The sequence below is a fragment of the Schistocerca nitens genome, chromosome 2 (genome assembly GCF_023898315.1).
Source record: "Schistocerca nitens isolate TAMUIC-IGC-003100 chromosome 2, iqSchNite1.1, whole genome shotgun sequence".
NCBI classification, from domain to species: domain Eukaryota; kingdom Metazoa; phylum Arthropoda; class Insecta; order Orthoptera; family Acrididae; genus Schistocerca; species Schistocerca nitens.
The window spans coordinates 1102220642-1102284218 of NC_064615.1; the positions used below are offsets into that span (position 1 = coordinate 1102220642).

General features: G+C 40.3%; 1 protein-coding gene across 1 annotated transcript; it reads left to right on the forward strand.

Annotated features, from left to right (window-relative positions):
• The first annotated feature begins 5715 nt into the window (after positions 1 to 5715).
• On the forward strand, positions 5716 to 56258 carry LOC126237494 (thiamin pyrophosphokinase 1). Its single transcript, XM_049947645.1, has 4 exons — positions 5716 to 6169; positions 7260 to 7495; positions 16377 to 16644; positions 55917 to 56258. The coding sequence occupies exons 1-4, from the start codon at positions 6019 to 6021 to the stop codon at positions 56042 to 56044; spliced, it is 783 nt and encodes a 260-aa protein (XP_049803602.1). The 5' UTR covers positions 5716 to 6018; the 3' UTR covers positions 56045 to 56258.
• The last annotated feature ends 7319 nt before the right edge of the window (positions 56259 to 63577 follow it).

Here is a 63577-nt window from a genome sequence, read left to right on the forward strand (position 1 = left end):
ATATATCTAGTGTTGGCAAACCTGCCGCCGTCCTTTCCGACAATACAATATGTTACACAGGTTACAAATAGGGAGAGTTATTGAAAAATAAAGTCATCCAAATTATCCCAATCTCAAGATTTAGCCCTCAATCTAATCTATGTGAAAGGATATTCAAGGAACTAAACCGTTTTATGCGAAATTACATATTGTGGAATCATTTCAAGTGGGTGAACTATTTGTCTCTTTTTCAGGATGTTTACAATAATTTGCCACTATATAACTCCAATTATACACCTACAGCAATTATGTTAGATGTAGAGGAATCGTGGGATCCCCTTCTGTAGATTTCTGGATAACCGGAATCCTATGACAACAAGGTACGAGATGTATTAATTACCCTAGCAAATAAAGCCAGAATCAAAAAACACGAATTTGACAATACTGTAAAACGAACTCTGTAATTCACAAAAGATATGCAAGTACTTTTGCGTGTTTACCCAAAATCTTGTGCATTGAAGCGATGTAACGATAAGTGGGCATACGACCACACCGCCGCCTAAGAGATCGATCCGCCGGATGCGATTCTCTCGATAAGCGGAACAAAAGACGGCTGTGCTAGTCAAAGAGTAAACAGCCAGTAGCAGTACTTATGCTCGCCACGAGGCGCTGCTAGGCCGCTACCCTTCAATCGTTTTCGACCGCTTCTATCTCCTGATGGACCATGTTAATGAGTAATCTTACCCAGACGCATGGACAACATCACAGCCCGCATCCTGTAACGCCTGATTCAAAAACTAACATGTTTACGGAGGTGACAGTAGAACTTTTGGTTTGGTCACCACGTTGGTGTGGGCGTGGAGGGGCCCCATCCTTTGTTTGTTGTGCTGCTAGGCCACTTCATGTGTAGCAGGAGTGTAGTGCAGTTGTGCCAGTCTACAGTTCGTAGCCGCACTAAGTCGTCAGCCAGTGCCGATGTTAGTCAGTCATCGTCTGCAGCTCAGTCATTGCTGCCATAAAGTCTTTGTAACCCAGTACCAAGTTAGTCTTCAAATTCACCGGATTCGACATTCAAGATTACGAGAGATTAATTCGTCACTGCAAGATTTGTGACTTGTAAATTATGTCATTCTGCAGACTCTTAGTCTAGTCGCGTCTTCTATAATTGTCAAGTAACAGATCATGGGCTACAACAAAGTTAAGTAATAAATACTTTCTTATTTTGTATTCCTGCTAATTAATTGTGTTTTCCTGTTGTAGCTACCAAGCAGTCTTGGCATAGCAGAACCCACGTTTCCACGTCCTTGGCTACCTCACATTTTCTACATCATGTTGATGGACTCAGTTATGGTGGAAGATCGAGAGCCATCACATATATCATTGCTTCCATGCCACATACTGTGTCGTATTTGTTACAAAATCCTAGAACAAATAAAATAGTTGGATTATACCATTATAGAGATTTGTGTAAGTTTCATATAAAAGCATGAACAAAGTCATTAAGGGACAATTAGGTAAGTGAATCACAAACCATGAATGTAAAGCACAATGCTACGTCTACAGCTTACAAATATACAAAATAGTCTAAGATAATTTATTTCAGGTCAGCAGCTAGGAAGAAAGAAGAGATGGAGAGAAAGAAAACTTTATTCTGATGTCCTTAGGTTAGTTAGGTTCAAGTAGTTCTAAGTTCTAGGGGACTGATGACCTCAGAAGTTAAGTCCCATAGTTCTCAGAGCCATTTGAACCATTTTGAACAATTGAGTGTTTTTATCTTTTGTTTCAGAAATAAAAATTATCTGACATATTATCTCTTAGACCTATCATATATGCATAAATACATAAATTAATTTTTTGCTGTTACTCGGTTTATTTATTTTATACAGAATGATTCTTTTCCCTCAAAACATCTATTATACTGCCCCCTAAATATTGAGGCTGAGTATCAAACTACAGTCGAACTATTTACTTTTAAGGTTTGTTTACAATATTCTTCAAAAACATACATATACCAGTTTTCTTTTACATCTATATGAATAATCAAATTTAGGCTCTCTCGCCGCGCTTCTTGGCGCATTATTATAGTCTCAGTGCGAGTAGAATACGTCACAGCTAATGTCACGCAATGATCATATTTCAACAGTCTCTGATATGTACAGTAACCTTTCTGTATGCCAGTTTTTCCACAGTACAGTGTGAAAAGGTTTAATACATCGTCATATGTGGTCAATTATTTAGCTTGTTACATCAAGATTATCAATAGAAGAGGAAATCATACATTTAACATAGAAATAACTAGGTAATATAAAACAGATAGTATAATTGTCGTGTTTGCTAAGTGCCCAGGCAAACTTAAAATCGTTCTAAGGTTAATGTTTCTGAAGTTTGCTTATTCGACCAAATTGTTAAAAGAGTCTTTTCTGATAATCCATCTCCATTTCATGCTTTACATGTAATTTTTTTCTTTTTACAATGCTCTTGTTTTGCAGGATAACATCTGCTCTCAGCAATATCCATCTGGTGGGCTTGGTGTTGGCGATTCATTTGAGAACAAGTGCCACAACACACACGTCTGTTGCGGACCTGTGTGGCAAAGCGATAGAATTTCTGCAGAAACCACTGTTTTGGAAGCTGTACTTGCCCTGTGCGTTGTCGTCGCGTTTCTGAGAACATTTCCCCCTGCAAATTCCACCCTACTTCTCACGCCCGTAGTATTCACTTGTTTATTTTGTTTTAGCTACTTGCTGTAGCCTTACACATGTTTCACTGAACACTACGTTCAACTTCAATGTTTGAATTTACCGCAGTTTATAGTGCCTTACAGCATTCCTGTCGTCATTTATATGATTTCCTTCCTTCTTTTAAAAGTTTTCAGTTTAAGTACTTCTGTCATTCTAAACATTCTACTATACATTTCTTTATGCAGGTATTCAATGTTTCTTTTATGTCACCATAGAATTTGATGAATTACTACTGAAACCTGAAAGAAAAGATGAGGCCCAGCACAAGCTCCACAGCAACACATGAGCTCAAGGGTATATCTGTGAATCAAATACTACAATTAAAGTAAGAATTAAAATTGATCTAAATCTAGCTACAACATGTAGCACTTGATGTGTGTGGATCCTAATATGTTTTCCAATGTTGTGTAATGATATCGTTCATATACATCATTTGTCTGTTTACTTTGATATTTTCCATTATATTCTGAAAATATGTGGTTTCATTCTGTGTTTTGAAACGTAGTTCTTTTCCAGGAATGATTTCTGTTTGTGTCAGGTTCATACATGCTCAGTCTTCTGTCACTATTGTTCCATAGAAATTTCCAGAATGATTGGCATAACCTTAATTATGCAGCTTAATAAATTAAATAAATCATTTATCATATAGCAACTGTAGCTGTTGCGCGGTTCCAGACTATAGCACCTAGAACCACTCGGCCACTCCGGCCGGCCACTCTATTGTTATTCTTCTGCTCTGTCTGTTAGAGTTTTGAGAGGAACATCTTAGCATAATCTACCAGACCCTGTACAATTATTTAGTTGATAAAGTAAGTTATCAAAAATAATGGTGTTTTATTTAAAATGATGGTATATCGGACCTAACTGCTTCTGTCAAAAACAGTTTGTATTTTTGTAGTAATATTACACAGAAATCATCATGAAGATAAGTGACAAAAGATAATGGCTGCTAACTAACATTTTAATAGTGGTCTTGTATTATGTGTCCTTTCAGACCAGCAACCTGTGTCTTTTAAATATCAAAGACTGATGGTTCCTTGTCTGGCGACCACGCATTACAAAATTACGTTTTGACTATTTTAATTACGAGAGCCATTATTCCTTTGAGGCTTTACAAAAATCAGTAAAAAGAAAGTCACCATAAAAGTCAAGCAAAGTTACATTAATGTTAAAACTCAAATTCTGTTTGAGAGACTGCAGCTCAAATCTATAAAACGAATGTTTATCTCATTTCATGAATAAGCTAGCCTCTATAGTCCAGTGCAAATGTTTGTGCAAGAGTCATACCTCCCTCAATATTTTTCCCTTCAAGACTTATAGATATTCTTTACATCTTGCATTTGGCTTTTGATAGTTCATGTGTGTTATTTGTACTGGGGTTAGCTAGTGAAACCACATAAATTTTCGCCACTGATGCTTGCAAAATTGTTTCACACACAATTCAGAGAGCTACTTAATAATAAATAGGTCTACCACATATACATTTTGAAATAAACGACCCGAGCGGGATTAGGCGAGCGGTCTGAGGCGTTGCAGTCATGGACTGTGTGGCTGGTACCGGCAGAGGTTCGAGTCCTCCCTCGGGCATGGGTGTGTGTGTGTTTGTCCTTAGGATAATTTAGGTTAAGTAGTGTGTAAGCTTAGGGACTGATGACCTTAGCAGTTAAGTCCCATAAGATTTCACACACATTTTAACATTTTTTAAAAAATAAACTACTTGCACTGTCTGAAGTTTCAGTGCGTTTCTTTATCTGTTGTTGTTGTTGTGGTCTTCAGTCCAGAGGCTGGTTTGATGGACTCTCCATGGTACTCTATCCTGCGCAAGCTTCTTCATCTACCAGTACCTATTGCAACCTGTATCCCTTTGAATCTGCTTAGTGTATTCATCTCTTGGTGTCCTTATACGATTTTTACCCTCCATGCTGCCTTCCAATAAAACTGGTGATCCCTTGATGTCTTAGAACATGTCCTACCAACCGATTCCTTCTTCTAGTCAAGTTGTGCCACAAATTTCTCTTCTTCCTACTTCTATTCACTACCTCCTCATTAGTTGTGGTCTGCCCATCTAATCTTTAGCATTCTTCTGTTTCTTTATCCAACACTACAAATGTTTGACAACGTGACAAATTCCACCTACTAATCAATCTGTTTCTTTCAACAGTACTTTTTTCACGTCACGTTGCAGCAATGTTGCAATCCATTTCATTGTAAAATATTAAGTATGAAACCGTTATCTATAAAAATCCACTTTATAAATCTAGAAGAGGGCAAGTAATTCAATACACTCATGTCGTACCATTCAGACTGCTGTCTCACTGCTTCAGTTAATCCGTCGTCATGTATAACAAATTTTAACAAAATATATTACAAAACGAAACAACTGATAGCAGCTAACGAAAAACAAACAACTGATATCAAGCAGAAAAGCCACAAAGAAACGAAATACGGAGATCTGTGCATGGCCGCGTATTGGGAGGAAATGAGCTTGTGGGTCACATAATCAGCAACGGATCGACGATGTCAACCGTGAGAACTTTCCTCCAGAGAAAACCAGACGATGCCGTGACGTGACGAGACGGCCAATATGGATGCCGCCATTTGAAATGCATTGCGGAATAGTTTGACGGAACGGGACATGACGTGACGTGACGGCCAGTGTGAACTGGTTTTATCCAGATTTGATTCTCTGGTTAGGAGTTAATCCCTGTTCGTCCAATGCGTTCCCCGCGCTATTCCGAGAATAGCGCTTAAGCGGTTGCTAACCGGAGATTGTACAGTCCCGCACAGTCTAAAATTTTTGACTGTGTTAAAGTCTTCCTCAGCCTTGCTGTAGAATAGCCACCCAAATACAAATTGCAAGAGACATTATAAAAGTTCCATTTACTGGACATGCAGGGAGATGGTTACGAAGACTATTTCTGAAAGAAATTTGTATCTGCCTGGAGAGCAGTAAGGATTTTCATCGGCGCTTCATTGGCAGCCCTGCGTACACAAACCATTGATCATAAATGCGGTCTTTCAAGAGCATGGTAGCTCAATGTGACTTGCGTAGACGGCGTGTTGTTTGTAGCGTTTAGTTCTTAAAAAGTATGTTTTCCTTGTTGTCAACTTAATCTGAACCTGTGATAAGTATTCGTGTCATATGGCGCATCAGTGTTTCATGACAACAAAACGCAGCTGCTGTAAAGAAATTATTCTGAGATAGTAGATGACCCAGAAAAGCCAAGTTTTCATTTTTCTATTTGATCGTAAAATATACAATGTGTGAATCAAGTAGCAGCTCAAACAACAGTGTAACATGAATGTGACTGACTTGGAACACAGTGTGCATCGATGGGATACATTGAAAATATTGACACCAGACAGAAGTAAATTTAGCTATGTTGTTATGATTTTAAATCAGCCTATAAGACACAGTCGTGCAGCTATGCTTTCTCTGTGGCAGAACGGTAAGAAAAAATATTTTAAATGATATTTAGACAAGGCTGACATATCAGTTTAGGTCATACTATTTTATTTAAACAATTTATTACAGTAAGATATTTCAAGGCCACAAATGTGGATCACACTGGAAGTAATGTGAAGCACCATAAAATGTTACTAGTTAAGACAACATGATTTGACATCTTTGAAGGCATAGAAAAGGGAACATGTATCGTACAAAAAAGTTAGTTATGCCAGCAGGTCATACTCCTTCATTTATTGATAAGAGAACGAAGTGCTGTAATTCTGAGATAAGGTTGAAAGTGAAGCAGCAGCGTTCCAGTTTCCTCCAACTGGCCCTTCAGTGTAGCCCCTCCAGTGTTTATATAACCTTATGTAGTGTTCTTTTCACTTTTTTTCTCCCAGGAATCTGGATCCAGAAAACTTTTATGTAAACATCTTATAGCTTTCTTATACACACTGCTATTCTTAGTGACTGCACTGTTAGTTTTCTTCAAATTTCCTGATAATACTGAAAGTGATAATATTTTCTGTAAGGTTGTATTTGCTAACACACGACTTATTGCATTTACTTTTGAGAAGTGGTACATTGTACTCCCTTGCCTGCTTCTGTACACTACACTACATAGACCTCAGGCTACATGCGTATTCGAAACAACCAATATTTCAGGGCGAAGTAGGGGGAAGGGAAGGTTGTAATATCACCCCTTGGCCCTCACTTTTAATGTTTGTCTGTAATGGAAACTAATAACAATCACTAATTAGGCTACCTTAATAATTTTTAGTGCTTATGAAAAAAAAAGGACTGCAGAGATGTGCAGTACCTTAATTGTATGGTACATATCGCTTAATGCTATTTCTGTGATGAAATCGCTGTCTTTATCTCTTGTAAAACTGTAAGTTAGTAAGCATAATGTTGAAAAATAAAACATTTTTTTATTATTTTTGATTCAACAGGCTAAAAGAGTCCAATCACTCTTCTGGTAGGATATTTGTTACTACTGTAAATTTTCTCAAAACATGCTTAGTACATAAGATAAATGGATTTCTTTTCAAGATGCATGTTTCAAACTTCTGATTTTCACATTAACTCAGCATCTTTGAGGATTACGGTTGATGGAGGAACCAACCGTTGGTTTAAGTTCAGTGAAGAAGAAAGCTGTTCATTGCCTGATTTCATAACAGGAGATTTAGATTCTGTGGAGGAATGTGTTCTTGACTATTACAAGAAGAGAGGGGTTCCTGTTGTTGTCACTCCGGATCAGAATAAAACTGATTTTACAAAAGCTGCTTTGTTTGCTGTTGAGCATCTTGACAAGGTGAAAATTAAGGTAAATGTGTTATTCAGTTTTTGTTGCAACTTTTAGTCTATTGTAATTAATGAAGGCAAATAATAGGTGTGTGAAAAATTGTTTGGGATGAATCTGATTTGTTTTTTGCTTTAAAGTTTTACACTTTCACTAATTGAAACCGTCAGGCCATTGCAGGTATGATATTTTAGATATTTATTGACTACATGCTTCACTTCTTATACTAATCTATATTGACAAAATTCTCTTGTGCACTCAGCCACATCCATGAACGCCAGGAGTATATAAAATAACATTTGGATGTAGACTGTTTTATGTAGGACCAACTGTGCATAGCATTGAATGGCACTGTGTGGAACATGAGATGCTTTCACCTTCGGGACTTAGAAAACAGTGGTAGCAGAGCATACTCTAGAAAAGAGACATTATATTGCATTTGAAGAGACATCTGTTATTATATGGACTAATAGTTTTTGAGATAGAGGAACTAAAGAAGAGAGAGACAAAAATTTGTAACATCGTGCTAAATAAAGACTGTTTGCAGCTAAGTACAGCTTGGGATTCAGCCATGGGAAGGTTGAAGCTGGTGTGCAGTGAAAACATTACCTTATATGGTGGTAGAATGAGCACCAGTGATGTCAGAGAAGGCAGACAGCTCTGTAAGTGTGGTGGCAGCATCCAAAAGACAGTCACTACTTGACAATGGCTGAGGAGTGCTCAGCCGAAAGCACATGGATTTTAAACCCTTGACACAACTGGAAGCTCAAGAGAATTTTATCAGTGCATATCACTGTGAAACTGTGCATTCTTAATTTATATTAATTTAATTTCTGGCCCTTAAATGAACTGTCTTACTTATTTCTGGTAGTGTGTAGGGCACCTAGTGAATGCACAACACATATTAGGCCTAGTTGTTCTGTATTAACTCTTGGCAATGCTGTAGCAACAGGAATCCTAAGGTATGATAGATGAGCTGAATTATGGTTTGTCTGCCAAATTTAGGAAGTGAAGGAATCTTGGTTTTGTTGCTATAGCTAATAAGATTGATGTAAGTGGCCCACTTATTCATTCATTCACAAATGGTGTACCAAAAATTGCTGTAGGCATGTAGAATGTGTAGAGTTATACATCAGCAGACATGGCAGGCTACAGTACTTCAGTGTAGTATGCTAACAACAGATTGTGGCTATTTTCGAGGCAATACAAGCTGATCTCTGACAGATGCTGTTAGTTGAGCAAAACAGCTTTGTGCACCTACCGCAATCATCATGTAATGCAATTTTATAAAGGTCTCTATGGAAACATATGTACACTGTCACAGCTCTATAGACTGCTATTATTTTCACCTGCAACTGTTTCAGCTTCACAGTGAAAGCTGGCAAATGCACGGCCAGTTGTCAGGGGTCTTCTTACACTGACGAGACAGTAATGCTGATTTACTATTTTCTCAACTATGGGAATTAAATCTAGATTACTTGCTTAAATGCATCATAAATCAGATATGTATTTGAGTATATTATGCTAAAAGCTTGTGAAATCGTTTATTTGGTTGGGCAGCTAATTCTAACGGGGGAGGCCACAATGTTGGGATCACAGATTTGCTTCGAACTTTGTACACATTTAAGAGAAGGTTTACGCATCTATTAAGTAACTGGTGTGTGTGTGTGTGTGTGTGTGTGTGTGTGTGTGTGTGTGTGTGTGTGTGTGTGTGTGTGTGTGTGTGTGTGTGTGTGTGTGCTGGACATTAGCGTTTGTGGGAGTCAGATGGATAGTGTTGGAGCTTTGGAAGACAAACGTATATGAGGCAATGATTTGACTCTGACTCAAACGTAATTCTAATTTATATTTTTTCAACACTGGTCATTTTGTTGAATTTATTTTTGAAAGGTAATATAATAAAAAAACGTGTTTTTCATGAAGTTTTAGTGAATTTCATGTTATTTGACTACTTATTGTTTTAATTAAATTTAATTATTAGAACAAACATATTTATAACTATCGACAAGTAAATGAAGAAGCACAGTTTTCCTGAAAATGTATGCCTGTCATGCTTTGCAAAATCCCATACATGCAATCTGATAAGGTACCCAGAACTACTCTGCACCTCAACACTTTGAGCTGCAGACACAGAGGCAGGCCCCATTTGGCAGTTAATCTGCCTAGCAGTAACACATTGCTAATGCAAGAATGAATAGTGTAAGTGCACATTTTTTTTAATATCATAGAAGTTACACTTGTTCTACAAAAATGAATGTTTGAGTGGGAGTCAAACCATCACCTCATCTACGTTCATCTGACGAAGCTCAAATACTAAGCACTTGACCACCACAAACGCTAACATCCAGCACCTATGCACAGATAAATCAGTTACACGATAGATGCGAAAAACTACGCTTGCGATTTTCTCGGAATTGCCATATTAGTGCACCTTACTACTTGCACATTATGTTGTTTTAATGGCCTACTAAATATGTAAAAGGTTGAAGTAAATCCTAACATTGTGGCCTACCCTTTTAAGGTTGTAGAGTTGTAAAAAGTCATTTTTTTGTGTTCAGTGTGATCTGAGCAGAGCCGGAGCAAGAGCCTAACCTTTATAGAGGTTCTATCTTGTGTGTCTGTGGACATATTAATGCATGATACTATTTCAGAAAGAGGTGGAAATAATTGACAAAGATGGTTTTGGAGTCTGTATTCATATTGTACTTTGATACTGATGTTTCTCCACTTCCATCTGTCATATGTTTGTCAGGCTTCATCAACAAAAAATTTCCCACAATGGTGCAGCATTTCATAAATGCTTTATTGCCTAAGATAAGCGTTGTTCTTAATGAAAAGGGAGTGTCCACTAGTGAATGAGTGAAAAGCAAAGTATCTTCTTGTACAAACTTTGCTGATATACAGTAGATTCTAGACTATCCATCCTGATGTGGTGCTGATATACAGTAGATTCTAGACTATCCATCCTGATGTGGCAGGTCAAGCCAGATAACAAAAAAATTCAGATAGTCTCTCTTTTGACCCAAGCTGTACCATTAAAAACTACCATTCTTTTAAACAAAACCCCAATTTTATTAACATTTTTTGACTTTCCAAATAATACATGCTAGTTCAGTGTTTCTGTACATACTGTACTCTTCAAAAATTAATCTGGGAAACATAGTTCTGTCTCCATTGTAAAGTATGAATGTACAGTTACACACATTAAAAGCCAGGCCTAACACACAAGTTGAAATTTAAAGGTTTGAGGTTTTTTTTAAAAAAAAAACTTTGATAGATGACTGTTTCTGTCCTTCAAGGGGAGTTGGAATGCCCTATCCTGCCAATGTTAAATTTAGTGACTTGGCTTCCATGTATTTCAGGAAACACTGTAGCCATTGACATGGAACTTCTACAAGACATTAAACTGTATGTTCTGAGTCTACTGAAGTACAATAATTGCATTTCAGCCACTGCTTTCGGAAATAAATTTTTTTTAATTACATGGTTAAAATTTGGTGTACTTTTTGCATGTTAACGTAAATAATTGTAATTACAGATAACATTGTGTTCTTCTTTTAGTTCAGTAGACTCTGGATATCTATGTTATTACTCCCTGAAAATTTGAATACTCTACTCGAAGTGGTTTCCGAGATTTAAAGAAAAATGCAACAGAAAATGTAAATTTTCAGAAACGGCTTTGGAAGTTTCAAAAGAATGTAACTCACTTAATATGTGCTATTTTTTCTATTTTTAGTCTCTCAGAAGCACCCTGTACTATACTGTATATCATTATTTCAATTTTTTTCTAAGATTTTTCCTTCTTTCTGGACTCTTTAGTGGCCAACAGTGCTGTGCACTCTGCTTAATCAGTGTGAACCTTGTACATTTGTTCAAGTTTTCTGATGCAGTTTGCTCAAGGATTAGTTCTCATATGCAGTAGCACTTTCACCCTACCAAAGTTGCCATCATTAAAAGCAATAACAGCATCACTCACTGCCCCACCCCCCACTTTAGTGTCTTCATTCCAACAAAACATTTTTTGGTAAGCGAGTCCATATAAGATTGTGAAAGACTCATTGGGATTTTGAGTCTGACTATGCAGGCAGTTCTTAAGTAATTGGAGGATTTGCCAGGTTTCTGTAAATAGGTTTTAAGATATCTGTGACTGCTGCTGGGATGGAATGTTTATGGCTGTATGAACTATTTGAATACTGGGCATTGCAGTAATTGCACCATGAATCAGATCCAGGAGCGCAAAGGTGGTGTACTGGTATTTCATCAGTTGACAGTCTGTGAAAGAAGGTAGCCCACGCTGCCTGCTTCATTTTCAACAGATCATCAGTATTATTTATAATGACCATCACATAATATTGCTGTAGTTCATCAATCTTTTGTCTGTCAGCCTGCCTCTTATGGTTTTCAGCTAGTGTTGGTTCCTCAAGCTCACTAATGTACTGCATCATAACGTGAACCATCTTGAACCCTTCTGAGTGTGGGGTGAGATTTTTCTTATCTTTTAAGTTGGCCTCCTCCTCTTGTGTTACTTCCCCCTGCATCACCATTCCACAATATCGTTCAAAGTTCATAAACTTCATTATTTGTCATCCATTCTGTGACGTCCTCTGATTCAACACCCTCACAGCCCGATAAATTTTTGAGCAATGAAACAGTATCATTTTCATTTTTAACTTCAGTTTCACACATGGATTCAAAGTTAAAATGTCCTGCTTCTTGGTCTAAAAGAATTTTCCAACATCTTAAAAGTGTTCAGCTTCTCTTCCGTGCTTTGGACTACTATATTATAACAACTAGGAAGTCAACCATCTTCAGAATGGTTGCAATCTTATCATTAGTCACTGATATCAATGGACTCAGAAGGCAGTGATGATACTTCTTCTTCTTCTTCTTCTTCTTCTTCTTCTTTGGCATTTCAAGGATGCCCTGGTCTATCAGCTGACAAAAAGTCATCACATTACATGTTAAAAATAATGCCCTGATATCTTCAGCTGTGAGTTAATCACTGGCAGGATGTAAAGTCTCATTATTGAGAAGTGGCAGATCATTCCTCAGTAAATGGTCATCTGTCAAATATTTCTATACAGCTGGTATAAATTCATTTTGGAGCAAGGTTTTAAATATTTCTGAATTCATGGATGCTCTCTGTTGAAGAGTGTAATGTAGAGGCAGTGATCCTGATTTTGCAGGTTCTTTAAAGCGTAGGTTTCATGATTTCCCTGTTGATGTAAGCTTAAATATGTGGTTGCCAGTTTCATTACTGCAAGCCAATATTGTAACTCATTCCTCACTTTCCTTGTATCCAGGTGCTGCAACTTCCTTTCTTGAAGCAAATGTTTTCATAAGGATAATCTTGTAATTTAAACCTCCTTTGTCACAATTGTACAACTGTTCACCAGAAATTCCCTGCTTGTCAATTAACTTCAAAGTATAGTCTTTAAACAGTGACACAGCCTCTTTGTCGCCAGATAAAGCCTCTCAACTAATGGTAATCTGATGAGTACAAAATAGTTTCTTCCACCATTCAAACCATCCGTCTCTTTCAATTTCTGAATGTTTTCCCGTCTATTTGCCAGCCACTGAAATTGCAATGCTTTTTCCTGCAATATCAGTCTGGTAATGGCCAAACCATTTCCTCTTAAATGTTCATGCCACAAACATGAAGCATCTTCAGCATCTCCATGCTGACCTTTCAACATTGTCTTTCTTGGTTTTATTCCACTTCCATTAGCTTGGGAAGCGCACGACATTTTGATATCTGCTTGATTTGTCTTCCAGTCTGCAACAGTACTTTTCCTACCCCTATCTCCAAAGCTACCCTAGAATCCAGTCTCATTACAGCATATACACTCCTGGAAATTGAAATAAGAACACCGTGAATTCATTGTCCCAGGAAGGGGGAACTTTATTGACACATTCCTGGGGTCAGATACATCACATGATCACACTGACAGAACCACAGGCACATAGACACAGGCAACAGAGCATGCACAATGTCGGCACTAGTACAGTGTATATCCACCTTTCGCAGCAATGCAGGCTGCTATTCTCCCATGGGGACGATCGTAGAGATGCTGGATGTAGTCCTGTGGAACGGCTTGCCATGCCATTTCCACCTGGCGCCTCAGTTGGACCAGCGTTCGTGCTGGACGTGCAGACCGCGTGAGACGACGCTTCATCCAGTCCCAAACATGCTCAATGGGGGACAGATCCGGAGATCTTGCTGGCCAGGGTAGTTGACTTAAACCTTCTAGAGCACGTTGGGTGGCACGGGATACATGCAGACGTGCATTGTCCTGTTGGAACAGCAAGTTCCCTTGCCGGTCTAGGAATGGTAGAACGATGGGTTCGATGACGGTTTGGATGTACCGTGCACTATTCAGTGTCCCCTTGACGATCACCAGTGGTGTACGGCCAGTGTAGGAGATCGCTCCCCACACCATGATGCCGGGTGTTGGCCCTGTGTGCCTCGGTCGTATGCAGTCCTGATTGTGGCGCTCACCTGCACGGCGCCAAACACGCATACGACCATCATTGGCACCAAGGCAGAAGCGACTCTCATCGCTGAAGACGACACGTCTCCATTCGTCCCTCCATTCACGCCTGTCGCGACACCACTGGAGGCGGGCTGCACGATGTTGGGGTGTGAGCGGAAGACGGCCTAACGGTGTGCGGGACCGTAGCCCAGCTTCATGGAGACGGTTGCGAATGGTCCTCGCCGATACCCCAGGAGCAACAGTGTCCCTAATTTGCTGGGAAGTGGCGGTGCGGTCCCCTACGGCACTGCGTAGGATCCTACGGTCTTGGCGTGCATCCGTGCGTCGCTGCGGTCCGGTCCCAGGTCGACGGGCACGTGCACCTTCCGCCGACCACTGGCGACAACATCGATGTACTGTGGAGACCTCACGCCCCACGTGTTGAGCAATTCGGCGGTACGTCCACCCGGCCTCCCGCATGCCCACTATACGCCCTCGCTTAAAGTCCGTCAACTGCACATACGGTTCACGTCCACGCTGTCGCGGCATGCTACCAGTGTTAAAGACTGCGATGGAGCTCCGTATGCCACGGCAAACTGGCTGACACTGACGGCGGCGGTGCACAAATGCTGCGCAGCTAGCGCCATTCGACGGCCAACACCGTGGTTCCTGGTGTGTCCACTGTGCCGTGCGTGTGATCATTGCTTGTACAGCCCTCTCGCAGTGTCCGGAGCAAGTGTGGTGGGTCTGACACACCGGTGTCAATGTGTTCTTTTTTCCATTTCCAGGAGTGTAGTTTCTGATCATAGGCACTGCAAGTTTTATTTCATTTATCACCCATTTTGGACTCTTTAATTAAAATGTAAAGAACATACAAAACAATAATTGAGGAGCGCGCACTCTTTGAACATCTGATACACAATCAAAGAAACAAAGAACACAGGATGTCAACAGAGCAAGCATCCATTTGTTCATTGTTGTTTACGAGTGTTTGAAGGGGGGTTTCAAAGCCTCATTTGTTGAGTGATTCTGGTAATTTATTCAATATTAACAATACAATATGTAGTTTATAATTGTGACTCCGTACAATAATTTAATCATCATTTTTGTCAGAGAAATGTTATGATATTAAGTCAGCCAGGTATTCATGAGTCAGATAGTAGTCTGCTGTACACCTATCGTGTAAGACAACCAGACTTCTGATCCACTTCTTTCTTTGTGCAGATCTAAAGGCATGCCAAACCTGATGGAGGTGCCATTCTGGCAAAAAGCTGTCTTTAAAGACCCACAGGAAATTTTCCAGTTCCAAAATTACTCAAACCTTGTGTACAATTATCCTTGGTGCTCTGCTGTCATGAGATGGTCTTCCATGTACCAAATGTTCGCCTAAAGGGATCAGCAACCCCTCACACTGAAGCATCGTGGAGTTGCGTACATACGAGGCATTGCCACTCAAGACTGCGTTGATTGCAGTGACGACGCCAGATGGCGGGACAAGCACCACCAGAGGTCCTCTGTGCCAGGGACCTATTTCCTTTGCCATGTCATGGGTGTGTAAATGGGTCGGCACAAACTCCCCTGTGCCCCAGCTACATAGGGCGGTGCAAGCCAACATGTTGGCAGTTCTCTTCACCGAAGCTCTGGGCCAATCCATGTGCTGGCACTTAGTAGCCAATTAGTGAGAGGCCACTTGGAAGACACCACAGCAGAACCTATGCCTATACAGAGACATACCTGTCGGTCAACTATGCCGAACGCTCAACCTTTGTCGTTAGGGATTGTTGGTGGCATAGTCTTCATGTCTCACTGTGTGTTCCAGGCATGTGCGTGTTGGTGTCTGACAAGTTGTATTATTTCTTATTCAGAAGAGTTTTTCCTTTGTTATTAAATCTCTCTACTGGGGTTATAATAAACCTTTGTTCTTGTTTACATGTGTCTTATGAATTTCTTATCAAGCACCTGCCTGTGGGCGATATAGCGTGGTCAATGACATTTTGCTGCCCTAACACACACTTCTCTGTGCATGAGCTTCAAGGGCAAACACCACGATCCGAAGATCCATCAGTACATCCAAAAAGACTAGCCCAACATTGTAATTGGTGAAAGAGACACTAAAAGTCTGATATTCTGTATTTTGAAAGAATAGCAAATGTGGCTTATAAGTGTGGGACTTGAAGAAGAAGAAGAAGAGATTTTTTCAGACAATTACTTTCTCTATCAGAGATGTTGCTTAAAGATCTAGATTTTTCATATGAATGTATTTGCACATGCATGCGTACATTGTAGGCAAGTGCTAATGTTACTAACATTATATTTCTTGAAGCTGTACTACATATCAACATTTAACTCTTGATCTGCAATAATTAGTCTCTAAATTTAACCTCTAATTCATGACTCCTTTGTTGAGATATGTCATTCAGTTATTGTGATAGGTGGATGCCCTTGTAGCTGTGGTTCAATCTGCAGGAAGAATGGACCATATATTTGCCAACATAAATACTCTCTTCAAGATGACACATGTGGAAGGTGCTATGCCAGTCTACCTTCTGTCGTCAGACTCCCTGACATGGTTGCTGAGGCCAGGTTCGCATGAAATTTCTCTCCCACCTGATCTCGTTGCTGAAAAAGTGTGGTGTGGCATAATCCCTATTGGTGGAAAGGCCAATTCTGTCACTACTACGGGACTGAAATGGAACCTAAGTAAGTAATGCTACGTTTTTTAGGATTTAATATTTATTAACTTGTTAACTTTGAAACTAGTTTCAGAGTAGCTTTGTTTTATATTTAGATGTGTACTGTAAAGTTATATTTTTCATTGTTTAATTGTTGAATGCTTATATGTTGGTTGTACACGATATAACCTTATTCCTGCAGTTTTGGTGGATTTTTTCCCCAATGTAATGTAAAGACAAGCCTGTCACCTGGTTTTAATGAGATAACACTCAGTTTCTGATTTGTTGAGGGAAGAGCACTGAAATAAGGCTTATCAAACTTTATAGGTCAATCCTAAAATCAGGACATCTACCAAACACTTTCAAAATTACTAAACTATTGCTTTCTTGAAACTGAACAAATCTTCTGATAAAATAGAAAGTTACAATCAAATAGCACTTCTTGGGTGGTGTTAAACTTTAGGAGCTTTTCGAGAGTCTTCTGTTAAATAGGATAGATACAAGACTCCTGGAAAAAATAATCCCTGTAGAACAAGCATGTTCCAGACCAAACGGGAGCTACACAGGCTAGGTTCTAAGCCTGACTGCATACATCACAGCTGCATTTCTGGGAAAAGAAAGCCAAAGACTTCTGTAGTAATTGTCTCCTGGACGACCATTTCTGATAGTGTGGAAAGAAGGGTTCTTATGTAAGTTGACCAGAATCATGCCCTGTCAAATCACGGGACATATGAAGCCCATTTTCATCTCTGAGGACAGGTCAGTACACAGAATTGCAGAATATGGGCAAATGGTCTGGTCACACATCAGCTGGTACTGCATCATTCTTTAAAGGTAATTTGTGTGATGGGAGTTGATAGCCTCATTCAATCATTGGGCCTTTTCTTTTTTTTGTGCACAAATGTCATTCCAACTCTTCACCCCCCCAACACATTGTGTAGCCAGTAAAGCAATTGCTACAGAGACATTTTGGAGATCCTGGTTGGCAAGATCACCTGATCTTAATCTGTGAGACTTCTGATTGGGTGTTACCTGAAAGATGCTACGTTCAATGCTCTGATTACAAATATAACTGAATTGAAATTTCACATTGCACTGTGCACACTGAATGTTACCCATGAGAGACTCTGATCTGTTGTGAAACATGCGGTTTCAACTTGTGACTAAAAACAGTGAACAACATGTTGAACATATTGTGTATAAGTCTCACGACAATTAAAAGGGATTTAATTATTCCCTTTTATGCGGTTTTCTGCCTGAGGGCAAATAGAAGCAGATTTTTTCCCATCTGATGTACAACCTTGCTATGGTGCATGGGCTTACCTAACTGTGCTACAACTGTGCCAGACTTTGCATGGTCATTTACTTTGCATAGTACGGTTGATGTAATACGCAACACATATCACAGCTGTCATATTGCGATGCATTTGTCATTTGTAGCTGAACCCATTTATGTTATGATACTTCCAGACCCATCTAGTGGAACAATTTTTGTTAAACCAAGTCCTTCCCCCCTCCTCCCCCCTCCCTCTCAATAATGTTTCTCCCTTCTTTACTAATATTTCATTTAAATTTGACATTTTAACTGTCCTGTTGGTCTTCCTCCAGGCCTGCTATATTAGGTTAAAGTCTCTCCTTACTTTCCCAACAAATTTTCCATACAGCTAATCTCATTAAATAATTCCTCCAGGGATACTATGGTCACTGTTTTAAGTGAGAACACAGATTGTTAAAGGGTCACAAATTATAATTTATTCACACACTCGATAAGCAGTAACTCTTTGGATAACATTCAACATTTCAGTCTACATGACACAACTTGCTACTGGTCACTTGCACATTGAAACTTAAGCATTGACCCATTGTGGCATGGACTTGCTGTAAAAGCATTAAGACTGCTATTAAGCAGTGCTGACAAATGCACTAGCCCAGCTCGGCGCACTCCATTGTGGCTGAGAGCCCAACTGCAACTTGCGCCATGACAATAACTGGTCTCTAGCGTTTTGTCAACAAGCAAAGATTAAAACACACGCGCGCGCGCACCCACCCACACACACACACACACACACACACACACACACACACACACACACACACACCCCTCTCTCTCTCTCTCTCTCTCTCTCTCTCTCTCTCTCTCTCTCTCTGTCTCTGCCTTGTGAGGAATATCCCCAGATCTCAAAATTTAATTTCGCCTGGAATTTTAGGGCAACCTCTCGGTCACTCGGTAAGCATTAATACTTTTGATAACATTCAGCATTTCAGTCTATGTGACACAATTTGCTAATTATCGCTTCCACATTGAAATGTAAGCAACAACCAATCACACTATGAACATGCTGTAAAAGCATTAATAGGGCAACTGAGTAGTGCTGATGAGTGCCCTACCTAAGCTCGGGTCACTCAGTGTTGGCCAAGAGCTGAACTGCAACTTACTCACTCCACAACAATAACTGGTCTTCAGAGTACTGTCAACAAGCAAAAATTAGCTCGTACAGGTAGCCACAGCTACAACATGATCAATGGAGAACTTCGTTTTGATATGTGTGTATCTGGAAATAAATATAAAACACTTTATTAGTGTGCTTAGTTTAAGATTTTCAAATTTAGAATTTATTGGTTTTTAATTATTATTAAAAAGTGATTTATGTTGGAAAATTTAAATTTTATTTTTTTAAGAATATTATATTAAGTTATAGGAGCATAAGACAATAACTATTATATACACAGACTTAAATTGCATTTAGCATGTAGCAGGTAGTATGTTGACAATGTGAACAGGCAACTGTACTTTCTTTTTGTTTACCCCCTTTACTATGTAGTAGTGGTGGTTTTTTATGCGAATTTTTTTATACTGAATTTGCTGTTTTGTCTTTGTTGGTACATGAAGGTACTGATAATAAACCAGTTTTTAATATTCTGTTCATACTGAAGGTCATTGCCCTGTAACTCAACATGTCACCACCAGCTGTTAATCACAGTGCATTAAGACATTTATATACAATTGCTGTTCAAATTGCAACTTAAGACAAAGTGAAATCTAATATTTAGCAAATATTTTGTGCATTCACTGTAAAGCTGGTAGTCAGTCTTAAGGCTTCATATGTTTCATTACTGAGGAATTGCTTTTCAGACACAGATTTAATGGAGTCTTAGATATGGAAGAAATTGATTCTGTAGAGATTCCAATTTTGTGTTGTCATGTGAAAGGTACTGTACCCTGTCACCATTGTGACTGCTTGGTCCATGTCATGCGTTGCTGACATCATGAAGTGTGTACCATTTGAACACATGCTCCATGTATTTTTTGTAGATCCTGAAGAAATAAAATACAAAGCTTTCTTGTGAATGGCACCATTCCAGAATGAAATTTTCGCTCTGCAGCGGAGTGTTGCTGATTTGAAATTTCCTGGCAGATTAAATCTGTGCTGGACCAAGACTCGAACTCAGGACCTTTACCTTTTGTGGGCATGTGCTCCACTGTCTGAGCTATCTAAGCATGACTCATGACCTGTCCTCACAGCTTTAATTCTGCTAGTACCTTAATGTTACCATTGTCTTTTAGAACCATTCATGTCAAAACTACTTCTTGCAAAACTACCTGCTTAGCATGTTCAACATTTGTTTTCTCAGAGTTAGTTGGGATCACTGTGCTTCCTAGAAAAAGATGGGTTTTTATAATTCTGAAGGTTGCAGTCCATACAGACATTTTACATATATTGCAGAAATTGTTTACTAACCATCAAACACTTCTTCCGAGAAAGAGAGATCTCAAATTCTTTAAAATATGACACTTGTCTAAAGCTAGAAAGTTTTCTGGATGTGATACTTTAGAAGATAATGATTTCCTTTTGCACAACCTTATCACTGACATTTGTTTTGTGATTCTGTTACCATGTGAAGCAAAATATACCTACAGTGTTCTAGTTCATGAATCACAGACGAAGTAAGCTTGCACAGCTGTACACCAGAGAGATGCTTAGTGAAGAAGTACAGGTAAAATTGCAAACTCCGACCTGCGAAGCTGTTGCAGTATACTAGAAGTCTATAGTTCAACACCCTTCAATTAAATAATTTTCGGCTTAGTGCAACCAAGAGAATCATTTCTGGGTGCATAAAAAGTATTCCACTATACTGGCTAACACTCTGCCACTTAGCCATCCTCTTGTTAAGAAGGCAAGAAGTTATATTGAATGAACATTTCTGAAAAAATGAGGTATCTTACACTTCACATCCATGAAGGTATTCCAGGTTTGACAGCAAACAAATTTTGTTCCAGAAATCCACGTTTGCGATTACCCCCACAGGCTTCTGATAGAAACTTCAACATACAGTAAATGGTATGAAACCTGCAATATGAGTGCTCCACCTGAAGTCAATATCTTGTTGACTCTCAACAGATACCCATTGGTTTTGTACTCTCACAGCCCAAGTTGAAGAATATAAATTGCATTCGAACAGGATATGGAGTGAATGCATTCAGCTCAGATTGCGCGACATTGAACCAGACAGTTTAACAATTGTCGAAGTGTAAAGTGAGAGCCTACCTGGGTGAGACAAATGACTTTTTTGTGGCTATGCCATGAAGTCTCAATTGGATAAGAAGACAGGACATCAGCATATAACGTTCATTTTTTTTCTGTTTCGTTTTTGTATTTTTGACTTCGTTTTGCTGCCTGTTCAGTTGTCTTTCACTGGTTTCCACATCACGTGAATATCCCAGGGAACAAACTAGTAGGCTGTTTGACTAGAGGAGCACTTACTTTCTCCCCATTTGCTTTGCCGACCCCAGGTGCAGATTTGCGGGTGCATGTGAGACCTCTTCTCGCCTGGAAATGGAACAGCATCTGGTGGGCTACTGCCCCATCTAATTAAATCTGCACAATCAAGGAGGCTATTGCAGCACGGTGCTTGTAAGTTACTTCCACATTGTGGTTGTGGAGTGTTACAAACAGTAGCTCATATATTGGTGGAATGCCCCCCCCCCCTGATTTTCCTTGTGCACTAAGTGTGGACTTCAGGACTCATTGCCTGTGGGTGGTTGAACTGGTTCTTGGTTTTCTCTATGCAAGTTGTTTTTATTCTGTTACAAGGTTTTGATCTGGCTCTGGTGCTGGAGCAGAGTGGTTGCGATGGGGTGTCTCATACTGCCTTGACAAGGCTAATCTTTCATTCCTCTTTTACTCTGTTTTGTTTTTCTATTTCATTTGTCTTCTTTCTGCCACACCCAATTTTGTAATCTGTGGATGTGGCACTTTGTTGAATAGTGTGTGCTCTCGACTGTAACGTATCAGGGGTGGGACAGCTGTGGGTAAGAAGTTTCCTGTTCTGTGCAAAGCTCCGGGATGCTCACCTATTGACCTCCCTATCTCCTTCATCTTGCTTTTATTATTAACGGTACAAAATATGCCCAATATGTTTTAGCCTTTTCACGTTTACTGTTATGAATCTCCTGACTAGATCAGGAAATGTTCTTGGTGAACATCTCTACTTCCAGATACACCACTCTTGGATTGAGCAACTGACCTCGTTTGATCATTAACCCCACCCCATATCCCTGTCAGCCAGCCAACCAACTTACTTACTTTTTTTATTGTATTTCACATGCAGTTTTATACACTAAATGGATACTGTTTAGATTCAAAACTATTACTTACAATAATTGTTGCAGACAGTTCATAGTAAAATTCAGTATGGCTTAAAAAATGAACCAAAAGTGAGTTTTACTAACAGTGATGCTTTGAAAAATGGATATTTTTCATGGAGTACATGTTTACCAATGATAAATCAGCTTACAGAGGCAGAAAACTGTTTGATGGAAAAATGATTACAAAAACACTAAAAAAGCTTAGATTCTCTCTCCCCAACCTGCACCTCCTTCCTGCTGTCCTCAGTTAAAATCTGGTAGTAAGCAGCAAAAGTGCTGTCGATTATCGGGTGGAGGGTGTGTGTCAAGTGGTAACCCCCTGACGATGCAGGGATCGCACTGTTGGTGCCTGAGCTAGAATCCTTGCCACAAGCCAAGGAGTATGTGCTGGGGCACGGAAATGGTGGACAACATTTCACTGTCCAGGTAAACTATTGTTGTGGCGGGCTGGTGCGCGTGGGAAGAACCACCATTAGGGGTGGGTGGTACCGTGGCTGAAGATTCACACATAAAGCAAATGAAACTTTAATCTGCTGGCAGATGCATGACAGCCAGCAGTCTCTTAAGATGGGAAAGATTATTATAACAAAGCTAGATATGACCATAAATGTTTCCTCTGCTCACTACAGTGTGGGAAGGATGACAAGCTGGATGTCTGGGAGTAAAATACTTCACCCAGTACTTTGTCTGTGCTTGTACTGATGGGGATGGTTTTTTTTGTTGAAAACATTGAAGGCAAATTTGCAGATGTTGAGTGTCTGGAGAAATAAAGATGGTTCGTTATTAACTGAAACTTCATCTGCTGCCAAATCTACATCTCTTCTGGTATGTGATCATCCATGTGATGTACCTGTGATCATTGCCCCAACTAAACTTTGAACATACCGTATTTACTCGAATCTAAGCCACACTCGAATCTAAGCCGCACCTGAAAAATGAGACTCGAAATAAAGGAAAAAAAAAATTCCCGAATCTAAGCCGCACCTGAAATTTGAGACTCGAAATTCAAGGGGAGAGAAAAGTTTTAGGCTGCACCTCCAAATCGAAACAAAGTTGGTCCATTGTAATATGAGACACAATTTAGGTCGAATGAAAGACGATACAGCTACAGTAGTTTGGTTCGAGTCGTAAGGTTAGCAGTTAAGCTTTACCAGGTAGCCATTGCTATGCGTCAGGCGCTCCGTCCGTATTTATACGGGTATCCTTCCTTTTTCACGTGCTTCGTCTGGTTTGAATCGATTGCTTATTTTGCTTTGATCTGATAAGTGCCGTTTTCTTTGTTATAGGGGTTTGTCACTCTAAGCTGAAAATGCATTACTGTACTGTGTCATGCATTGTTTGTCGCATTTTGATAGTGTGTGTTTACGGCCTGTCGCCGCTCGCGGCATGACTTGCTTTTGTGCGCGCTACGGCCGTTTAAAAAAAAGAGGAATCGTCTCATTAGCGAAACAATGGCAAGAGACTGCTATTTGTTGTTACTTACACTGCTGCTTTCTTTGATAATGATCAACAAGAACCAAATAATAGACTGCATATGATAGAACATGTTCTGAACGAGAGTTTAGCGAAAATTTTTCTCCGTTTGAAAATCTTTGCGGCCGCTTCTTTGGTACATCAAATTCTGCACAGAAATTAGTCATCTTACATTTAAAATCTAGTCAGTTGCCATGCTTCATTTATGACTGTATTCCGCGTTTGCTGCTGTCTCACTCTAGTTTCGTAGTTTATTAGGCAGACATGATTTAAATGAGATAGCAGCAAACACGAAAGAATACATGGCAAAATGTTTTTTTTTTCCGTATTATTCTTACGGTGAAGAGAATAGTGCATGTGATTCACATTTCATCAGGTTCCTACTAGCAACCATCTCTTCTCACAGGTAGGAAAAAACTCGGAATGTAGAGTTGGCCATATTGACAAACATCCCTAACAGTCTTGCCAGTCGGATTTTCGTAGTACATTGAAATTCTGCTACATTCGAAGATGAACAATACGGAATTTGTATGTACTTCGTTGGATAATGTATGAAAATGCAGTGGTCGAAACTCGGGGCGGAGAAAAAAAAAGCTCATCTTCTACCTTTTTTTTAAATTTATTTACTGATGCAGAGGTTTTGGCGCCAGTATTTATCTTTGTGCCCACAAAGCATGCTTGTGTAGCACTACATATATTCGACGGCAGAAGTTAGTTGTGGCGGCACCTACCAACATTTTTCAGAACTTCCACTTGCTTTGCACTCGATTCTAAGCCGCAGGTGGTTTTTTGGATTACAAAAACCGGAAAAAAAGTTCGGCTTAGATTCGAATAAATATGGTAGTCCAAGGAATCATCTTTCACAGAGATCTTACACTCCAAACAGATGGGGAACTCAGGGATAATCTCCACCAGTGATGTGTACATTTTATCAGATGTGTACAAAAAGGGCCTAAGGATAAACATACAGGTACAGGCACCTTTGTCTTAGCCTATGGAGGGAATTTCCTCCGGAGAAGGTAAAGGTCATGCTGTACAGTTGTGATGTGGAAACCATGTGTCCCACTACCTAAGAGGTGCAGATAATCATTCCATGAATGTAGTTCTTGTGAACATCTACTTTTGTGTGTCAGCTGCGCAGAAAATGACCCTTCAGTTGCCCCTTTGCCCAGTTTCCAAGAAGAACAGAAGATCCAGGAATATGAATGTATTGACAGTCTTTCATTTACTGAGGCACAAAAAAAAATTAATGCCTACATCCTGAGGACATGATAATCAATAATGCTGGCACACTCCTCTCCCTCCCCCCCCCCCCCTTTCCCGCAAACCTTCCCAACCAGGTCTCCCATCGCTCACCTCTCCCATGATTCTCACAGTACTTTCCTTGGGAACCACTTCCCATACCCAACCGGTGAAGAGCTCCTTCTTCCCTGTCTACAAGTGACAGGGCTCCCACTCAGGATCCTTCTCCTCGGCAACCCCTGAACCGGAGGACCAGTGCCAAAGAATGACTGAAGGAGCCACTGCCTGTGAGTCCCAGCTGTCTATCATCTGTCACAGTGTTCAGTGCGGATAGTCCCTTGAATTAACCTTGCCCACCAGTGATGATGATGATGATGAAGAAGAATCGGGCCAAGTCTCCAGTGCCACTGAAGGCGCCAGGTCCTCCCACACAGTCGGATTCTGAGCCGATCCTTGTGGATGTGGTTCCATCCACACTGGTGACAGGTAGTGATCCAGCACTTCTGACTCTTTCACATTTAACCCAGCCGCCAGTCGCATGATCATTCAGTGGAATTGTAATGGGTACTACTGTCACTTGCTGGAACTAAAACCTCTTCTTTCCCACTCTTCTACAGTTTGCATTGCTTTCCAAGAAACTCACTTCACTGATGACCATTTTCTAATGCTCTGTGGTTGTCGTGCATTCTGTTAGAACCTCGCTGTTCCCGAGAGGTCCTCTGGAGGGGATCTTCACTTTGGTTGGTACAGATGTAGGTGAATGGATTTCCCTTCATACCCCATAGGAAGTAATAGTCGTCTGGGTGCAAACGACCTCAGTGATTACCTATCAGAAGATAGTATCTGTTCTTTCGGACATGTCTGAAAGAACAGATACCATCTTCATATAGTTAAGGCTAACTGGCCATTGACCCCTCTTATTCTGTGCTGGATGCACACACACATTGCCCGAACTCTTACGGGACTCAGTAAGATTGTCTGCCACGAGTAACGAGTGTAATGAGCGGAGCACTACAAATGTCGTGTGTGGACATTAAGTTGAGAATGTTGGTCTCACGGGGAGCATGCAAGGGGTAAATCCCTGCAGTCGCACTATCCTCTGTGGCTCAGATGGATAGAGCATCTGCCATGTAAGCAGGAGATCCTAGGTTCGAGACCCGGTTGGGGCACACATTTTCATCTGTCCCTGTTGATGTATTTCAATGCCTGTCGTCATCTTAGGGTCTTGATTTCATTATCATTTCAGTGATTACCATTTTCCATGTCTACCTACCTCCAGACAGGCCACTTACTTATATTGAATTCACCATATTAATCCAACAACTTTCCCAGGAGCTTGGGAACTACAATGCACACCACCCCCTGTGGGTGAGTACCACTTCATCTGGTAGAGGCCTTCTACTTGACCAACTTCTGACATACCATTACGTGTACTTCCTCAATGATGTTTCTCTCACCTGCTTCATGCTAAAGATACCTTCACCCAAATCGTGCAGCTTCACTATATTGCTAGCTACACGATGACCTTTGTGGCAGTGACCACTTCCTAGTGGTCCTGTCATTTCCTTACCAGCACCAGACAGACAGACTACCACATTGGGCACTTCACAGAACCAAGTGTCCTTACCTCTGCTGTTACATTTGCCACCTGTCTGTTGGATTGGATTGATGAGGGTTGGGCAAGGTGTCTCAGGTGATCATCCATGCTGCTGAAACTGCTTTTTTCCATTTTTTACAGTCCCCTCCCCATCCACTGTCAGCCAGTGGCTTGTTGGACCAAAGACACTCCAATAGCTGTTCAGGACTGCTGAGGAGCCTGCAGTTAGTGGGACAACATCCTTTATAGACCAGCCTTATCACTTTTAAGCAACTTCGAGCTAAGGCTTGCTATTTAATGAAACAAAATAAGGAGGAGTGCTGAGTCATTTCTCAATGAAGAGAAATCTTCCGAAGTAAGTTACTTCAGGTGTGCCACAGGGGAGTGTTGTAAGACTGTTGCTATTCATAATATACATATATGACTTTGTGGATAACATCGGAAGTTCACTGAGGCTTTTTGCGGATGATGCTGTAGTATATCAAGAGGTTGTAACAATGGAAAATTGTATTAAAATACAGGAGGATCTGCAACAAATTGACACATGGTGCAGGGAGTGGCAATTGAATCTCAATGTAGACAAGTGTAATGTGCTGCGAATACATAGAAAGAAAAATCCTTTATCATTTAACTACAATATAGGTCAGCAACTGGAAGCAGTTAATTCCATAAGTTACCTGGAAGTAGGCATTAGGAATGGTTTAAAATGGAATGACCATATAAAATTAATCGTCAGTAAAGCAGATGCCAGACTGAGATTCATTGGAAGAATCCTAAGGAAATGCAATCCAAAAACAAAGGAAGTAGGTTAAAGTACACTTGTTCACCCACTGCTTGAATATTGCTCAGCAGTGTGGGATCCGTACCAGATAAGGTTGATAGAAGAGAGAGAGAAGATCCAACGGAGAGCAGCGCGCTTCATTACAGGATCATTTAGTAATCGCGAAAGCGTTACTGAGATGATAGATAAACTCCAGTGGAAGACTCTTTAAGAGGGACGCTCAGTAGCTCGGTACGGGCTTTTGTTGAAGTTTCGAGAACTAAGGAGGCAAGCAGTATATTGCTCCCTCCTACGTTTATCTCGCAAAGATACCATGAGGATAAAATCGGAGAGATTAGAGCCCACACAGAGGCATACCAACAATCTTTCTTTCCATGAACAATACTAGACTGGAATAGAAGGGAGAACTGATAGAGTTACTCAAAGTACCCTCTGCCACACACTGTTAGGTAGCTTGCGGAGTATGGATGTAGATGTAGAGTGCTATGTCTCTTTTTCTGGGGATGTACGACTCTTAATCTCAGGTGGGGGCAAAGCTCTATGATCTTACAGGCCGCTAAATTTCAACAGCTGCTCCAGGCCTGGTCGTACTGGCTGGCACTAGTACAGATTCATTGGTTCTTACAGAATAGAACACCTTGTGACAAATTTTGTGACAGCATTGGCGTCCCCTTCCTATTTGGCTGCCTTTCTACTACAAAAGTGACAAGCTGTAGTCATCCCCTTATGTTTCACTCCCCACCTAGCTAAATCCTGTAATGAACACTGCACTGACTGGAAGCTACTTCAGGCTCCTGCCTTGGCCAACAACACAGCCCCAGGCCGTGATTTAATTCAGTCAGATTATCCAGTACCTGAATGTTCCCCAAAGGCATCTCCTCAGGATCTTAAACAGTGCTGCAAAGTGTCTTTCCCTCACTATGGTGAGATAGCATAGTTCCAGTCCAAGCCAGGCAGGAACCTAATGTGTCTAGACAGTTGCTGTACAATTAGCCTGACATACTCTGTAAGGTGCTTAAAATGGTGGTTGCCCTTAGATTACACAGGGTTCTCGAATCACGAGCCCTTTGTCCCCCCCCCCCCCCCCCCCCTGTCAGTGTGGTTCTGAGAGGAATGATCTACAACCAACCATCTGCTTAGGTTAGAAGCAGCACTGGGACAGGCTTTTTCTAAATGGCTATACATTATTGCAGTTTTTTCCCCTTCATAAGGCATAAGACACGACATGGTGTCATCACATTTTACTTACCCTCCATGACTGGAGCTTTCGAGGCCCCCTACCAATTTTTATTTGTCAATTTTTATCCGACAGGTTGTTGTGAGTTAGTTGACATGCTCAGTTGTCTTTTTCTGGGTCCTGAGTTATGTGAGTATTTTAAGGCATGAACTGGCAGACTGGCTAGAGGAGCACTTACACACTCCCTGTTCACTTTGCCAATGGTGTGCATATTTGCAGGTGCACGTGAGATCCCTTCTCGCTCAGAAATGGAGCAGCATCTGATGGGCTGCTGCCCCATCTGAAAGTCTGCACACACACACACAAGGAGACTGCTGCAGTGTTGTGCTCTTCCTTCCACTTCTCCAAGAAGTAATCCACATTCCTATGTTGCCTCTGCATTGGTCATACCAGGTTAACCCATAGTTTCATTTTTTGTAGCGTGTCCCCCCCTCCCCCACTTTGTGGTTGTGGAGCGTACAAACAGTAGCTCATGTGCTTGTGGAATGCCCCCTCCTTTTGACCCTCTGTGCTAAGTATGGACTTACTCATTGCCTTTAACAATGAAAGACAATTCGCTGGCAGTTAAACCGGGTCTGTTTCCTCAGAGAGAGTGGTTTTTATTCTCAGATATAAGGTTTTAATCTATCTCCAGCCCAAGGGCAGGGTAGTTGGGCATGGTGCATCTTGCGCTGTATGCCAGGTCTGAGGATCTTTGACAAGGCTACTCTTTCAGCCCCCTTCTACTCAATTGTTGTGATTGCTTTTCTATTTGGGTTGCGTCCTTTGTCACACCCAATTTTCTAATCAGTGAATGTGGCACTTTGCTGAATAGTGGGTGCTCCTGACTGTAGTGGATCAGGGGTTTAACAGCTGTGGGTGGGACATTTCCTGTCACGTGCAGATCTCCGGGGACATCCACCTGCTGACTTCCCTAACTCTCATCTTGCTTTATTATAGACGGTACAAAAGATGTCCATTATGTTTTTAGCCTTCTCACATTTACTTTTATGAATCGCCCAACTATATAAGAAAATGTTTTTGATCGATGTCTCTACCTTTGGATACACCACTCGTGGATTGAGGGACTGATAACCATGTTGTTTGGTCCGCTCTTGCTCCCAGTCCACCAACCTTTTAAAAAAAGTGCAGTCACATTCAGTATCTAATGAAATTTGTGATTTGGCTGCTTGACAAGAAGGATGACGTATGCTGTCTTGGATGTCACCAACAAAAGAAATAACTTAAAAAGAAACATCAAAGTTATGGTGATGAAACAAAGGACCAGTCGTCTCTGTGGAAACTGCACATAGAGCCAAAACTGAAAAAATTCAAAAAGTTCAATCATATTTGAAGGTTCTTCTCATTGTTTTCTTGATTACAGTAGGATAGTGCTTCACAAGTTCCTGCCTTATTGGGCAACTACTTCACCCCTTTCTGGTGCTTGATGACTTTAATGCTCACCATCCCCCTATGGGGTTGCCCCAGGACCTATCAGAGAGGTGCCCTCTTGACTGACCTTCTCAATAAACTTAATCTCCTTTGCCTTAACCTAGGAACACCCACATTCCTTTCAGACTCCACACATGCCTATTCGCATTTGGACCTATCCTTCTGCACGGCCCAGCTTGCCCATCATCTTGAGTGGTCCGCCCTCTCAGACACACTCAACCATTCCTGTGTCCTATCAGTTTGCTGACTCCTGCCCAACGTATGTGTGCATTCAAATGGCTTACTAAGGCCGACTGGAAGCTTTAATCCTCCATGGTGACCTTAAGTGAACAAAATTTCTCCAGTTGTGTTGACCAGATAGAATATCTTACAAACGTTATCCTTACCACTGTACAACGTTCCATTCGTCGCACTTCCTCTTTACCATGCTGTGTTCCAGTCCCTTGGTGGACTGAGGCATGCTGCGACTCAATCCACCTGCAGGTATGTATTTTCCATTTTTAACCATCATCCTATGATGGTAAACTGCATTCACTTTAATCAGTTGTGTGCACAGTGTCGTTGCATTCTTCAGGATAGCTAAAAAGCTACCTGGATTTCATTCACTAGTTCTTTTAACAGTTCCACTCCCTCTTCAGTCGTGTGGGCCAACCTGCGATGGCTCTCTGGAACCAAGATCCGTTCCCCAATTTCTGGCCTGACAGTAGCAGATGATATCATAGTGGGCCCTATTGCTATTTCCCACACCTTGGGACATCATTTTGCAGAGATTTTGAACTCCTACCACTGCCTTCCTCCATCAGAAATGAGTGGAAGAGGCTAGAGCGACACCCTTCTCTTCTCAGAATCACGTGTGCCACAATACTGCCTTTACTACGAGGGAGCTAGATCATGCTCTCTGTTCATCCCAATACTCTGCACCAGGGCCAGACGGTGTTCACATTCAGATGTTGTAGCACCTTTCTCTTGTGGGCAAGCACTTTCTGCTCCATATGTACAACCACATCTGGTCAGAAGACACGTTTCTCAGACGCTGTCATGAAGTCACTGCCATACCCGTAACTAAGCCTGGTAAGGACAAACTCCTTCCTTCTAGCTACTTCCCCATTTCTCTCACCAGGTGTTTTTTTTTTTTTTTTTCAAGGTGATGGAACATACGATTCATGCCCGGCTGGTATGGTGGCTCGAGTCTCACAATTTACTAACCATATCACAGTGTGGATTTAAAGTGCGCCGTTCTGCAGTTGACCATCTTATCAGTTTGTCCATCTATGTCATGAGTGTTTTTCTGCAAAAATCCCACACTGGCCCTGTTTTTTGATTTGGAGAAAGCCTGTGACACCTGCTGGAGGACTGGTATTCTCGGTACTCTCTACATGTGCAGCTTCCGTGGCAGCATGACCCATTTCCTTCAGGAATTTTTAAGACTTGAGTTTTTCCGGTTCGTGTGGGTTCTGCCTTGTCGGACATCTTTATCCAGGAAAATTCTGTGCCTCAGGGTTCCGTCCTGAGTGTCGTCCTCTCTGCTATCACCATTAACGCTATAATGGCCTGTCTCCTGCTGAACATCACCGGCTCCCTTTGCATTGACAATTTTGCCATCTATTGCATTTCTCCACGGACCTGTCTTCTTGAGCAGCATCTTCAGCGACGTCTCAATTGTCTTCACTCGTGGAGCATCGACAATGACTTTCACTTTTCCACTAACAAAACTGTTTGTATGAATTTCTGGCAGTGCAGTTGGTTTCTTCGACAAACTTTACATGTTGGGCCCGTTGCTCTTCTCTTAGTTGAAACTACAAAATTCCTGGGCTCATGCTCGATAGGAAACTTCCTTGGTCCTCCCATGTCTTACATGGCAGCCCGCTATTTGTGGTCCTTCAGTATCCTACATGTCCTCAGTGGTACTTCTTGGGGAGCAGATCAAACTTTCCTCATCCGTTTGTGAAAGTCCCTTCTCTGTTCGAAACTAGACTATGGATGTTTCGTATATGCATCTGCATATCCATCCCTCTTACTGTGTTTCAGTACTATCCACCACTGTGGCATCTATTTGGCCCCTGGTATCTTTCTCACTAGTCTAGTTGAGAGTCTATGTAGAAGCTGCCGATTTACTGCCGTCCTACTGCCGTGACTTTCTCCTCAGCAGATAAGCTTGCCGTTCACCTGCCATGCATGGCCACCCATCCTGTGCCCCCTTCTTCGATGACATCTTTGATTGCCACTATGGGGCCCATCTCTCTTCTATTACCTTCTGGAATTTGCTTTCGGCTCTTGCTCTGGCAGCTTAATTTCACACTACCTGCAACTTTCCCCTCGCTTCATGCAGTGGCCCGTGTTCACCTTGGCCTTCATTTACTTCCTAAGGACACTACTCCAGCCTCGCTCTATCGCCTTCAGTTCCAAAACCTTCACATGGATCTTTGCGATAGTACCTTTGTGTACACTGATGGCTCTCCAACTGACCATGGTGTTGGCTGTGCCTTCGCCACTGGCACAGACATGTTTCAATATCAGCTCCTGGAACTATGCTCAGTATTTACAGCAGAGCTCTTCACCCTGTATCAGACCACACAGTACATCTGGCAACACAGTCTTTTCAATTGCATTACTTGCTCAGGCTCTTTGTGCCCTTTAAAGCCTGTGTGTGCTGTAATGCTGTACACCGTCCAGTCTTTAGTGGAACAGCTCCAGGGATGCTGTCTCTTGCTCACTCTTAAAGAAGCCACTGTGATGCTCCCCCACCACCTTGTTCTCATTGCGCACAACCTTTGACAGTCTGCCATTTCCTGATGGAATGCTCTTTTTCTTAACTACTTATGTTCTTGTTTGTGTTTGCCGTCTTAGTTATAGGCCATTTTAGCAGTCGACGTGCAGGCTGTCGACTGCCTTTTACTTTTTATCTGTCATAGCAATGTGGTGAAGGACACTTATTTTTTAGTTCAGGGCCTCCATTTCTCTATGGTGTATTTTATAGACCTTTCTCCACGTCCCTGTTTTTAGCTGTCTTCTCGTCCATCAATTGGGGTTAATGTGTGATCATTTTAACACTTCTCTTTGTCTTCATGTTCTAGTTTTGACATGGGCGCATATGACCCTAGTTAGTTTTGCAGCCTTAAACAAAACAAACGAGTTCCTGCCTAATGGTTGTACAGACAATAAGGAATGCTACCTAGAAGTTATGTGCTGTTTTTGTAAAGCAATCTGAAGAAAACAACCAGAATTGTGGCAAAACCACTCATGAAAAGTGCATCACATAATGCTCCTGTTTGCACCTCAGTGCTTGTTCATGATTTTTTGCAAGAAACAAAACCTTTGTTGCTTCGGCTACTGTGTTCAGCAGACGTGGCCCCCGTGTGACTTCTTTCTGTTCCTGAGGCTGAAGAGAATCGTGAAATAACATCAGTTTTGCCACTTTTTAAGACAAAAATAGAATAGCTGAAGAAGCTGACCACCATAACAAAAAGTGAGTTCCAGAAGTGCTTGCAAGATTGGAAAAAGTGCTAATACAAGTTCATTATTTCTAAGTGGGATTACCTTGGCACAAGAGTATTATATCTGAGGGGGGAAATACTTTGCCCCCTTCAAAGTTGATGATTATATATATGCTGCAGTTATTATGAGGTAATGTCTGAAGCAAGCTGTATACATATTCAGTCAGATCAAGATTTCAAAGTGGTACAAAGATGAGAAACTTGCTTTGTGTGTTGATCAATATAAATTGTGCATTTCACAAAATGCAGAAACATAATAGAATACAGCTACAATATCAGAGAATCACAATTGTAATCAGCAACTCATACAAATATTTGGGTGTAGTAATTTGTGGGGATATGATATTGAACAATGACATAAGCTTGGTCATAGGTAAAAAAAGTTGCAGTCTTTGATTCTCTGCAGGGTACTGAGAAATTGCAGTCACTTGACAAAGAGGGCTCCATACAAAACAGTTGCACATCTCGCCTTATAATATTGGTAGTGTATAAACCCTTACCATACAGAACAAACAAGGAATAGTAAATATATACAAAGAATGGTCACAAGTTTGTTTGTGTAAATGGAGGGAATTACGAAAATGCTGAAAAATCTCTAAAATTGCTTCTTTTTTATGTAAAGTAATATGTCAGTTCAGAGACATATAGTGTTGTAAGAACTACATTTTGATTATCTACTGAATATATGACTAAAATGCCATTAAAAAGTAGAATTCAGGTGACTGAAAAGACCTTAAAGAAATGTGACATTATCTGCATCTCACAATTAAGTCTTCTTCCCCCCCCCCTTTTCAGTTGCTTTTTCTCATTAAATACATTATTTACAATAGCCATATTGTATCTGAAAGTAATTCTGTAAGACAAAAGGGAATGGTTGCAAACAAAATAAAGCACCCATGGTTCATATAGTCCACACCATAAGACACTGTCTATATAGTCAGTACAATAAGAGAGCCTTGAAAGTTTGATGTGTTTCTTAATTAGTTGGTCAGAGATTGTTCTATTGATGATGATTGTTCTGCTGCACTACAGTGAATGCTACATGAGGTGTTTAAACAAACAACTGCCTCATACAAAACTAAAGTCCCAACAGATTTTTGCTTGTTTGAAATAGTATGACATGATACTTTCTGAGATCAGAATTCAAACTATTGGCTGTGTACCAACTCTAGCTCAGCTGTCGTATGAGAGATATCTGCTGTGGTTGAATCTTGGTCCCTGTAGCATGTACAGATGTTACAGATTCTGAACATTTCTTCAAACTCCTTGAGTGAGTGTTTTTTGTTTCGGTTTAGGATAAAATATGCTCAATATTGCACAATCTGGAAAACTTAGCTGTTATATATACTTATTCTGATTGTGAGTTTAGTTAGATTCTTATGCTAATTTGTCATTTTGAACCCTGTGTTCTTTGTAATAACTTAGGGATACATTTATGGGCTGTTGGATAACTGTAACAGTTTCCCTGTAGGTAATCATTTACAGGACACAATCTTGGAATCATTTACTAAGTTATATTGTGAAAAATGAATGAGTATTCTGTTAGAGGCTTCTTTCTCAGATTTATTTCAAATAGGCCTGAAGGAGTGTTGTAATTACATGTTCTTTTGGCTTTTTGTATTTGTTTACAAGTTGGTCTCACCACATCTTAGACACAGTAGTGTGGAAGTATCATTGAGCCGTAATAGTAAAGTAAGAGGAAACTGTTAATACTCTTCTAGTGGTGTGCCCCCTCACAAACTCACTTGTTTGCTACGTACAGGCTTGGCGACCCCGGGTTTCCTGAGCTGGGGACTGGTAAGTGCCACCAGTCCTCTGTTGCCATAAGCTCTGGTCATACTTCAGCGACCACCATGCGGCGCAGCAGTGGAATCTTGTGTGTTTCAGAGAATGGGGGCACCTGAGGCTTGCTCAGGCATGCAGGGCTCTGCCTGGGTCGTTGGTTGTTTCCCTAGTGTCTCGTGGGATCACTATGGAACTGTCTCGTGAAACTACTACTGTTGACGGGATGGGTGTACCATCAGGCATCACCTACACCCACTCCTCAGAGAGCTCGGTTGGTGAGTCCTCCCGAAAAGAAGTCAGAGTAATAGTAACAGACCGATAGTATGCCATAACACTTTCATTGTAATCGAGCAAAACGGGGGAAGCTTTGAGAAGATATCCCCTTTTTACATTCACAAGACATTGGATGGTATTGCTAGGTCTCTGAAAAGTGTCAAATGACATTGTAATGGAACTGCTAATTCCAACCAAACATCTAAGCTTCTGGGACGTAAGGCCTTAGGTGACTTCCCAGTGTGAATCCGTCTGCTGACTAGGATGGTGGCTGACAGGAGACCACGAAGACGGATGATGCAAAGGGCAAATTGGTTACAGTACAGACGACAGGCTATTTTTTAACAAATGGATTGTGCACAGGAGGCAGTGTCCCATATCACTCGTGAGATCCAAAGGGCTGCCACAGAGTCCATCCCCAGGTCTATTAACCACCTCAGACAACGGCTTGTACCTTGGTGGAATGACGACTGTCGATTGGCCATTAGGGCCAGATGGACAGCTCTGCAGAACTACAGATAATCTTCATGCCTTCAGGTCTGAGAGAGCACATCCAAGGCGGGTATTCAAAGAACGTAAGAGGGCTTCCTGGAGGGAATCCACTTCCGCTGCGCATGTTTGGGAATCAAAACAATGGATTTCAGGCCAGGATTATCCACTTCCCCTTACGGCCTTGTCAAATAATGGGGTCTTGGTGGACACACCAGAAGACATGACTCACGTTTTAGATGCACACTTCTTTACTGTTAATACGTCATCCAGACAAGCTCCTGCTGTTCAGGTATTGCATCAGATTGCAGAGATAAGGAAGCTCAATTTCTTCTTGTGTATTGAGGAAGTCTACAATCTTCCATTCTCCATGTGGGAACTGGAATCAGCATTATTTGCAGCCAGAGACACTGCTCCAGGACCTAATGAGATCCATTATACCATGCTTTGTCACCTGTGCCCTGAAGCGAAAGGTCAGCTCCTCACTTATTTCAATCAGATATGTTTTGATGGACAGTACCCCACAACTTGGAAGGAGGCAATATTAATTCCATTCTGGAAACCAGGCAAGGACCGTAGTGCCCCTAACAGTTATCAGTGTCGCCCTTACCAGTTGTATAGGTAAGACTCTTGAAAGCATGGTCAACTGCCGCCTCGTCTGGATCCTAGAGTCCCAAGGTCACCTGAGCTGCTCCCAGTGTGGTTTCAGGTGCTACCGTTCCACTTTTGACAACTTAATTCTACTGGGGACAGCTATGCAGGAGTCCTCCTTACGCCAAAACCATTTAGTATGTATGTTTTTTGACCTCGAAAAAGCATATGACACAACTTGGCGGTACATCCTTTGCCAACTTTATGAATGGGAACTACATGGATGCCTGCCGCTTCTGATTCAATCCTTTCTCAAGGACCGGTGTTTTCATTATTGCATTGGTGATGCCATGTCTGATTGTTATGTTCAGGAGAATGGTGTGCCCCAGGGCAGTGTCACATTGTTTGCCATCGCTATCAATGGCATTTCCTCTGTAGTTAGGAGCCCTGTCAAATGCTCTTTGTTTGTGGATGACTCTGCAATCTTTCCTCCTCTGATCTTAAGATGACAACAAGGCAGCTACAGCTGATTGGACCCAGTCAACTGGTTTTCGGTTCTCACCTGAGAAGACCATGTGTGTCAGTTTTAATCGTGCTTATCAGAGCGTACAATGGGGCACCATATTTTACGTTTTCAAGACAATGTGCACTTTTTGGGTGTATTATTTGGCTTGAAACTAACATGGCTCCCACACCTGAAAGACCCAAAGGGCTTCTGGTTGTAAAACATTTTGGAAATGCCTTGGTGGAAAAACATGGGGAGCTGACACGTCCCACCTCCTGTAGTTTTATAGGGCATTTGTTCGGTCACGCTTACACTATGGCAGTGTGGTCTACAGATCAGCCCGTCCTTTGTACATCCAGATGTTAGGTGCTGTCCACCATGAGGGCATTCAGATATCGAATGGAGCCTTTTGGACCAGCCCAGTCAGTCTGCATGCAGAGGCTGGTGAACTACCACTCTGGATTCAGCGACGCATCCTTTTGGCTCGTCAGGTGCTGAAAATCTCTGTGTCACCTCGGTCATTGGCATTTAGTTCAGTGATCCAACCCACCTTCGAATGACTGTTCAGGAATCGGGCCCCAAGCGACCCAGCCATTTGGTATATGTGCTACAGACTGTCCCAAGGATCTGGCTCACTCGGGCATGAAAATACACACACAGGAATGGAATGCACTGCCGCCTTGGTGTCTTCAGAGGCCCAAAGTGATTTTAAGCTTGAAACAGTATACGAAAAGTTGTACTCCAGATTTGGTTTTTACAACTTTGTTTTTGTCTATTTTAAGTATGTACCGTAGTTTCATCGTTATTTATAAAGATGGATCCCAGCAGGGGAATGCTCTCAGTTGTTCTGTGGTTTTTCCTGATAGGGTTTTTAAAATACGTCTTCCAGAACAACTTACAGATTATGATGTGGAGTTATGTAATTCTGATGGCACTGGAGAGGGTTTACAAACATCACTGTATGAGTTTTCTTGTCTGTTCAAACTCTCTTAGTACACTGCAGGCACTTCACCAGATGTATACAGTAGACCTGCTGATTCAGCTCACCCATGACTCCTTACAACGGCTACAACGCCGTGGCAAGGAGTTAATGTTTTTCTGGGTCCCTGGCCACATTGGGATACAGGGTAACAACATGACTGACAAAGCTGGCAAGGTAGCATGTTGGAATGGTGCTGTCCATCAATGTCCTATCCTGTTGTATGCCATTATCTCATTTTCTGACAGATGTGTTGTGCGTCATTGGGAGACTGAATGGTTGCAGGTGATAGACAACAAACTGTGGTTGCTCAAATAGACCACAAAATCTGTTATTACTTTTATGTTGTAATTTCACATACTGACACGTTCCATGGCCTTGGAGATTTGCTCCTCAGTTTGGTCCTACGGAACTTGACATGAAAATAAAAATAAAATTTCTCGTTGCAGTGACTGTAAGAAAAGAGGGCAAGTCAAATGAAAACCTTAAATTTGTAATAACAAATCTAAATTCCGCGCCGTTATCCTGTAAGTTTGTAAGCGTGCTACAAACAGTGTGCAGAATAGCCTGTATGTGGCAGCATAGTGCAGATGCACACATACCATCGCAGTATCAGTATAAAGATGGCCATCCCACTTGTGACTTGCACCAGGGAAGAACAGCGTTCTGTTAGTCAGTTTTTGCGTAGTGAAGGTGTGAAACCTATGGAAATTCATTGACAAATGGAGGTTCAGTACAGTGATGCATGTTTGTCACAGCAGCAAGTTTACATATGGAGTAGGAAGTTCGCAAATTGTGTGACTTTCAGTAGAAGATGCTCCTCGTCCAGGTCAGGCACAACGGGTTGTGACTCCACAGAACATCGCAGCAGTTGAAGCCATAGTGAAGGAAAACCGCTAAGTGACACTTGATGACATTGCAGCATGCTTACAGACTAGTCATGGTTCAGCACACCACATTGTGCATAATGTGCTCCAGTTTCACAAAGTGTCTGCAAGATGGGTGCCACAGCAGCTGACTCCTGAAATGAGAGAATGACGTGTTGATGCTTCTGAAGAACTTCTTTGGAACTTTGAACGAGAAGGCGATTGCTTCCTTGCAAAAATCGTTACTGGGGACGAAACCTGGCTTCACTTCCACCAACCGGAAACGAAGAGAGCGAGCAAGGAATGGTGCCATTCCTCATCACCAAAACCAAAGAAGTTTCGAACAGAACTATCAGCAGGGAAGGTTATGCTGACTCTCTTATGGGATGTAAAATGCATCATTTTGGAGCATTACATGCCTAGAGGGACCATTGTCACCAGTGCATCATACACAGATCTCCTAAAAAATCGTCTGCAGTCTGCAATCAAATCAAAGCGAAGTGGATTGCTGTCAGGTGGTGTCCTTTTGCAACATGACAATGCAAGGCCCCACATTGCCTGTACAACAGTTGCAACAACCACATACTTGCATTTTGAGTGTCTTCCTCATCCACCATACTCACCAGACCTTGCCCCCAAGTGATGTCCATATGTGTGGACCACTCAAAAATGCAATGAGAGGAAAAAATTTCTGTCCTGATGAAGAGGTACACCACGCGGTGCACGAGTGGTTGCGCAGACTACCAAAAGAATTTTTTTTCTAAGGAATTTATGCACTATGTAAGTGCTGGAGGACTTGCATTGAGTGTTGGGGAGAGTATGTTGGAAAAGTGATACAGCGTTGTACCACTTCTGCACAATAAATAATATTTTAAAAAATATTTAAGGTTTTCATTTGACTCTCCCTCATATTATACGGTTGATGATAAACAAGGCCAGACTTTCATGTAGACAAATACATCTTAATTGTTTATCAGATGTTAATACTAGATGTACTCCAGCAGGGATTTCCCCTTCCCCCCACGTTTGGCTAATTTGTGTGTTGAATAATTAGCAAACTGAACTGTCGTAAAGTGGGTATTTTTGTAATCTGCAGTATTAGGACTTCAGAACTAAATAACAAACCTAGAAATAAGCCTTGGTTAGACCGGGCAACATTCTAGATATAGTAATTACTAATAACTCTTAAAATATTTTTTTTTTCAGATAAAACAAAATGCTTACTGAAAAGGGGAACCAAAGGGCTTTCAGAGGTGGTGTGGCAATACATTCAGAGTTGTTAATCTCTGTGTTTCCATGTGGTTTCTTTGAATCTCTGTTCATGTAATTTATCTCTAAGAGGGATTATTATAGTATTGTCATCAGTAACTGAGAAAATTTCATGAATAATCATACTTCACGAAACTCACGTTAAACAAGAAAGTATGTTGTCAAGGCCTCAATCGGAAAACAAGACAAAATGAAGGAAAAAATATTATTATTATTATTATTATTATTATTATTATTATTCTTTACTTTCTCAGACGTTAAGTCTGGTTAAAAATGAAAAGTGACGCGGACCTTGATCAGGCGTCACTTCCTTTTAACTGTATGGTATGTGTTATATTGCATTTAGGAACTTTCGGGTAATTGAACATGTATCAATAATTACTGATTTCTGTAGTTGTATATATACGTTTGGATGTAGCTCTATTGCATTGATGTACTGGTGGATATTGTGTGGTATGACTCCTGTAGTTGATAGTATAATTGGTATGATGTCAACTTTATCCTGATGCCACATGTCTTTGACTTCCTCAGCCAGTTGGATGTATTTTTCAATTTTTTCTCCTGTTTTCTTTTGTATATTTGTTGTATTGGGTATGGATATTTCGATTAGTTGTGTTAATTTCTTCTTTTTATTGGTGAGTATGATGTCAGGTTTGTTATGTGGCGTTGTTTTATCTGTTATAATGGTTCTGTTCCAGTATAATTTGTATTCATCATTCTCCAGTACATTTTGTGGTGCATACTTGTATGTAGGAACTTGTTGTTTTAAAAGTTTATGTTGTAAGGCAAGCTGTTGATGTATTATTTTTGCGACATTGTCATGTCTTCTGGGGTATTCTGTATTTGCTAGTATTGTACATCCGCTTGTGATGTGATCTACTGTTTCTATTTGTTGTTTACAAAGTCTGCATTTATCTGTTGTGGTATTGGGATCTTTAATAATATGCTTGCTGTAATACCTGGTGTTTATTGTTTGATCCTGTATTGCAATCATGAATCCTTCCGTCTCACTGTATATATTGCCTTTTCTTAGCCATGTGTTGGATGCGTCTTGATCGATGTGTGGCTGTGTTAGATGATACGGGTGCTTGCCATGAAGTGTTTTCTTTTTCCAATTTACTTTCTTCGTATCTGTTGATGTTATGTGGTGTAAAGGGTTGTAGAGATGGTTATGAAATTGTAGTGGTGTAGCCGATGTATTTATATGAGTGATTGCTTTGTGTATTTTGCTAGTTTCTGCTCGTTCTATAAAGAATTTTCTTAAATTGTCTACCTGTCCATAATGTAGGTTTTTTATATCGATAAATCCCCTTCCTCCTTCCTTTCTGCTTAATGTGAATCTTTCTGTTGCTGAATGTATGTGATGTATTCTATATTTGTGGCATTGTGATCGTGTAAGTGTATTGAGTGCTTCTAGGTCTGTGTTACTCCATTTCACTACTCCAAATGAGTAGGTCAATATTGGTATTGCATAAGTATTTATAGCTTTGGTCTTGTTTCTTGCTGTCAATTCTGTTTTCAGTATTTTTGTTAGTCTTTGTCTATATTTTTCTTTTAGTTCTTCTTTAATATTTGTATTATCTATTCCTATTTTTTGTCTGTATCCTAGATATTTATAGGCATCCGTTTTTTCCATCGCTTCTATGCAGTCGCTGTGGTTATCCAATATGTAATCTTCTTGTTTAGTGTGTTTTCCCTTGACTATGCTATTTTTCTTACATTTGTCTGTTCCAAACGTCATACTTATATCATTGCTGAATACTTCTGTTATCTTTAGTAATTGGTTGAGTTGTTGATTTGTTGCTGCCAGTAGTTTTAGATCATCCATGTATAGCAAATGTGTGATTTTGTGTGGGTATGTTCCAGTAATATTGTATCCATAATTTGTATTATGTATTATGTATTATGTTGGATAGTGGGTTCAGAGCAAGGCAGAACCAGAAAGGACTTAATGAGTCTCCTTGGTATATTCCACGCTTAATCTGTATTGGCTGTGATGTGATATTATCTGAATTTGTTTGGATATTAAGTGTGGTTTTCCAGTTTTTCATTACTATGTTTAGGAACTGTATCAATTTAGGATCTACTTTGTATATTTCCAATAATTGTAGTAACCATGAGTGGGGTACACTATCAAAAGCTTTTTGGTAATCAATGTATGCGTAGTGTAGAGACCTTTGTTTAGTTTTAGCTTGATATGTCACCTCTGCATCTATTATCAGTTGCTCTTTACATCCTCGCGCTCCTTTGCAGCAGCCTTTTTGTTCTTCATTTATAATTTTGTTCTGTGTTGTATGTGTCATTAATTTCTGTGTAATGACTGAAGTTAATATTTTGTAGATTGTTGGTAGGCATGTTATGGGGCGATATTTAGCTGGGTTTGCTGTGTCTGCTTGATCTTTAGGTTTCAGATAAGTTATTCCATGTGTAAGTGTATCAGGGAATATGTATGGGTCTGCAATGTAACTGTTAAATAATTTAGTTAGATGTGAATGTGTTGAGGTGAACTTCTTTAGCCAGAAATTTGCTATTTTATCATTTCCAGGGGCTTTCCAATTGTGCGTAGAATTAATTGCTCGGGTGACTTCATGTTGCAAAATTATCACTTCAGGCATTTGTGGTATCATCTTGTATGTATCTGTTTCTGCTTGTATCCACCGTGCATGCCTGTTATGTTGTACCGGGTTTGACCATATGCTGCTCCAGAAGTGTTCCATGTCTCTTATGTTTGGTGGATTGTCTATTTTTATGTGTGTGTTATCTATTGTTTGGTAAAATTTCTTTTGGTTTGTGTTGAATGTTTGGTTTTGTTTCCTTCTATTTTCACTTTATTTTGTATCTCCTAAGTCGTTTCGCCAAAGCTTGTAATTTTTTGTTCTTTTCATCTAATTGCTCTATTGCTTCTTGTTGTGAGATTTTACCTAACCTTTTTCGTTTTTTGTCTGATATTTCATTTCTTATAAATTGTGTTAACTGTCCGATGTCTTTTCTCAGTTTTTCTATTCTGATCTGTAGCCTGTGTTGCCATGCTGGTTTTGTGGGTTTCTTCTGTGTGTTGGTTGGTTCTGATATCTGCCTAGTGTGTATATTTAGTGTAGTGAGTGCTCCTACATAAACCAGTAGTTGTAACTCTTCCATAGTTGTGTATTCATTTATTTTGTTGTGTATGATTGTGTTGATAGTTTTTATTGTTGTTTCGACTTGTGGGCTATTTGGTGGTCTATGCAAGAATGGTCTAATGTCTGTATTTGTGTCTTTGTATTCTATATATGTCAACTGAAATTTTTCTTCTATATCTAACATGTGTGTCGCTTCGTATTCTATTTGTGCTTGTGCTGGTGGCTGTCTTAAGATTTCATTTTCCTCTGATTGTTTAATTGATGCGTGTTGTTCTTTGTTTGTTTGCTCTGGGATGTTTGAGTCCATTACTGTATTTTCTTCTTCTTCTAATTGCACATTATTTTGTTCCAGTATTTGTTGTACTTGTTGTTTGATGTTTTCTAATTCTGACTGGGGTATCCTGTTATTTTTTATTATTACACGAATCTGATCAGCTAGACGTTGTTCTGTTAAAAATTTTAATTCTGGGTATCTGGTAATAAATGTTGTGTATACTTGTGATCTGTATCCAGTTGTGTTGGTTCCTAGGTTTGTTGCTTGGTAATAACAGAACATGAGGTGTCGATTAACTTCATCTGACCATCTCATCCTCTGTCTTTGTTTTCCTTCTAGGGTGGTTGCAGGAAGCATATCCTGCAAAACACCTCTATTTGGATTTAAATCATTTTCCAGTTGGCTAGCAGTGTCATTACCATTGTGGGCGGGCATAGGGTTCAAGCGCTGTCCCCGACCATGACGGCAATTGTCCGAGGCTTCTTTAGTTCTGTCCTGAACCAAGTAATCACACTAAAAGGGGGGTTAGCCCTATTAGTGGTTTGTTCTTTTCGTCGCCTTTTACGACTGGCAGAACATACCGGAGGCCTATTCTTTTCCCGGGCCTCCACGGGGATTATTATTATTATTATTATTATTATTATTAGGAATGGAATAAAGAATACACTGAGGTGACAAAAGGCATGGAATAATTGTATGCACGTATACGGATGGCAGTAGTATTGCGTACCCAGGTTATAAAAGGGCAGTACATTGGCGCAGCTTTCATTTGTACTCTGGTTATTCATGTGACATGGTTTCTGATGTGATTACGGTTGCATGATGTGAATTAACAGACTTCGAACATGGAATAGTAATTGTAGCTACTCACAAGGGACATTCCAATCCTGAAATCGTTAGAGAATTTGATATTTTGCAATCCACAGTGTCAAGATTGTGCATGTCAAGCATTATGTCTCGTCACAGACAATGCAGTGCCCCCAGGGATTCCCCATCTCTTTTGTGAATATGCACATGGTGAGCATGGGACCCCGAGCTAGTGCAACTGTTCCCTTTAGCTGCATACTTTCCTTTCCCACATCCCTCCCCATCCCCGATCCTCTAGAGATTGCCCTGTTCTCAAAGATGAAAGAATTATTCAGGAAATCGGAGTGAAGGTAAAGGTGTATACATGTGCTGCTCATAAGTTATTAGTCAATAGAAAGCCCAGTGGCTAAATTTAGCACTGTCCCTGCATCTCCTCGACCTACTAAGTAGATAGCCACACAGACTTGCAATCTCACCTTGAGTGCCGCAGTAGTCGCATCGGCCAGCCCAAAGATTGCTCATTCAACCTCCCCCCCCACTCCCCACCCCACCCTATCATCTGCTCACTCTAAGGCTCACCCCCTGAAAAATCATGGGCCGCGGAATTGGATGTACGGACTTCCAAAAAAGAGCCTACTCGAAGTTAGTTTTTTTTTATGTACTCCCAACCATAAATTCATCCTCCTCTCAATGTCCTGCTTCCAAGAAGGCTCAAAAGAAACATAGTTCCTCTCATTCTCCGCCACAGCGTGTCTCATCTACAGCGCCACTCAGCGGTAGAAGCTCTTGACCACCTTTAGTGTCACCAAGACGCATTGCTGGTGGCCGATCAACCAGCCTATTGCTGGGGGCAGGAGCTGCCCCTGAGCAACCCTTTGGCAGAAAGCCATTCCATACCATATGCCACCAGGTGTCAGCGGTCATTGGGTTGACGGCAACTGTGGTGAGATTTTTTTCCCTTTTCTATCTGCCCTATGTCAGTTATCCATTGGAATATGCATGGAATTCACTCCAATCGGGATGAATCCTACTCCCGGTTGTCTTGTCTTCAGGAAACAAAGCTACATCCCTATGATCGCTTTGTCTTCCCTCATTTCCAATCGGTTCGATTTGATCTCCCCTCTGTTGATGGACCTCTGGCCACTTATGATTCTTCTCCATGATACTGTCCATTATCACCCAATCCCCTTAAACAGTTCCTTCCAAGCTGTCGCTGTACGTCTTTCCCTTTCTGGATACACCTTCCCTCTTTGTACTGTATACAATCCATCGTCCACACTAATGGCAACAGCTGATCTCCTCAATCTCCTTGGTCTGCTCCTGCCCCCTATTTGCTGGTTGGGGACTTCAATGCCCACCACCTGCTTTGGGGATCTCCACATCCTTGTCCGCGAGGCTCCCTATTGATTGACCTTTCCTACCAAGCAGCTATTGTTTGCCTCAATGCTGGGGAACCTACATTTTTGTCTTTCTCCACGTCAACCTTCTCTCATTTCGACCTTTCAGTCGGTACTGTTCTAGCTCAGCACTTTGAATGGTTCGCTCTTGCTGATACGCACTTGAGTGACGATTTCCTGTGTCCTTCGATTACAGCCACAACTGCCATCTATGCGCGCAAGTCGCTAGAAAGTTTTCCCAAGCCAATGGGACACTTTTCTCCTCTGTAGTGAAATTTGATGACCGTCAATTTCCTAGCATCGACAATCGGGTCACTCGTGTTACGAAAGTTATTCTTACAGCCGCAGAACGTTCAATACTTCATGCCTCCCCTTTCCCCCGGTGCCCTCCAGTTCCTTTGTGGAATGAGACAGGCTGTAACACAATATGCAAGTGGAGACATGCTCTTTGCGTTTTCTGCCACCATCGTACATAGGTCAGCTGTATCTGGCATAAGCAATTACGTGCGCAATGTCGTCGCACCTTCTGCGATTGCAAGAAGGCAAGCTGGGACTTCTTTGCCAGCTCCTTTAACACCTTCACTCCCTCACCTGTAGTTCAGAGTCGAATTCGACGGTTATCCGGCATGTCTAGTTTCTCCCCTATATCTGGGCTCACCATCATGCATGATACCTTAATGGACCCAGCCACCATTTATAACTCACTGGGTCAACATTTCGCTGAGGTTTCGAACTCTTCAAATTACCCGCCAGACTTTCTCACGAAGAAGTGTGCAGCGGAAGTGCAATGTCCTGCTTTCTCCCTTCAAAATTGCAAAAGCTATAATACTGTTTTCTCTGTGCAGGAACTCCAGCATGCACTCTCTTCCTCTCGCTTTTCCACCTCAGGACCAGGTGGCATCAACATCCAAATGTTGCTAAATTTATCATAATGTAGTCTGCGTTACCTCCTCCGCCTTTATAATCGAATTTGGACCGACAGTACCTTTCCCAGAAGATGGCGGGAAGCCATAGTAATTCCTGTTCCCGTTTAGACTGGTAGCTGAAGTCCCAAAACCTTTCAACACCTGCCCAATGCAGTTTCCGAAAGCATCATTCTGGCAGTTTGACCATCTTGTTGCTCTCTCCACTTATATCATGGACAATTTTCTCAGGAAATGCCAAACGATAGCAATATTTTTTGATCTGGAGAGAGATCATATGATACCTGTTGCAGGACAGGCATCCTTCGCACATTGTCGTCTTGGGTCTTTAGAGGTCAGCTACCCGTTTTTCTTCATGAATTTATGACATAGCGCACATTTAAGGTGCGTGTGAACACTACTCTCTCCCGTACTTTCTCCCAAGAAGATGGGGTGCCCCAGGGCTCTGTGCTGGTGCTGAGTGTTGTACTGTTTGCCATCGCCATAAATCCAGTTGTGGATTGTCTCCTTCCTGATGTCTCGGGCTCTCTCTTTGTCAGTGATTTTACAGTCTACGACGGCTCTCAACGGACCAGCCTTCTTGGACAACGTATTCAAGGATGTCTCGATCGCTTCCACTCATGGAGCTTCAAAACTGGCTTCCGCGTTTCTCCCAGTAAGACCCTCTGTATAACTTTTTGGCATCGTACAGTTTTCTCCACTGTCCCTACACCTAGGCTCTGTCGACCTTCCCTTCAGATGTCACAAAACTTTTTTTGACAAAAAACTGTGCTGCTCTTCCCACGTTTAATATCTTTTGGCTCGCGATCCCTCAACACCCTCAGTGTTCTGAGTGGTACCTCCTGGGGAGCAGTCAGAGTGGTCCTCCTCCGCCAATATCACACCTTAGTGTGCTTGAAATTGGACTATGGAAGTGTAGTTTACTCCTCTGCACAGCCGTCTATTCTTCGGCGTCTCGACTGTCCACCACCGTGGATTGCGTTTGGTGTCTGGAGCTTCTGACACCAGCCCTATAGAGAGCCTTTATGCTGAGACTGCTGAACCTCCACTGTCCAATCGGAGAGCTGTCCTGAGTCGTTATGCTAGTCACGTCTTCCATGCCTACCCATCCGACCCATGCCCTTCCCCCCCCCCCCCTCCTTCCGGGAATGTGCTTCTGTCAACTGCTACATTCTCTTTCCTCCCACTTTCCTAAAATTCTTTGACAAATGGGGGTACGGCGCCACCTTAGCTTAATCTGTGGACCTACATTCTCTGTGACGTTTGTCAGCTTCCCAAGGATAGTAACCCACCACCCCCAACTCTCCTATAGTTTATCGTCAGGCATTTGCTGCTCTGTGCACACAAATAGAGGATGCCACATTTATTTTCACTGATGTCTCAAAGACCACATTTGTTGTGCCTATAGTGTTGGCAACACACTTAATAGATTTTGGCTTCTCGACCAGTGTTCGGTTTTTACTGCAGAGCTTTACACTATTCTACAGGCTGTCCAATACATGTCGCCATAAGCGGCTGCAATGTATTATATGCTCTGATTCACTCAGCTCTCTTCTCAACCTTCAAGCTCTTTATCCCGGCCACCCTCTGGTCCACCAGATTCAGGACAGCCTCTACTTGCTCCTCTTGTGGGGCGTCTCTGTGGCATTCCTCTGGACCCCAGGGCACGTTGGTATTCGTGGAAATGACTGCGGATTTAACATTTGGTTTTTTACCCTTCCCTAAGCCACAGAATGGGCGCTTCTGACAGTAGCAGTATTGCGCCCTAAAACCATTACAAAAAAAGACAATGCAGTTGTCAGTGACCTTCACTGTAACGACAGAGAGCAGTTGCATTTGCATTGAGTTGTCAGTGTTAACAGACAAGCAATGCTGCATAAAATAACCACAAAAATCAAAGTGAGACGTACAACAAACGTATCCGTTAGGACAGTGCAGCGAAATTTGGTTTTAAGGACTATGGCAGCAGATGATGGACACAAATGCCTTTGCTAACAACTGACATCTGTATCGCCTCTCCTGGGCATATGACCATATCAGTTGGACCTGGAATATTAGCCTGGTGAGAAGAGTCCCGATTTCAATTGGTAAGAGCTGATGGTAGGGTTAGTGTGGCGCAGATTCTACGAAGCGATGAACTCAAGTTGTCAGCTCAGCAGTGTGCAAACTGGTGATGACTCCATAAAGGTGAGGACAGTGTTTACATTGATTGGTTTGGGTGCTCTGGTCCAACTGAGCCAGTCATTGACTTGAAACGGTTTTGTCCAGCTGCTTGGAGACCATTTGCAGCCATTCATGGGCTTCGTTTCCGTATTTTTATGGATGACAAGGTGCCAAGGAGCATTACGTGATGCATTTTTCATGAGTGGTATTGCCACAACTCTGGTTGTTTTATTCAGTTTGCACCAATTTACAAAAAAGTTTCATTGATGTTAAAATACTGTAGTCTTACTATTGTTTTATACCAGTGAAGACTTATTACCCATTTTTGATGTGTCTCTTGTACCGTAAATAAATGATTAGCATGTGCATATTAAGAGACAAATTGCAACTTACAAACAAAACAAAAAGTCACTGCTACTGTGAGGAAGCAATCATTTAATTTGGCAAATCGTGGCAGAGTACAGTAAGTTTGAGCCAAGTGTGCCGTAAGCTCTGGGCACATTCCTATGGACACTGTGCAGCATGACTGTAGACCATTTTTGGTAAGGAACAGGGGTGTTATCTTTAACTTCGTGGATTACAAGAATTGTACGAACCTCAACATGTAGAACCACAGCAGTTGTTATCAGGCAATCCTTGACAGTGCTCCTAGCCAGATGTTGGGTGGGATTGTGGGCAGAATTAACATCAATCACAAGATGTTACATAAGACAGAAAAAATGGTAACAAAACACTTTTGCTTTTTGGATTGTGTTTTTAATTACAAAATGAAGAAAACAAAAGGTACATTTGATGATGATGATGATGATGATGATGATGATACATACCTGAATACAGAAAGTTTGCTGGCAGTTGGCCACCTGGTCTCTCCATCTTATTTTTGGTAGGCCTAAAGGTCTTCATCATTTGGGTTTCTTCTCTGACACTTCTTTCAATCTTGATCCCTCATCCCTTCTGTAGAAGCAGCCAGCCCACGTCAGGCTCTTTGTCTGGGCTTCTGCATCATCATCTAGTTCATTAAATATATATCCCTTAGCTCCTTTTTCTTTTGTCGTCATTCTCCTCTCTCACAAACTGGCTCAAGTATCTTCCGCAGGATATTATTTCCAAAAACACTTATCTTTCTCTCTGTGTACTTATAGTTTTATAACCCTTATTTTAGTTCATCTTAAAAAAAAAGATGACTGAAATAATTGCTGTGTAGTGTGTGAAAATGTGTTTATGCAGTACCATTTGATGACAAGCATAAAATATGTCAGGAACATGCAAAAATACTTCAATAAAGCTAAAATTTTTAGTCATGGGAAGTTGGTCCTATTAAGAAGGGTATTGTAGAGTGAAGCTTTTCCAAAAATTAAGGGAGCATAATATGTCATAGTTTACTCATGGTGACCATCATCAACAATATAGCTAGCAAAACACACCACAATGAGAAAATAACTTCAGTAGTTAAAATTGCTGAATATTTCTCATTAGGTACACATGTAAAATCTTTCCCTCCATGTCAAGAGTCATTACAGTGAAACAAATTTGCATGCATTGAAACAGAAATACTGAGGCTAAGTATTGTCTGCCTATTCAATAGTGATTCTGGTGATACGTCTGTCACCAATGGAATCGGAACTCGCTTTTATGAGGGCAGTTGTGCAAGGAATCAAAAGAAATGTTTAATCTTCTTTCCATCCACATATGGCCAGTTGCTCACAATGGGAGGCTTCTATGATGACCCTCAGAAAACTCCAGAAGATTGACCTAATATTTTTCTCAAGAGTTGTGTGTGAAAAACTGTCAGCTAAATGGTGAACAACTGCCCAATGTGGTTTTTTGGTACGCAGAAACTTAGGAACATCCTCCAGTGTTGGTTGAGTCTGTTCTTCTACCCCAGGTAACCTGCTGAAGAGTGCTCTGCTGGGAGCTGTCCTACAAAGAGGCATGTTCTTTGGCACTATAAAAGCATATGATAATATGCAGAGGTAAAATATACAGCAGCTGAGGTTTCCATGGAAGTTCACCAATTTTTTGAAACTGTTCCTTGCGGAGCAGCTGTTCTGTGTTACCAAACAGAAGACCCACTCCCTGCAAATTTTATGCATTAGAATTATGCACCCCCCCCCCCCCCCCCCAAATGGAGTATTTTAACTGTCACTGTCATCAGCATTGCTAGATAAAATATAATTAGGATTGTGAAGTGTGCAATGATGGTATCATTGTGTAAGAATTTGATTTACTGCTCCTTGTCTCGCCTTGCATCCAAATTACCCTATTACAATTGATACTTCAGACTGGAGAATTTGGTAAAAAAAGGCGATAAATTATGTTTTTAAAATGTCTGTTGCAATTTCAGTGAATGGGAATGTGGGTTCTGAGCATATCATTCTTCATTTTAATCAGTTGGTGAAGTGCCCAGGTTATATGTTTGAGAATAGGCTTTCATGGCTACTGTTCTTGAAGACACCTCAAAGTAATACCTGTTAACACCTTTAAAAATATTAAGTGTTTGTAGAAAAGTCTGTGATGCAGACAGGTCATGTACTGAACTCTCTAAAGAATTTGTCTGATCCCATCTGTATTACATGTAACTTAGCAAATATGGTGGTGGATTGCAAAATGTATTAACTACTACCAAATGACTATCACTGTGACTGGAAGAATGCTATTATATCAACAAAGCCTAAATGTAAATTTATCAGAATAGTATTGGTTGGATGTCAGTGGCCAGTTACTTGAGTATATAGATGCCACTCTATTCATTAACCAGGGTGGACAGTATGCCAACAGCCATCTTATATTTGTAAGATGCCGCGAAGCCACAAACCCTGATATTTTACTGTCTCGTAAAACTGGCACTAGAGGATAGCTCTGCTCTTTTGCTCTTGTACTTACACACTCTAAGTATTTGAGAGTTATCATTATAATTAGGAATGGCCTGGGAGTAGGATTGGTTAGCCAGAAATAAACAGATCTGAACTGCAATGAATCGTCAGATATAATTGAGAGATGCATTGACCTCTTTTGATCAGCAGTTCCCACTATCGTGGGAATGATAATTACAGTTGTGTGTAGCACCTGTTGTTTCGGATGACAACACAGACAGCAGTATTGGGTGGATGTCTTCCCTTACATGCCTCTAATGATACTTTTGTCAATCGTGTTAAATATAATCCTGATTGTGAATCAATAATCCTCGTCACAAATAGAGTACTCACTGCAAAGAGAAAATTCGTGCACATTTGCCATTTCTAGAACACCAGAAATCTATCTCGTGCCCTTTGTAATTTAAAATAGGTGACACAAAGAAAAACAATAAGTAATTGGTCTTGCACTGCCAGCAATTAAAATTTGCGCTGACACACAGGCCTTTCCACAATGATTTAAAATGAACTCTAGCTTATCTATGTATAATAACACTGAACAAATGATCAGGCTTCAGCACTTCACATATGACCAGTTGGCAATCTTTGTGACTTAACTTTGAAGACACATCAGAAATTATCACAAGGGCAAAGCCATGTGCTGGAATCATTTATCCATCTTGGTGTGATGACATACTGACTTGAGTATGCTGTCCTATCATTGTTCTAAAGATTATCACAGTTGGCAATTTCATTTAAGATACTTGCACACTCACATGCAAAGTTGCACGCTGCTTGTACACAATACTTGAGTGTAATAATTGCAGAATAACGTGTCTCTACTCAGATGCTGTCTTGACACTCAGTGTCCGAAAAGTATTATACTCCAACAGTGCTGTTTTAATTCTGAAAGTAACATTTTAAATTTATTTTTGTTACTAAAACAAATAATCTGATGCATTACAAATGTTTTCACTATACGTTTGAAAAGAACCAGAGCTCAAAGTGCTAATAGAAAGCAGAGAATCTCAAATTATTGGTTTGGAAATCTGGCTGAAACTGGAGATAAGTCCAGCTGTTATATTTACAAAAAACCGTGTTCAGAAAGGATATATGAAATACAGTTGGTAGTGGAGTGTTTATTGCTGTCAGTAGTAGTTTACCTTGTAGTGAAATCGAAGTAGATAGTTCCTGTCAGTCAGTATGGGTATAAGCTATACTTGAAAACTGGAATAAATTAATAATTGGCTCCTTTCACTGACCACTTCGCCGACTTTACAGTCGCTGAGCAGTTCAAAGAAAACTCATTTCAAATAGGTAGCTCACTCATACAGTTGTAGTTGGTGGCAACTTCAATTTACTCTCGATATGTTGAAGAAAATACGTGTGTAAAGACAGAGGTAAGCAAAAAGTCTTCCAAAATTGTCCTGAATGCATTATAAGAAAATTATTTTGAACAGTTAGCTCAGGAGGCCACTTGAAGTGTAAATAATTGCGAAAATGTACTTAACCTCTTAGCAACAAATAATCCTGAGCAAATAGGGAGCATCATGACAAATACACATTGTTGCAGCAAGACTGAATACCGTAATGTCCAAACCCACCAAACATTAATGAAAATACATTTAACAAAACAGATAAAAATTTGCCTGAGGTCTTCCAATCTCAGTATGTAAGTGTAGACCGGAAGTGGTTTAACTTCAAAGAAATAGTATTGACGTCTATTGAGACATATACCAAGTAAATTAAAAAGGAATGGTACTGATTGCCCATGATACACTAAACAGATCAGAACACTATTGCAGAGGCAACAAATAAAGCATGCCAGACTTAAAAGAAAGCAAAATCATAAAGATTGGTGAAGTTTTACAGAATCTTGAAATGTAGCACAAACTTCAATGTGAGATACTTTCAATACTTTCCACAACGAAACTTTCTAGAAATCTGGCAAAAAATCCAAAGGATTCTGGTCATATGTAAAGTACACCAGTAGAAAGACAGTATCTGCACAGTGCAGTAACAATGGTGATGTTACTAATGACAGTGTCGCTAAGACAGTAAGAAAATATGGTTTTCCGAAATTCCTTCACCAAAGACAACGAACTAAGTATTCCAGAAGTCAAACCAAAAACAACTGCCACTATGAGTAAGTTAGAAGTAGATATCTTTGGTGTAGCAAAGCAGCTTAAATCACTTAATAAAGGCAAGACCTCTGGTCATAATTGTATACCACTCAAGTTCCTCTGAGTACACTGATAGAACAGCTCCTTATTTAGCAATCATATGCAATCACTCATTGGAATATCCATACCTAAAGCATAGCAAGTTGTTCACATCACAGCCATACCCAAGAAAGGAAAATACTAGTAATCCACAGAATTACAGGCCCATATCTATTGTTGATTTGCAATAGGATTTTGGAATATATACTGTCCTTCAACATCTCAGAGAGAGATTTATTGATAAACAGCCAACATGTATTCTGAAAATATTATTGTGGTGCACAACTAGCCCTTTATTGTCACAAAGTAATGAGTGCTATTGACTGGAGATGTCAATTTGATTCCATACTTTCAGATTTCCCGAAGGCTTTTGACACTGTACCTCACAAGTGACTTCTGGTCAAAATGCATGGAGTATTGTCCCAGTTATGTGGCTGGATTCATGATTTCTTGTCAGAAAGGTCACAGTTCTTAGTAATTGATGGAAAGTCAGAGTAAAACAGAAGTAACATCTAGTGTTCCCTAAGGAAGTGTTACAGGCTCTCTGGTGTTCCTGATCTACATAAACAATTTACGAGACAATCTGAGTAGCACTCTTAGATTTGCAGATGGTGCTATTATTTACCATCTTATAGTCATCGGATGATAAAGTTGCAAGATGATTAAAACAAGATATCTGTATGGTGCAAAAAGTGGCAGTTGACTCAAAATAATGAAAAACATGAAGTTGTCCACATGAGTACCCAAATGAATTGGCTAAATTTCCGTAACACAATAAATCACAAAAATCTAAAAGCTGTAATTAAATTAAATACTTAGGGGTTAAATTGCAAATAACATAAGTTGGTATGACCACATAAATAATGTTGTGCGTGAAGCAAACAAATGTCTGCAATTTATAGCAGAACACTAAGAAAATGCAACAGGTCTACTAAAGAGACTGCGTATACTATGCTTTTACTTTCTCTTCTGGAGTCTTGCTGTGTGGTTTACGATTCACGTCAGGTAGGATCGACGGAGCATATCAAAAAAGTTCAAAGAAGGGCAGCTCATTTTGTACTATCGCAAAATAGGGGAAAGAGCGCCTCGGATATGATACATGAATTGGTACTGCAGTCATTAGAGCAAAGGCATTTTTCATTACAATAAGATCTTACGAAATTTCAATCATCAACTTTCTCCTCGGAGTGCGAAAATATTTTGACCTCCACCTACGTGGGGAGGAATGATCATCATAACAAAACAAGATAAATTGGAGCTTGCACAGAAAGATTAAAGTGTTCATTTTTCCCACTTACTGTTAGAGGGGAACAGAGAAATAAGCTTAAAGGTGGTTCGATGAACTATGTGCCAGGCCTTAAGTGTAAATTGCACAGTAATCATTAATATGGAGTTGCCTGTTTTGGCATTGCAAAGCTTTTGCTGTGATGACTGTAAAATTACATGCACATCTTATTGGAGTATGGTGTCATTTTGCAATTTATTGTAAAAACTTTTTCTGTATAGTAGCAGAATTTCTGATATAATACATCTATTATTTTAGTAACATTGTGGAATACACTGTTTCTAGTTGTAACTGTCTTCAAAATTGTAAAAGTGTGCACTGTTTCTGCATGTGGGAAAGATAATTGTCAATAATATTCTGAGTATTTCCAGTTTCCATCTGAGAGTTCCATTATGTTGAGACAACTTGAAGTTTCAGAAAAAAGAAAATAGTGAATTTCTTTTTACCTCTCCTCTTTCATAACATCATCCACGTTTTTTGTGTTAAATCTCAAAAGTACTAGATTGTTGCATTTAGTTGTCCAATCTACTTGTGGTAGTCAGTATTTTGAGTTTGCTTTACCTTGCTTGCACATTTTACATCAGTCATATCTGTTGCAGATGATACCCCCATGGAATTTGGAGGTTGTGTAAGCACATCAAACAAATACTGTGAAGAAGTTGTTACTATTAAAACTGATTCTTTCCTCTTGTGGACAATGGGTTTGCAAAAAGATGATGTCAGTTGACGCTGTCACTGGGCTTTTTGCACTCCTTAAACTGAAATGATAAAGGTAAAGGTTTTCTTTTCAAATGACATAGTATATTTTGTACTTGGGAAGTACAGTAGTTGTAAGCCATATATAGTTTGTGGCTCTTCTATAATTTGGGAATGTTAATATAAGGATGTTTATACTTGAGATGTTGAATTATAAAATAAACAAAAATGTTATTGATTTGTTACGTTTGAGACTTCATTGCATTTCCTTTCCCTTCTCTGATTACCATGTCTTGTATAGAGTAGGCACTGGAGTATGATTTCATCGTGATAACTAACAGCCTGTAGAAACTGGTGTTTAGTGTAGCATATCGTCTGCAGTCGTTTCTCATTGTAAAGTCAGTGGTGTTATGGGAGACTGTACTCATTTTAATGAGAAACAGTTTGCGTGTTCCATAGTAGAGTGTGTTTGAGGAGATGCAGTCTTTTGTAAGTAAGAACTGCAAAACTTGCTGATGTTAATTGCTATATTGTAAAAGGTAAAAAAAAAATTGGAAAATTTAACACCCATAGTGTAAAAACTCAAATATAAACAAAGAAAATTTCTTCTCTGCTGACCAGTACTTACCTCCAGAAAGGAAAATGTGTTGTAGTAGTGATATATTTATAACTGTAACACTGATACACTTGAGATTCTCGAACAAATAGTTCCTTCTTCATGGAAGGAGAGGTGGCGTATGTTAAAAGGAAGGGCAGGTTCCTTCAACCCCACCCCCTACCTGTGGTGAGGACGAGAGTGGACAAAGATCTCTCTCTGATCCCTGCTCCTTAATTTTTGTCTACCCATGTCCTCAACAATTCTGCTTCATAATTTATTAGGTTTTATTTACTCATTTTTCAACTTTCCTTTGAAACAAAATTACTTCTTACCACAGTAGCAGATACAACCATACACTTAAAATGTGGCAGATATAGCTATCATAACCGAAGAAATGAAAAGCTAGGAAGAGACTATTTGGCACTAATTGGATGGACACCTGCAATGAAGCATGTATAGAACAGTACAAGAGAATAATTAACAATGAAGTGCTAACAACAACGAGAACTAGTAAACCGGAGACATTGTAAATGCAGAAGAGACAGTTGATATATCAGTGCCAATACTAGAACAGACTGTAAGTAGGAGGATACACTGAAAATAGAAAGATAAAATGTGCTGGCAGTGAAACTTGGCTGATAAACAATACTGACAAGGAGAGAATAGAATATTTTAAAATGGGGTGCTGCAGAAAGAATGCGGACAATTAGGTAGGTTAGTCATATATTACTGACAAAGAGGTACTGAACTGAATAATTTTGGAGAAGAGCTTTGTGTGCAACTTGAATAAAAGAGAGGAGTTGGTAGGGGACATCTTGAGATACCCAGGAATCGTCAGTGTGGCAACGGACAGTACTGAGAGAGAGAGAGAGAGAGAGAGAGAGAGAGAGATTGATTATGTAGGGAGGCAGAGGCTAGTATACTATAACCAGGTTCAAATGCATTTTGGATGCAGTACTTACACAGGTATGAAACTTCGCTCAGTGGAAGAGAGGTCAAAATAAGTGAACACAAGTATCAGCTTATCCGCAAATACTCAACTGTTTCTGAGAAAACGATGGCTAGAGTTTTTGAGGTACTTTATGTGGCTTTTAGCACTGAAGAGGTGGCTTTTCGTAACAATTTTGGCCTAAAGAGGATTAGGTAATGATAGCCAAAGTTGAGTCACAGACTTTGATATACTCTGCGACTTGGGCAGGATTGCTACTCACTTGGACTACTAAGGTTCACAGCTGTTCCAGTGTTATAAACAGCCCCATCTTGACAAGACAGCTAAGAGAGTTATCATGGGACTTGGGACAGTGTGAATCTGCTGTCAAGGCACCTTTAGCTGGGGTGACAGCGTCATCTGCAAACAACCTAAGGTGTCTGTTCAGGTTGGCTCCCAAATTGTTTTTATAGATAAGGAATAGCAAAGGGCCTATATCATTACCTTGGGAATGCCAGAACTTACTTCTGTTTTACTCGATGATTATCCGTCAATTACTACGAACTGTGACCTCTGACAGGAAATCACAAATCCAGTCACATAACTGAGATGATATTCGATAAGCACGCAATTTCACTACAAGCTACTTGTGAGGTACAGTGTCAAAAGCCTTCTGGAAATCCAGAAGTACAGAAGCGATCTGAAATCCTTTTTCAGTAGCACTCGACACTTCATGTGAATAAAGAGCTAGTTGTGTTTCACAGGAATGATGTTTTCTAAACCCATGTTGAGTGTGTATCAATAGACAGTTTTCTTAGAGGTAATTCATAATGTTGAAAACAATATATGTTCCAAAATCCTGCTGCATATCAGTGTTAACGATGTGGGCCTGTGATTTAGTGTATTACTCCTATTACCTTTCTTGAATATTGGTGTGACTGTCCAGTCTCAACACTGCATCACAGTGTGCGTTAAGCTTCACAAAAGTAGTACTGCAGCACGAAATAAACGTATTGATCATGCATTTTTCTTTTGTCTGCCACTTCAGCCAGCCTGTGATACATATTGAATAACTCGCAGACACATACACCCATGATTCAACATGAAACACACAACATTCATAACCCAGACAACTTTCCTGGTGTTGTTGCTGACATCGTGTAAGTTATATAAGTGATATTAACTTACTTAACATTGTTCTCTCAATTTTGTGGCCAGCGAGTAAAATACTCTAGGCCAGTAGAGTCATCTGGCCATAGGTACTTAACGTTGTCTGTGTATGAAACCAGCCAGGTCAATAGTATTATGCTATTAACATGGCAGATACTATTAATAGTAATCTCAGACTTTGTACAGATGATGCAGTTATCTGTATTGGAATACTGTCTGAAAGAAGCTGCACAAATACTCGGTCAGATCTTGAAGATTTCAAAACTGTGTAAAGACTGGAAACTCTAAATGCTCAGAAATGTAAAATTGTGTACTTCACAAAATAGAAAACATAGTATCCTGGGTCTACAATATCAATGAGTCACATCTGAAATCAACTCGTGCAAGTGCCTGGGTATAGCAATTTGTGTAGATATGCAATCAGTCTATAAAGAAGATTGCTTCCAAAACACTCATGGGACCCATCCTACAAATTGCTCAACTGTTTGGAACCAATATAAAATATGACAATTAGGGAATAGTAAACATATACGAAGGGCAACAAAAATGATCACAGTTCAGTTTTGCCCATGGGCTAGCTACATGGAAATGTTGAAGTAACTGAAATGGCAAGACATTTAAACATAAGCACCAAATATCCTGAGACAGACTATTTAAGAAGTTTAAAGAACTAGCATTAGGTGAGGAATATACCAATAGTTACTACATATAGCTCTCACAGAGCTGCAAATGTAAGATTAGACTTTATTACAACTGGCACAGAGGCATTTAAACAATCATTTTTCCTGCATCCCATACACAAATGGATTGCGAAGAAGCCCTCATAAGTTGTATAATGTGAAGTATCTTGTGCCATGCACTTCAGTGGTTTGGTGATTTGATTGGGAAATTAGGAACTAAAAATGTATGAAATTTGCTGTTTGGGCAACAAAATGGCTTATGGTCAAATTGGAGAGGATACAATCTGCAGACTGGTAATAGCAAGAAACATCTGGAGGAGAATAACAACAATATGGAAAGGACAGATTGCAACTCACCACATAGAATAGGTGTTGAGTCACAGGCAGGAAAAATGAAAAAGAATGCTAGAAATATTTCAACTTTTGGACAAAGCTACACTGAACAAGTAAAAAAACTCGCATATGGATGGACACTGTTGCCTTAAAGCATGGAGATGACTGTGTGTGTTTGCATGAGAGTTGTGCTTGTGTTAATGTGTGTGTTCTACTTCTTCAGAAAGACTTTGTCCAAAACCTGAAATATTTCTAGCATTATTGTTCATTGTCTGTCTGCAAGTCGACACCACCTATGTGGTGAGTAGCGCCTACCCTTTGTGTTGTTATTCCATCCTGGACTTCCCAAAGTTTCTTGTTTTTATAAGCAAAGAAAAATATTTTAACACTGGATATAAATCAGAGGGGTTACTGATTATTTATTTGGAATGTAGCCTTATTTGGAAGTGAAATGTTTATATGGAAGAAAGATTCAGACAAGAATAAAATAAGTGTTGCACAAAAATATGGTAAAACCATAAGCACAACATGTTACCATGCCTGATACAGAGCAGCAAACCCACTGGCATTCAAAGCAGCTTCCAGTCATCTTGGAATGGATAAATAAATAATGTTGTTGTTGTGGTCTTCAGTCCAGAGACTGGTTTGATGCAGCTCTCCATGCTACTCTATCCTGTGCAAGCTTCATCTCCCAGTACCTACTGCAACCTACATCCTAATGAATCTGCTTAGTGTATTCATCTCTTGGTCTCCCTCTACGATTTTTACCCTCCACACTGCCCTCCAATACTAAATTGGTGATCCCTTGATGCCTCAGAATACGCCCTACCAACCGATCCCTTCTTCTAGTCGAAGTTGTGCCACCACAAATTTCTCTTCTCCCCAATTCTGTTCAGTACCTCCTCATTAGTTATGTGATCTACCCATCCAATCTTCAGCATTCTTCTGTAGCACCACATTTCGAAAGCTTCTATTCTCTTCTTGTCCAAACTATTTATCGTCCACGTTTCACTTCCATACATGGCTACACTCCATACAAATACTTTCAGAAACGACTTCCTGACACTTAAATCTATCCTCAATGTTAACAAATTTCTTCAGAAACTCTTTCCTTGCCATTGCCAGTCTACATTTTATATCCTCTCTACTTCGACCATATTCAGTTATTTTGCTCCCGAAATAGCAAAACTCATTTACTACTAAGTGTCTCATTTCCTGATCTAATTCCCTCAGCATCATCTGATTTAATTAGACCCATGGAATACCACAATATGGCTGACCAAATCACCAAAGCCCCATCACGCTTCACTCTTGGGACGTAAACTCAGTCAGTAGTTATAAACATATGAAACAAGACTCATCTGACCAAATGACTTTCTTCTATTGTTCCATAGTCCAGGTTTCATAGCACTGGCACCAACTATTCATATTACAGGCATTTTCATCACTAATGAGTACTTCTGGAATTGCAGTTAACCCTGCAATTCCCTGTTCATGGAGCTCAGTTGTAGTGATTGTAGAATTTTTCTGTAAATTGTAGAACCACGTAGCCTTCTACCGTCTTGAACACACGATAGTGTAGATACACGTGTGGGATGGTAAAATCCTACCTACTGTGCCTTGTGTGAGAGAAATTCTACAATCACTACAACTGAGCTCCATGAACAGGGAATTGCAGGGTGAACTGCAATTCCAGAAGTACTCATTAGTGATGAAAATGCCTGTAATATGAATAGTTGGTGCCAGTGCTATGAAACCTGGACTATGGAACAATAGAAGAAAGTCATTTGGTCAGATGAGTCTTGTTTCATATGTTTACAACTACTGACTGAGTTTACGTCCTAAGAGTGAAGCATGATGGGGCTTTGGTGATTTGGTCAGCCATATAGACAATCCCTAAATTTAAGCCAGGCGGAGATGTACATCCGACCCATTTCTTAAACAGGTTTAAACAGGCATTACCAAAAAATTGGGAAGATTATAAGAAAATCGAACTTGCTTTGGGGTACCTTCGAGGGGAAGCCTCAGATTGGGGAATGGTAAATATTGAGCATTTTTCCTCTTGGGAGGACTTTCAAAAGAAATTTAAAGAGAAATACTGGTCTGCCAATGCCCAAGAAAATTTGATATCAGATCTATGGGACCCAAAATATTACAAGAATACTTGGGCTACTACGAGGAAATATTTTGATTGGCGTTTAACACGAGCAATGTATTTAGATAAGCCAATGGAAGAGGAGGGGTTGGTACATATTTTAATTAGACGATTGCCCACGTATGCGAGGAAAGACATCTTATGTAGGGGTTGGAAAAATGATAGATGAGCTGTCTTTTGTGGACACACTTGATGTGATAAATAAGGACCGCAATGAAACTTTACACCAAGGTGAAAGTTCAAGTTATAAAATAAATAGTGGGAATAACTTTAAAAAGCATGAGACAAACTTAGCAAAAGTACACCACTACAATAAGAAAAATTTTAACGATAATTATCAAGAGAAACATCCACATTCAAATTCAAATCTAGTAACTTCTCAAGAATTTGTACAGAGTAACCTAAAAACATAAAATGGGACTGTAGTACCTCGTTACGTTAACCAACCCGTAGTTAGTCGTAATGAGGAAAACGTCGTTCAATCTGGAACCAGGGCCGGGGCCCAGGTCATGGAAATACATTAGGAGGCCTTGTTCCACATAAGTATGTTAATTTTACACACAAAATATCCACAAAGGAATGGTTGCTGCTTGAAGAACCAAGGTTAGCCACTAATAACCCATGACCTATAATAGCAGGGACAGTGGAAAATTCAGAGGTTAACATATTTATAGATTCAGGGAGTGAGGTGTCACTCATCTCACACATTCTTTAACTCGATACAGAATAAACAGCAATTACTGCTGTTGCCAGTGACTGGAGTGTGCATAGTTGGTATACCAAGAACAAAAAGTAAACTTGTGAAATATGAAACTCAAATGAAATGCAGTATTGGAAATATAGTATTTCATCAAACATTATTAATAGTTGAGAATATTAATAAAGATATATTGTTTGGTTTAGATTGGTTACTAGATTTTAAAGTCATCTTAATCTTTGACAATGGAAAACAAAAACCTGAGTGTCAGTGTCTGCGATAAACAGCTACAGCACAATTGTCACCAAAGATAAAGGAACACACAGAACTGATATACAAGACAAAATTAATGAATCCCTAAGATTAACCGATCAACAAAGGCAAGATTTATATAAAATTTTAATGGAGTATGAAGTAGTGTTTTCAGACTGTCCGGGTGACATATATCTACAAGTTCAAAATCAAGGATGACACTCCATTCTTTTGTAAATCGTATGAAATACCAGTGAGTTTGAAGGAAGCAGTTAAGGATGAAATCAACAAAATGATTGATTGAACAAAGTTCCAGCATAATGAATAATCCTCTGGTCGTCGTAAAGAAATCTATAGGTGGGGTACGATTAGTTTTAGACACTCGTACATTATATTGACATATAGAGAAAGAGAGAGACTGAACGATTAATACTGGTGAATTGTTATCCAAATTTGAAAAAGGCTAGCACAATGGATTTGACTGCGGGATATTGGAAAATAAAATTACATCCAGAATCCAAAAAGTTTACAGCATTTTTGTTTGATGGGAAATCATATAATTTGAATGTATTGCCATTCGGACTTAATATCTCTGTCGTGACAAAAAACAAAAACACCTACAGCTATCCTTCTGATTTTATTTTATTTTGTTGCTACCAGTTTCAACGCCCCATTGAGTCATCTTCAGGCTGTTTTTGATGCGGTACAGGTTGCTATGATCTCTGTGCATAACCCGTCAGTTGCCAGCATT

Coding starts and splice junctions, on each gene's coding strand:
- LOC126237494 (XM_049947645.1), top strand. CDS start 6,019: ATGAATGTGACTGACTTGGAACACAGTGTGCATCGATGGGATACATTG. Junction 7,496..16,376: donor TTGACAAGGTGAAAATTAAG/GTAAATGTGTTA, acceptor TTATTGTGATAG/GTGGATGCCCTTGTAGCTGT. Junction 16,645..55,916: donor GGGACTGAAATGGAACCTAA/GTAAGTAATGCT, acceptor TATCTGTTGCAG/ATGATACCCCCATGGAATTT.